General features: G+C 37.5%; 1 protein-coding gene across 3 annotated transcripts; it reads right to left on the bottom strand.

Moving 5' to 3' along the window:
- Window positions 1-21,405: 21,405 nt before the first annotated feature.
- On the bottom strand, window positions 21,406-64,202 carry AGTR1 (angiotensin II receptor type 1). Of its 3 annotated transcripts, XM_010980572.3 has the most exons (5): window positions 63,947-64,202; window positions 54,804-54,888; window positions 37,151-37,247; window positions 27,276-27,352; window positions 21,406-23,454 (listed from the first exon to the last, which is right to left on the bottom strand). In XM_010980572.3, exon 5 carries the CDS (start codon window positions 23,406-23,408, stop codon window positions 22,329-22,331), a length of 1,080 nt encoding a protein of 359 aa, XP_010978874.1. In that variant the 5' UTR covers window positions 23,409-23,454; window positions 27,276-27,352; window positions 37,151-37,247; window positions 54,804-54,888; window positions 63,947-64,202; the 3' UTR covers window positions 21,406-22,328. The 3 variants fall into 3 exon arrangements, with proteins under 3 accessions (XP_010978874.1, XP_010978873.1, XP_010978872.1); XM_010980571.3 differs by lacking the exon at window positions 27,276-27,352; XM_010980570.3 differs by lacking the exons at window positions 27,276-27,352; window positions 37,151-37,247.
- Window positions 64,203-72,089: the final 7,887 nt, after the last annotated feature.

The raw sequence follows: 72,089 nt of genomic DNA, 5'->3' as shown, positions 1-72,089 counted from the left end.
TGAACTTTAGTGTTGGAGCAATTTAAATTTATGAAGAATTTATCACTTTTTAAAAAATTTTATCTTACAATATAGGAGTTATTTATTTATTCGATAAGGAAAGACCTGTGCCCAGGAGCAATTCCCAGGAGAAAGTAATTTCAAAACCATGGTATTTCAGAAAGAGTTCCTACCTTCTAATCTGAAATTTGTGTGAAATAAAGAAAAATGGCCCTTTTAAGTGGAGACAGGAACACTTAGTAAGCAGTTTACTTTGTGCTACATACTACCTCATCTTTTCTAATATAAATTAACTGTTAACATTATTACATAAAATAACAAGTTATATACAAATGACATTTTCCATTTTTACCTTTGCTGCCAGCAAGCCACAAATGGAACTGATACCCAAGCACAATTATAATCTCCCTTTAGTTTTCCAAATGTAATGGTCATTCTCCTTCCTTTATATGGTTATTTATTTTTTATCTTGAGATGTTCCAGTGCATCTATATTTTTATTAAATGCTCCTTTAGATCCTTTTTTTGAGTAAGCAAACCTGAATAAATAAAATGAGAATTGGGATAGATGATCTTGAATGTACCTTTGGACCGGGAATATTTTATTACTTTATAGTGAGAGCATAAAAAGTTACTAGATATTCAAAACTCTCTCTTCTCATCTTTCAGGTTGAGGGTAACTTGCCCAGTTCCTTGTATCTTAATAAAAATACCCATCAAATTTGCCCTTTTGTGAGATAATTCCTCTTTGAGCTAGAGAATGCCTAATTTAAGGTTTTGGCTCTTCACAACCATTTCACGAACTCCCATGATCTGTGGGAGCATTTTTCTCTAAAGGAAAAATATAATAATTTATAACAAATAATACTAGATATAATTTGATTAAGGAAAAAAAACTTAGATGAGATCTTTGTTCCTTGGAATGTCTGTGTTCCATCTTGAAAAGATGTGCAAACTCCAGTTGTGAAATAAGATCTTGGGAAACAAATTCTTTTTGGGTAAAAGGAAGAAATTATAGAACAGTGGAGAGAACAATAGACTGAGGCTCAAGAGAATAGTGTGGGTTGTTTTTAAAGAGCATAGACTTTGAAGATAGAAAGACATGGCTCAAATCCTGAATTGCCAGTTCATTGGCGACCTAACTACCTGTGTATTCCATTACTGTTGACTCAGATTTTTATCTGTGAAAAGAAGGAAATGGTACTGTTGGGTTGTTCTGAGACATCAGGTATCTAGTTCAGTGCCTGGCACCTGATAGACTCCCTGTAAATAGTAGCTGCTTTTATCAGCATCAGAAAGCCCTGGTTTAAGTTCTGGTTTTCCTGTTGTGTGATCTTGGGCAAATGGTTTTGCTTCCCCGATCAAGTTTGTAATTCTTGGCCATACCTCCCTGAGAAGAATGTTGTGAGATGAATGCTGAGAATCATGGTGCTGTTGTGCACATCCATCTCGAGTAAGGTCAAGAGCACCAGAGGTAAAGCTTGGCTGTCTAGATTTTAATCTGAGCCCTGACACCAGCCATTTGACTTTGGACAAGCTGCGTTATTTCTTGGGTCTTAGTTTTCACATTTATGTTATGAGGATAACTGTAGAACCTACCCCATAGGGTTGTTGTAAGAGTTGTATAATTTAATGCATGAAAGTGGCTGGCACATTATACTTTTGGTATATATTAAGTATTAATGACACTTGAGTGACTTTCAGAGGAATTATTAATGCTGATATTGCAATGTATTACAAAGCAGTGTGGTATAAAAGAGCAAGCATGAGCTTCAGCCTTAAGACAGACTAAAGTTCAAATTTTTACTCTATTTCTCAGTCTTTTAGAGAGCCTGATAATGACAGTACTATTATTTACCTCTTATGGCAGTTGTGAGGGTTAAGTGACCTCTTGCCTTCTTATTACAGTGGCAAGAAACTCAGTAGAGGGTAATTCCATTTTCCTGATACTGGAAAAGTGCAATGGAGATAGTAACTCAGCTAGGAAATCATGATAGAAGCTGTTTGTAATCCATGATTCATCTTTAAGCTCTTCAAGACCACCCAGGTGTGGACATTTTATTCTTTTACTTTCTCAAGTTGAGGAACCAGGAAGATGCTTCCTTTTGACTTTCCGTTCTCTCTCTTTTGCTTGAAATGGACAGCTATCATCACTATTACTAACATTTACTAAGGGCTGACATCTACCAAGTACTTTGCCACATATTACTTCACTTTATCCTTCCAATAACCCTGAGGTTGAACAGTATCCCTATCCATAGATGATTAAACTAAGGCTCAGAGAGATGAAGTGACTTGCATTAAGATTACATGACTCCTGGGCAATTGAACAAAGGCTTAAATGGCCCAATTCACTCCACCTTAAAGTCTTCCCTGAGAACCAAATGTGAACCTTTCACTGTACCTCCTGGGGGCCTGTATCCATTTGTTGAACCTGCCAGGATAGAAAAATGGAACTCTTGGCATCCACTCTAGCTTGAAATAGGCAAACTTGCCCTCTAAACTTGGAATCTGAGTGGGGCAGGGCAAGCTGACTCCTTGTCAGGCAAGAGGGCTTTAGCTAAGACAGCAGGTTTGCAGAGGCAGACCTTTAATCTGGTGGCAAGTTTTTACCTTGACCCGCTTAAAAACTGTTTCCATGTGGTTTTGGAACAGACAGAACCAGTGGCAAAAGTGGTCTCCATAGGGGCTGCGTGTTTCAAGGTAACACGCAGATGAGATAGTAGTAGAGGATGTAAATTCCTGGTTTATGTAGGCAGATGCCTTGGGTTTCCCTCCAGGACAATTCTGTTAGGTTCTATCACAGTACACTTTTATACTATTTTCACATGCGAAGCCTACATTTTGTGCATGCGTATTGGGTAATTGGGTGTTTATCTGCTCAATTTGCATAACAAGCATACTGACATTTTTATGTGTAACAGACGTGACTGTTGTACTCTAGAAGACTGATACGATTTCAGAATATGGCTTTATGATAATACCACAAATGGTAAGCCCTTTTGGTTGTGTGCAGAGTTTTGCAAATACTCAATTAATGGCAAAAGAAAGAAATGTAACCTTCAGTGACTTATTATTGGTTGAGACATCTTCCACAGAAATATTACAGTAGAATAATTGGTGGTTCATTGTATGTTTTATGATCTCTAGGTTCTTGAATGCAGGTTTGTGATATTTTGTAATTGAAAGTTTGTATTTCTTAATTTTCCTCACCTCTTTCTCTTGTCCTCTCACCCACCTCCCCTCTGGCAACCACCTGTTTGTTTTCTGTATGGACTCTGTTTCTGTTTAGTTACGTTTGTTCATTTGTTTTGGTTTTTAGATTCCACATACAGGTGAAACCATTCAATATTTATCTTTCTCTGTCTGACTTATTTCACTTAGCATAATACCCTTTAGGTCCATCCGTGTTGTAGAAAATATCAAGATCAAGATTTCATTCTTTTTTTTTTAATCGGCTGAGTAATATTTCACTATGTATGTATATATTTACTCTGTCTTCTTTATCCACTATCAATTGATAGGCACTGAGGTTGCTTCCATGTCTTGGCTATTATAAATAATTTTGCAATGAACATAGGTCTGTATATATCTTTTCAAATCAGTATTTTTGTTTTCTTTGGATAAATACCAGGAGTGGAATTTCTGGATCACATGGTAATTCTATTCTTAATTTTAACAGAATCTCCATACTGTTGTTCATAGGGGGGCTGCACCAATTTACATTCCCACCACCAGTGCATGAGAATTCCCTTTTCTCCACCTCCTTGCCAACACTTGTTATTTATTGTCTTTTGATAATAGCCATTCCCACAGCTGTGAGATGATATTTTATTGTGGTTTTGATTTGCATTTCCCTGTTGATTAGTGATGTTGAGCATCTTTTCATGTGCCTGTTGGCCACCTGTATGTCTTATTTGGAAGAACGTCTACTCAGGTCCTATGCCATTTTTAATTAGTTTTTTTTTTTTTTGGATATGTGAGTTCTTTGTTTATTTTGGATATTAACCCCTTATCAGATGTGTATTTTCTAAATATCTTCTCTTCAGTAGGCAACCTTTTGGTTTTGTTTATTCTTTCCTTCATTGTGCAAAAGCTTTTTAGTTTGATGTAGTCCTATTGGTTTATTTTTGCTTTTGTTGCCCTTGCCTGAGGAGACAGATCCAAAAATATATTGCTAAGCTTGACATGAAAAAGCATACTGCCTGTGTTTTCTTCTAGGAGTTTTATGGTTTCAGGTCTTATATTTATGTCTTTAATTCATTTTGAGTTTATTTTTTGTATGTAGTGTGAGAAAGTAGTTTAGTTTGATTCTTCTGCCTGTAGCTGTCCAGGTTTCCTAACACCCTTCATTGAAGGCGCTCTTTTCCCCCCATTGTATATTCTGGCATCCTGTGTCGTGATTAGACATGTAAGTATGCCACATGTCTTGGAGTAGCTCAGGTATTCTGGAGCTGTGTTGGCCTGCTGGTAGGCAGAGCTGAGTCCCAGGCTTTCTGGCTTCAGGGCTCTGGAGGTCTTGGGGTTGGTATAAACCCACAAGTGGGCAGGGCCTGGACCCACTCTGGTGGTTGATACTGGGTTCCTGGACTAGTGCCAGCTCACTGGTGGCCACGTCCATGCCCCAGCACTAATAAGCTAAAGGGAGGATTCCAAAATTGTGCTCTCCAGCACCAGTGTTCTCTTTATAGTATGAGCTTTCCAAAATGCCTGCTGCTTGGGTCTGTGTCCCCATAGTGAGTCCTAGTTGCCTCCTGCCCTTCTGGGAGGCTCTCCAAGATCAGCAGGTGAGTCTGATCCAGGTTCCTTTCAACTTAACGCTTCTTCCCTGGGTCCTAGAGTTTGTGAGATTTCGTGTATGTCTTTTGAGAGTGGAGTCTCTATTTCCCACGGCCCTTTGGCTCTCCTGAAAGTAAGCCCCATGGGTTTCACAAAGCCAGACATTCTGGGGGCTCATCTCCCTGGTGCAGGGCCCCTGGACTGGGTAGCCTAATATGGGTGCTTGGACCCCTTGCTTCTTGGGAAATTCTCTACAATTGTAACTATTCTCCCATTTGTAGATTGCCTACCTGGCAGTATGAGTCTTAACCTTACCATGTCTCTGCCCCCTCTGCCCATCACATTGTTTCTTCATTATATCTTTAGTTGTAGAAGGTTTTTTTTCTGCCATTCTTCAGGTTGTTCTCATTGATAGTTGCTCTGTAATAATTGTGATTTTGATATGCCTGTGGGAGGAGGTGAACTTAGGTTCTTCCTACTCCATCATCTTGGCCATTCCCTCTGAATACCACACATTGAAACTTTCTATCAAGACTGCTTTAAAATCATTGTCAGATAATTCTAATACCTTTGTCATCTCAGTGTTGGCAACTATTGTGTTTTTTTTCATCCAGTTTCAAATTTTTTTTTGTTCTTTGTGTGATGAGTGATTTTTTATTGGAATCTAGACATTTTGCACTTTCGAGACCTTGGATCTTATTTAAGCTGTCTGTTTTATCTAGCTTTCTCTGATGCTACTGTGACAGGGGAAGGGATTGTGCTATGTCATTGCTACCAGATGGAGTTAGCCTCTTTTCATGCCATTCAGCCTCCTTTGATGCCTGAGTAGGGAGACACTGTCTTACTGCTAGGCAGAGGTGGGAGTTCTGGCGTAAGCCAGAACTGAGGCCACGGTGGGGGTGGCCTTGCTAGTGAGATTTCCTGACCTTCTACTAGGCCTCCTCGGATACTACTGCAGTGGGGAGGAAGAGGGGTGCTCCTTTCTGCTGCGAGGGGATAGAATTCCACTGGATGGAATTCAGTGGTCTTCAGTGACATCGTGGAAGAAGCTTTTTCCTGGCCAGTGGAGATGAAAGTCCCAGCTTACTACTTGACCTCTCTGAGTCCACCCTTGCAGGGGCATTGGGGCACCTCATTACAGCCTCATGAGGGTAGAAACCTAGGCTCCACACTTGGCCTTTGCTGGTGTGAGTAGGAGTGAGGCCACAATTTTTTTCTGCAGTATTTGTCTACAGTGAAGATGTTATTATGTAAAAGTATTCTGTCTTTTTAGGCTTCCCCTTTTCTGTCCTTTGGCTAGAGAGAGCAGGCTCTTTGGGGGGCTTATTTTTGTTGGTGACCATTGGTGTTTCTGCATTGTCATATTATTTAACTCCAAGTCTGGTATATATGAAGCAGAAAGAAAACCCAGGAGCTTACCATTGTGTCTGTTCTGGGGCCTTGAGGTCCCTAGCTAGTCTGCCATCTTCTTCCACCATTCAGAGTCTTTTTGTTTTTATTGTATATACAGTGTTTAGGGTTTTAGTTGTGCTTAGTGGAAGGAATAGGGGAAAGTACCTCTATTCTATCTTCCCAGAAGTGGAAATCCCCAGGGGCTATATTTTTATTATTCCTTTGGTACCTCTGACTGTTCAAAATGCATGTACAAAACACCAAGCACTTTTTAGGAAACAATATTTTTAGGAAATGGTATTTGATCTCTTGTTAGGGACTTAGGTGCATTCATCCATTTATTTGACAGATACTTTTCTAGGTGTGGAAGACACTATGAGCTTCCTAACTGGTCTCTCTTGTCCAGCTGTGCCTCCCCCCAACATTTGTTCTTCACATGGTAGCCAGAATGAGCCTTTATAAGAGTAAAGGAAATCACGAACTCTTCTCTCTAAAATGTTCCAGTGATTTCCTACCATAGTTTAGAATAAATCCTCAATGTTTCCTATGAATAATTCAAGTAAGGAAAAATTCCAGTGTGAGGAGCACTGGTGTTCTGGACCTAGCCCTGACTCTGCCACCACATAAGGCTGTGACTTTGAGAAACTATCTAATTTCTCTGAGTAGCTCTTCTCTGACTTAAAAATAAGTGAGTTTGGTGAGCATCCTAAACTTACCGCTATTTCTAGTATTCTGTGAAGAGACTTGAAAACTTATGTACTGTCTATGGGATTTTTCATATTTGTGTAAAAGTGTAAATTTTGTTTTTGAATGAATCCAGATAAGTGTAAATCTTGTCTCTGAATCGATTTCCTTAGCCTATCCAGGAGGTCAGTTTTATTTCTCGCAGACTGTTTATCTTGTTCATTACATTAACGAAGTTTTAACAATAACCTGTGTAATCATTGCAAGATCTGCATATCCTCCCCACTTTGCGTTTGCCTTTCCCTCTGCTTATAATGCTTTTCCCCCAGATATTACTGTGACTGACTTCTCATCACCTGGCTGACTTTGCTCAAGGTCACCATCACAATGAGGTCTTCTTTGATGCTACCCTATTTTCAACTGAATTCCTGCCCCCTTTCCTGAATCTGGCAATCACTATCCTTTTCCCTGCTTTGTTTTTCTCCTAAACACTTACCACTTTTACATTCTGTATTTTATTTTTTTTACTTATATTCTGTTTATTTTATATATCTATCCCATTCATTATAATCTTCCTCTTCTAGAATTTAATTTCTATGATTGTAGAGGTTATTTTTTTAAAAAATATTTAAGTTTTGTATATCCAACAATTTTAAGAGTGCCAAGTGCTCAAAAATGTTTGCTGAACGAATGTTAAATTCACTTCTAGTTGTGAATCTAATTTTACTTTGTCATTGACGGTAACAGAGAGGAATGGATCAAGTCCTTAGATCTTTCTTTTCATCAGCCTTCAGCTTCTTTTATGTCTAGAGTCACCCAGCACATTGAACTGGGCTCCTGAAGGTGCATTTCATTTAACCTCAGTAACAAATTAATTCAAGGAATCAGATTCCAGTAGCACTTGGAACACAGGAGAACAATATTTAGGCAAAATGCATAATATTATAACTGTCTACTGAACCTACCAAGATTTTATATGTTGGAATACGAGCTCATGCAAAATGAAAGTACTGATTCATGCAGCACACAGTATTGTTATCAAGACCAGCTCATTTATGTGGATATTGCAGCCCTAGACTACTTTGCTAAATGCTGATGCTGAGCCGTGGCTGGAGATGCGGGTGGGTGTGCAGTCTTTCTCAAAGTGTATTCCATACATGCATTTTTATGGATCCAAACACCTTCGCTGGTGTCCTGTCTGCTCATTTGCTCATTTCTCTCAGACATAAATTACTGATCTGTGAGCCAAGGATGGCTCAAAGGGACAGCTGGAACTATTATCTTCTTAATTTGCTTTGAAGAGAAATTAATCCTTATTGTTTATAATTATAAAATGCCGACTAGAAAGGAACATTTTGTTTTAAAAAATGAAGATATAAATATTCAGGTTTTCATCATGGCCACCAACTTTGAGTCTGGTGAACATCTAGCTTAAGGGTGTAAGAAAAAAGGCTGCTTTAAAAAATAAGTCTTAATTTATTTCATGCCGATCTTTCTGATGAGCTTAACATTCTTACTTAATAGGGCCTAGCCAAATCCTGGGTCTTACTGTGAGACATGTGTAGAAAAAATGAAGAACCTGAAACTTGAAGGCAAATCTCCAGTTGTTTTGGCGCCTGCGCCTTTGGCTTCCTTTCAGTTATTCTGGGTCTGTGTAGGTTTCTGCCGAGTTTTCTGTAACAAGTGGGGCCTGACATTTCCTTAGCTTATCCGCGAGGTCAGTTTTATTTCTTGCACAGATTGTTTATCTCATTCATTACATTAACAAACCATTGGGATGAGAAATAAAGTGGTCTGGACAGAGGCAACTTTCCCAATTCATGTTAGCACATGAGACAGAGTTGCAACATCATGACTCGTTGCTAAAAAACCCAAAAAGCAAAACAGGGGGGCTCCAAACCAACCAACCAACCAAGCAAACAGTTTAAAAAGTCCTCTCCTGTAGGTTTTGCAGCATCTCCAAGTTGTCTGAAGCTCTATGTCAGTCAGCACGATTTTGCTAATCATGCACTTCAGACAGTGAAGCTGTGGGTAGGATTTTCCTTCTTGTTCTTTCATTTTATGGAGAACCAGGGCCTGTAGAAAAAGCCATACATCATTTGAAAGAAGACAGATTGGAAATAGAAGCCATCACTTAAGCTCTGAAAAACATGAACTCCTGAGCCTGAATGGTGGCTTAAATATTAATTCCCTCTTAGATAACCTGACTTGATAAAGCTAGACGAGTGAAGATCTCATATACTTTATAGTGTGTTTATAATGTTACAGACCATTTCCATTACTTTCCTAAACATATTTTTCAAACTGGTTTCAAGTTGATCCAGCTGCCTGTAGTGGAGTACATCGAAAGCATAACTGACCTAAACATGACAGATAGTGTAGCAGCTGTTGTTGAAAAACTGACACTGTGTTGGAACTGCCTCAGCCGCGAAGCTGTGCTCTGCAGAAGCCACATGCTCTGAAATGTTTGTCTTTGTGATAAGCTTTTGAGTGTAGTTTCTCCTGACAGTAACACTGAGGTGTATCCTGCCATCTTCAGTTTTTGAATTATAAATCTTTCCGAGAAAGCAAAGTAAACCAAGAGATGTTACATACGTTTATCAATTCAGGTTCAACATTTTCTACATTGAGTTCACATATATTTTTGTTCTCTACACCAGGTATCACAACATGGACTGTATCGCCAACAGCCATTAACTACTTACGTTTGGGTTTATTTTATGATTTTGGCCTGATGAATATATTATTTCCACATAGATAGATAATATGGCGGCATATAATGTTAAGTGGGTCTTTGGGAAGAGAATTGAATTTATAAAAATAATCTAATCCATGTGGATATTTTCCAGCTCATCTTGGTGATCTTTTAATCCAAGATTTTCCTTAAATACTGTATTTGCAGTTTAAGCACTGCCACATGCTGCCATTGCCGTTACAAAGATACATTAGATTGATAGAATGATGCTGCATTCTTTATGACTGGAGAAAATAATGACTTCCTCTGTTCTCTCTAATCATGTTTTTACGGTTTGTTTTCCAAAATACTGCATACTTGACCTTAAAAGGGGAAAAAGACTGCACATTTCATTTAACGAGTAATAAAAAGTTGGGTTCTTATTTTGCATTTAAACCTATGGGGAATACATTTTACTATAAGATATTTTCATTATGATCCCCAGGTCTCAGACAGTTCTGGCTGACTCTGGCTGCTTGAGGACTGTACATTTCAATAATTGAAAATAGATGCAGTGGACTTTGACCTATTTTACTTTCTGTGTCTCCAAGTTGAAAACTACTTTTTAGTCTGCCATGAGAGTTTAGGAAGCCACTATTTCAAGTAAAAGGGAAAAAATAAAACAAAATTCATACTTCATTTTTCTCCCATTCTTTACTGTTACCTTTGAATGGTCCTACCATTACAAATCCTAGAATAAAGGGTGAAAATATCCCTGTCTTTTGCACCTTGTTTAGCAGGTAGAGCACGTCTAGTGCACTCCTCTAAGAGAAGTACATTATTTTAATGGTTTTTTTACTTTAAAGTTTAGTTTTAAGAAAGCTGGTTCTCTTCAGACCTTTAGATCTCTAACATCAGGCAATCTGTGTGTCCAACATCATTCATGTAAATGGGAAGAGCCCCAAACAGGTCATTAACAATTGTTGAAACTTTTTTAAACATAATAAAAAGCATAAGTACTCCATTCCTTTGGAAATCAAATAGATGAGACAAAAAATTAATTTGAAACTTTCCCTTTATTTGGTTCAGAACCCGAACTCCCCAATTTTGGCTACATTAGACTTTACTCCTAAATTATGAGGTTGAGGGATAGAATAAATTAAAAAAACCCACAAATTTTCAAAATTTTCCACCACTGGTCTATTTGGGCCAGAGATATGTAATAAAAGTGCATTATATTTGTGTAATGCAGTGTCTAAAGCACTTCAGGAATGCCCATTAACTTGATAAACTGTAGAATTTATATATGATTATGATAACCCATATAATTTAGAACTTTCCCTTAGTTATTGAAAATTATATATTATTCATCTTTAAGAAGTCTTTGGAAATTTCAAATAATATATTTTATGTATTTATTTATATATTATATATATTTTAGAAAACATATCAGGGAATCTCCATGCTGTATTTTATTCTGACTAGCAACAAATGAGTAGTAATTTGATAAATCTATTTGTTTTCTTCTTGGGTTGGTTGTAGAAAGATGCTCAGAGGTTTGATTACTCTCATTATGCTTCTCTTAGCTTCAGTAGAGTATTGAATCCATGTTCTGTTGCTTCTTTTCAGAATAAATTATTAGTTTTAATGAAACAAAATATTCATAATTCATCCAATTCATTTAATGATTATTCAAGAATTTGATTTTTCTGTTGCTTTCTAACACAGTGTAGAAGACATGTTTCACTTATCATTAAGATTGATTTGATGAATGTCAACTTATTTTCAAAATATCTAAGTGGATCAACCTTAAAATCTAATCAGAAATTAGTGACTAAATTGTCATTCAGTCTATACGTAATCCAGGCAATGTACTGCCACTTTTTAAGTAAGTTCTTCAGATTTGTTATTTTCAGTCTTCCACAGTTGACACTCATCATCACTGAAGCCTCACTCCATAAAGGAGGACAAACAACAAAACCTGTTTGGAGGTTTGTGTGTGTACTGGAGGGGCAGCAGTCGGGGGTGAGAAGAACTCTTGCTGAGTGTCCACTACGTGCCAAGATTGCTAAGTAATTACACAGGTCTGTTTTGTACCGTGAACGTGTATGTTTGGAAAGCATATCACACCTTGATTGTTGTAGCTTATGCCTAGTTTCTCAGCTCTGACTGCTGGTTTCCTTATTATTGCTTGTAGTAAAATGGGAGAGTGGAAGCCATGGGGACGTTCTTATGGATCAGTGGAAGGATTTAGTTATAGGATCTAGTAGATGTTAGGGATTTTAGAGCTCATATAATCCAATTCCCTAATTTTATGAAGGAGGAAACTGGGATTCAGAAAGATTAAGCAACTTTCTCAAGGTCCCACCCACAGTCACTAAGTGGGCTTATCATACTTCTGGGCCATTTTCATACATTCTAGGTGTTACGTCTGTGGTGTGTGGATGGACCTTCCTTCTTTGGATTAGCTGGATTCCCTTATTTTATTTTATTTTTAGACATCCGTCTTTGCTTTTGGTGCCATCTTGTCCCATTTCCTCTGCTGGCATCTGAATCTTAGCAAGTAACTTGCTGTAACTGTATTGAGATTGGGGATTCTGAGAAATCAAATCAGAAATGTGACATTATGAGACTCAAGTAATAGTAAATTAGGACTTATCAAAATGTATACCAGGAAGCTGAGCCACAAAATTGTTGGAAAAACTAAGCCTGAACATACATCCCTTCCTGTGCATTCTTTTGTGCCTGCCTGCTGCCTGTTAGGTTTTTATAAACATCTTTTATTCAAGCCAGAGTTAGAGGAATGAAAAGTTTAGGAAAGGATCAAAGCATTTATTCCTCAATTTCCTTGAGCTGTGGTACGAATCCCTTGACAATGGTGAATCTGTTCATAGAAACATGTGTCTTTCAGAGAAAAAGAAATCATCCAGTATCCAGTCAGTGAAACACTCATTCATTGTGTGTGTGTGTGTGTGTGTGTGTGTGTTTGTGTGTGAAGTTGTGATAAGTTATTATTTCCACAAATTTCTATACTTTCTTTGGACTGATGATGGAATATTACTCAACAAGCTACCTTGAATTCATTGTGAAAATAATTTCCCCTGGACAATTTAACAGCTATTTTGTAATTTTTACTTAATAACTATAAATATTGAAGATATCTTAAGATAGCTCCTTAAGATATTTGTTAGAATTAATGATAACAACCTTCCTGGCTTCTAACTTTCACCTTCATGAAGTTCTTCAATGATAGTCACAGGCATGTTTGTGCCATTATGGGGTTATGTGTTTCCACCTTTATATTATGTAAGAGGAGGGCTGCCCTCTAAAGTGTGTATTGGTATACATAAAGCTGGTTTTGGTTGACACAGGTTAATTAGAATTAGAAATTATTATGTAACTCTTCCATCCTTTACTGGGAGCTGGGGTTAAAATGCTAGTGCTGGCTAATTAATAGGCTCAATTCTGCCTTGTCAGTGAGGCTATTCAATAAAGGATTTGATGTTTTTTTTCCTGAAACAAACAAAAACAGCTTTGGAACTGTCAGAAAATAACAGCAGCTCTTGAAGGCTAATCATTACCAGCTTTTTTCATGTGGTTGTAATTGTTGCATGAATTCTGCTTCAATCAGGGAAAAATATGCTTAAGTGCCAGTAAAAGTTTTTATGCTGCTATGAAATTTTGCAATTTATGGCTTTGTACAGATCGGCCTGTGTTACTAGGCAACACCGTATGTGTTGTTCACTCAAATTATTCTTTAATCCTTGCATTGCTACAGACTCTAGCTAAAACAACCCCCAAATACTGTAATAAACTATTGTAACATAGGGTTAAATCTGATGACAAAAGTGAAATGGAAGTTGTGATGCTAAAAAAAAAAAAACTGGATGGAAAACAATAAGAATATTTAGATCTTCACTATATTCACCTCAGGAAAAAAAAGTAGTTCCAAATGGATTTAATGATCATGTAGTTCTCTGATTGGCCATTAAGCGGGCCAGGTTTTGGCACTTAAGCAATCATATTTGTGAAGCTGGTTTTAATTAAGAAGTACACTGCAGGATATTCAATGACCAGGGAAATGTGGTACTGCTGCTTTCTTGCTGTGCGTCCATATGCATTTGAGAGAATATAAAACCCTGAAAGAGATATAATGGTTTTCTCTCTCTATCTTTAAATAGACAGTCTGCCTAAGATTGTGCATTGCTGCGTAGACTGAGTCTTAGAATCTGCATGAAGTCTGAGCATTGTCATTTAACAGGCAAGAAATTGCAACTTGCTCCTCAAAGCAACACCAAATTAAATGGCAAGAACAGAGCCATAGACACTTCTGAGATGTCTGATGACTCAAAAGGATTATTAGAGAAACCCTAGAATCAGTGTGGGGGCAATCATAGTAACCTTGGTTTGGTTTGGAAGTGCTTTCTGGTTTGATGCTTTTAGTGTTTTAAGTTTTTGTTATTATTGCTCTCTAATTGCCTAAGCAATACTTCATAGTCACCATGTCAGAAGTAACATGGTTTTGAGTTTTGAGCAAAAACTCCCCAAACTTCAGTAAATATTTATTTATTTATTTATTTACTTACTTACTTACTTACTTATTTACTTATTTACTTATTTAAAGTAGAGGTACTGGAGCTTGAACCCAGGACCTCGTGCATGCTAAGCATGTGCTCCACCATGAGCTATACCTGCCCTTGCCCCAAATTTCATTTTAGTACAACTTTTACATGTATAGCAATTGCTTCCTGGGTGAGAGCATATGGCTTATATACTTAGGCAGTAGGAGATTTGATTTTGAACTCTGGCTGAACTCTGACCTTCTGTACTGGATCCTCACTTTAAAGTTTGAGAAGCACTGCTTTGGATCCTTCCTGCCTCAGGTCCTTTACTTTGCTGTTTCAGTATTTTAGGAGCTGGGAGTCATGATCCTAGGGGCATGTGAAAGCTGTCACTATGAAGAACTAACGAGGACAAACTGCCACTGAATTGGGTTTGGCTTATTAAAGCTGCTTCTGCATGGAACTAGATTTCTCTTCCCTAATTACCATTAAACCTACCTTCCCCTGTTCCCCTTTCTCAGACCCCAGGAGTGACTTGTTATTTCCTCTAATTGCCTTTTTCTATTATCAGAATTGACCTATGGTGTGATTTTAGGAGTCCTAGAAACATCTGCTCCAAAGTTCTCTCCCCTCTGTCTGATATTTAAGTGTTGGAATTCTACTTCTGAAGTTCCATTCCTTGTGAGGCATTGTCCTATGTTAAAGCAAATAGCAAAAAGCCTCTGGGAGAACTTGGGATTCTTTCTTACAGCCTTGGTTGTGTTGGAGTCTTTATGACAGTTTCTAGTTAGTTTTTAGTGAGAATTGTTCCATATGTAGATGTATTTTTGATGTGTTCCTGGAGAGAGATGAGTTCCACATCTTCCTACTGTGCCATCTTGTTCCATCTCTTCCATTACTACTTTCTGATTCATACTGGCTGTTGGAACTTTCATCCTGTCATGGTTATTCTCTCAGCCCATGGCTCAGTCACCTTGTTTTTAAAAAATGTTTCCTGTGTAACCATTCCTTTCTACCTGCTCTGCGTCCGGAAGCACTGTGAAGTGGTGAGCATGTTTTATCTGATCTGTTGCAACTCTCTTTTTAGCTCTCATTGTTTTGAATAGTATCCATTTTGAGGTGATTTTCAATGACGCTACACGAACTTTTCTTAGGACTCATGGCTGTTACCTTATCGCCTTTATTCTTCTGGTCTCTGGTCATGGTTGAGATAAATCACACTTTTGCTTTCATTATTCCAGGTATATTCTTCATCTAAATTTATTGTCACATCTGATCTGTATAACTTATAAGAAAATTTCTCAGAATGTAATATAGTTTCTCCACAATGTTTTCTCAAAAGAACATCATTCCATTAGGTTGTAAGAAGATAAAATTTGACATAAAAATTAATTTAGGAATTTCCTTCCTTTTCTAATTTAGTAAATACTGTCTAAATTCTTGGCTGCATAAGGACCAGAGCATTGAACTAATTACTGTGACATTTAGCAGTCATAGCCGGTTTATTTGCTAGACCCAATATAAACTCATCCAAAATCAAATTACAATGAATGTGAAATCCAGTGCTATGCTGTGTACGGTCAATTAGTACTTCCCATTAATGAGCCCAACTTTCAAGGACAACAACTATTGAAATTCTCACTTGAGATCGAAGAAGTATGAGTTTAACACAAAGCAAAATAATGCCCATGTTTATTTTGAAGTAGACATGGACAATATTTTGGAAGGTGTCTACATGATTCATATTTTGTGATGCTATTTTCTGGCAGGGGGCAACATAGTTTAGTAAATAAAAGCACAGAATCTGGAGTCAGAATGGCTGGGTTCAGATTTCAGCTCTAGCATTTGCCAGTCATGTTACCTTGGACCAGTTATACAAAATCTCCAAGCCTCTTTTTGTCCCATTGGATAATAATAGAACTGATAAGGCTGGTTGTTATGAGGATTACATAATATAATGAATATAACCAGAGAACTCTGACTGTCCTCTGATAAGAATTTAATAAGTGTCAGCTATGATGATTTTGCTGAAGATTGGGTTTTACTGGATAATTTTGATAAGAAACTCATCCTCAATTACCTTAAGAAAAAAGAGAAGCCTGGAAGGTACTGCTAGCTTCTGACATAGAAAGTCAGTGCTCAAATGATGTCATAGAGACTTGATTCCTCTCCAATTCTTGGTCCAGCCTTTCACAATTTTGGTCTCATGTGTTGGCTTTATTCTTTTGCTTCCTTTGAAAACTCCAGAAAATTCCTGCCTCTCCCTTTGGAGTGACCAAATGCTGCATCTGTTCTTCACATCTGCTTAACTTCTATGTAATGAGAAAGAACGAGCATTTTGTCTGGTGGCTCCTGGCAAAATAAGGAAATTCATCTTGATTGGGCCGCTTTAGGTTATGTGCCCATCCCATTGCAGTCAGAGAAATATATGGGCTGATTTACTTAGATCTCCTCACATTTCCCATTGGGTGTGTTGGCAATAGGGGTAGAGCCCCACCTAGACTCTGCACTAAATGTGAGGAGTGGGGACCAAAATGGAAATAGGGGGCTATTTCGAGAAGAAGGTGGAACAGATGGGGGACTCAAGGAACAACTATACAGTGATATCAGTGGAAAGATTTTTTTTTCTACTCTCCATTTGCTATGTGAATTAATGAAAATAGCAGTTGTTATTTGTAAGGGAATCAGATTATATGTTAGGGGATCCTTCTCTCTCTCTCTCTCTCTCTGTTGTTGCATGTTTCCAGTGATTAAAATTGAGGTGTATCTTTAGAGAAATGCCTGCCTACCCTCTGTCTAATCTACTTTTCTTTGTGTCTATTCAGTACTACTTAGAAACTTCTCTGTGACAGCAATGGCCAGGAGAATTCCACTGGTCAAAACAAATCCACTTCTGGGGTTCTTCCATCACACGGTGCTGGCTGATTCACAGCACTTTTGCTCAGGAGTCTGCATGTATGATACTCTCCTCTCTGTAGTGAAGTCTATGAGGGCTTTTCCCTGTTGGTTAACACCAGCCTGTTTTCTGTCTTCCATTTTGCAGAATTGAAGCTTATTTTCTGCAGATTACCAGTTAGCAACTTTGTGTGCCAATATGGCATAGTGGAATTTCATCAGGCTTGGAAAGGAGTTCTGTGAGATATATCCCTGCTCACTGGGACGTTCAGCCAGGATTCTTATTTCTCATCTTGTTCAGTTTTTCAAAATAAGCTTTGTAAGACATGGAAAGAATCAAGAAATGGGCCCAGGGGCATATTTGGCTTATCATCATTTTGATATTTAAAGCAAAGTAATCATAATAGAAAACTGGCTTTTAATAGTTTCAAAATGAACATCATTTATTCATCAAATTTACATCTCTTGAGCACATAGATAAATATTTTCCTATCATGCTGCTTGAAGGGCAAACCTCAGGGTATTTAAACTTTTAGAGGGTTATTACAGAAAGCTTCTTTGTATATGAGTGATTTGGAATTAAATATTCATATAGCTAAATTCTTTCATTCTAAGTTATTGTCTTTTGGAAAAAAGATGATACTCTAATTCTGTCTCTTTCTGATTATAAAGATTCATTTGTTTGGACCTCAGTTACCTCATTTCTCAAGTAAGATTGGTGGACTTGTTGAACGAAGGCCTTTTCTGTTGGGTTTGGGCAGGGTAGGATGAAGTAATTGCAGGCTCTATGAGATCTGGAGAACACCAGGCCTTGGGTAGAAGGGGAGGGTCCAGGCAGATGTAGGTCATATATTTGAGTTCTCAGGGGGTTTGGGGTGCTCATTTCCTCTCTCCTTATATTATGCTTCAGAGTGTTTTACCAGTATGCCGCCTCAGGAGGCGACCTCAGTTTATAATAATTTACAATGGTAGGTACTGTAGTATCCTTTGTCCCATCTAAATAGAGGTCCCTCTGTATCAGTACACCTCTTCCCCTCTAACACACATACACTACTGGATGTCCTGGTCCTCAACCTTTCATAAGGAGACTTGTGAAAGGAGGACAGTCCACATGATCCCTTATTAAAATAGAGATCAAGGTATTTGTGGACCTTGACTGCTACTCTTCCTGCTAGATGGTCAATTCTTGATGTGGTGGCTGCTATAGAAAGGCAATTCGTATTGGTCAAGCAGGAAGGAACACATGCAGATCTCAGCTACAGGTCATTATAGTCTGTCCCCTGATTAAGAAATGGATGCTGGTTCTGAGTATAAGGTGGACAGGGATATAGCTGGGCATCAGACACTGAGAGAATCAAGGACTCAGGTATCTCCAGGACTTTCTTGTCTTTTCTGTTAACTGCACTCTCAGTGCAGACCAGATTTCTCCAGAGTGGAGACATGGCTGTTAATAGATCCCCAGCATATATCTCACAACTTCTCTCCCAGCAACTTCCAGCACTGGGGATGGGACAGCTCTTCATCAGTATCTGTTTGAAAAATCCTTAGGAAAAAAGCTGTGACTGGTTCACTTCAAGCCTGAATGGATTAATTGAATGGCTCCTTCTGGGGTGGTCCTGTTCTTGGATGAGTTGGGAAATTCTCATGATAAGGGAGAAGGGACACTGTGCAGATAGGTCCACAAGTGTCCACTATACAAATACATCAGACAGGTGTCATATTTTAACTGATTCAATCAGATTTTTAAATTTGGAAAATGACTCTCTGAGCATCAGCTCCAGTATTCTGCCTTTTCAATTTCCTTATTCTGTTTATATTTATTCTTTGGTCTCATCAAAACCTCCAGTATGGATGGCTCTTCAGAGGACTTTTTCTTTCCCAAAATGCAGCCTGAAATATATAAAAATCATACTGTTGAGTTTTGCCCCATACCACCGTCTACTGTTTATAACTAGCTTCCCTCCCTGATATTTAAGTTCCTTCTTCCTCTAGTTGGTCTTGGTCCAGTGGATCCGATATGGCCTTGGGGCCCTAAGCCTCTGCATGCAGCTCTCCAGGAGGGTTTCACACTGACCTTTGAGGCAGGGCATGGCTGCCTCCAGGCCTCAGCCACTCCTTATTCTTTCCTGTATCTCATCTACTCCTGAGTTACTTTCTTCGCAGCTCTCAGGGAAACCACCCTTCATACCGGTATTCAAAATTCCACTCCACACCTTTCCTTCACTCACTTCACTTCATTTTTGTGACCTGTCTGGATCTATTTTCTCTTCTTTGGTCCCCCAGGTTGGCACATATTGTTGGAAGAAAATTGGCCCAGTATACAGAGTTATGAAAATGAAAATCTGTGGCATCAAACCTTTGCGAGCCTTTCCATGGATTGGCAATCAAGCTACTTCTTACCTGACTCTCTTTAATACTCCCCACAGCAGCTGTTTGAGACATTTACTGTGCATTTTAAGCTAACTGTTACATAGCTGTAGTCCTCCAGCACAGAATAGTTAAAAATACAAAATTTTTAGAATTCATGAATTAATGAATTATTGACTGAAAAGGTGACTTTCATGGGGGAAACAAGAATTGGAATGTAAATCAGAATATATATACATACATACAGCCTTTGAGTTCTGTTAGACACCTAAAACCTCATGGTAAATATTCCTTTCTGCATAAATTTAAAAAATATTCCAAAAAATAAAGAATCCACCTAACATCTAACTATGTTCATGAAGGCTAAATAATGGCATACCATCCTAACATTTGGTAAGTAGTCTCAACTTCAATATTAAGTTGGCCTCACTGAAAAAGCAAGATTAATCATTAACTTATTAATATCTTATTTCACAAGTGTGATGGGGAAAAATCACAGTATAATTTAATGAAATTAAAATGAAAACAAGCCTTGAAACTTGTTATTCACATCAGTTAATAAATACACAAGATAGTGGGTATCTAATTATCTCCTGGAAATCTTATCAACTGTAACTTATCAAATATTTTGCTGAGTTTGGAGTACGTGTAATCTCTTGGCTTAAGATGACTATGGAATAAAAAATAAACTGTTATACACTTGCCTCGGAGGGATTTCTAATAGGGTGAGTTTACACTATAACTTGAGATGATCTAGAACTTATTTTTTTAGAAGTTATTCTCTGTGAAAATAGTAAAGGATCTTTGGAGATAGTGGCTGGCATTCTATCAGTGAAGTTAAAAACATAATAAAAGGCAAATGAGGCATATGTGACCACATCTATTCACAAAATAACTCTCCTTGGGAATGTTAACGTCACAGGCTGCTTTGTGGAGATTCTGCCCAGCCCACCAAGGCCTATCTGAACGTACCCCTCCCTCCCCACGCCTCCCATCAGCTCTTCATGCATCACCCCAAGCCTTGGCCACTGTTTATTGATTCAGATGAGTGCTTCCACCTGCTCTGTGTGGACTCCAAAGCAGCAAAAGCCTCTAGCATGAGGCAGCTGTCAAGGGGAGCAGAAACACTGCAGTTCTTTCCTCAGTGCAGTTGCATCCCTGCTCTTGCATGTGGCACCTGGATCCTTACAGTAAAATTTCCTTCTCTGCTTAAATCTAGTAAATATTCCATGCTGCTGAGGCTGTGGTGAGATATGGTCATACATAGTTGGTAGTATGGTAAATTGTAAGTTTTCTGGAGAGTATTTGGCAATAAGTGTTAAGAATATTAAAAATGTTCATATCTGTATACTCAGTTGTACCATTGGGGAGTGTATCCTGAGGGGATTTATCAGATTCATGTACTTGAATGTTCATGCACAGTACAGTACAATTTATGATGCTTAAAAAATCAGAAAAAAAGCTAAATATTCCAATCTGGATACTAGCTAAGTGTATCATGATGTGTCTGTATTTTGCAATGTTATGCAATTATTAAAATGTTTTAGAAAAACATTTAATGGTGTTGCAAACTACTATGCTATGATGTTAAGTGAAAAATTTGTATACAAAGTACTATACACATTATGACTCCAATATCATGATTTATACATGTAAGTGTGTATAATGAATAAAAGAAAAGTGGAAGAAAATGCACCCAAATGTTAAAAATGCTGGTTTTTGAGCAGGAGAACTAAATAAGCCTCTAAAAAATGCTTCCCTATATATTCCATATTTCCTACAATGATCATATATGCCATTAGAAAAATCCTATTATTAAAAATTTTGTGTAAAATAATGTATTATTTTAATGTTATAAGGAATGAAATTTTTCTTTGTTGCATGAAAAACTTTGGAAAATTCAAAATGATGTATTTATTCCATGTTGTGCGGTGGAACAAAATGTGTTCCTTATGTTTTCAATGGCAGGATATAAAACCTATAACCAACAGTATTAAGCTATCATTTGTATCAAAATTTAAATGGAAATATGTTTATATTTGTTCACAGTTGTTTTAAAGATAAATCAGCATCTATTTAAGTAATGAAGCTAAAATGCATTATAATAACGTTATTTTAATGTGAATGTAACTTTGCCAGATTTCAATAAAGTAACAGTTTAGAGATGTACATATACATTTACATATATAGGTAGAATATGTACTTTTTAAAACAATAAGACATACTTTATGATATATAATCTTTTTACCACAAAATATATATACTTCTCAGATACAAAATAAAACTAATATGACTAGGAAGACACTACTACCTGGGACCAGATTAACACCTTCACAAGTATTTTAATTTTTATACGTGACTTCAGTAATGTCATTAAACAAATAGGTCATTTAGCTGGCATGTTTTGGCAGTGTGAATCTAGAAGACACTGGTTGAATTTCACAGAAGTTTCTGAAACCTGACAACTACTGCTTAGCAAGTCTTTGCACAAAATGTGCAGTAGCAGGTACAGGTGGCTCACAGTTGCTAATAGCAAAATAGGCAGAAAAGCTTTACTGCCCTTTGGAAGGTGGGCAGAGCGATCTTGAGCTCCGATCTCCTGTTGCTCCTCTCAAGGTTTAACATATTCTAAGTACCTTTATATGGAAATCAAGAATAACAGAACAAGAGCAGACTGAGGGGGATGGCATTTCTACTAGGAAAATTTTCCAAATCAACACATTTATTCAGTTTCTGACATCGTTCTTTGAGCAAACATCCTCTATCTAATGCAAAATGGGGCTTTGCTTTGTTTAGTTGCAAAGGGAAAGAAAAGCTTTTGTTCAGAGCTTTAGAAAAGTCAGTTCAGTCCACACAATCCATTTTCTTCTTAAATTCTGGAAAGTAGCCCATGTTTTGGTACTGAAATGTTGTAGAGGAATGTTTCTCTTTCTCCTTCTTTCACAAGATGACTTCACAGACAGGTTTCGGGGTGGATCATTCAACCTCAATGCACGGGGCAGGCTTCTTGGTGGATGAGCTTCCGTTTTCTGAGGGGCGGTAGGAAAGCGTGCTCATCTTTGTTGACAGGCTTGAGTGGGATTTGGCCTTTGGCGGAATGTATTTGAGAAGCTGGAGAAAATATTTCTTAAATTTTTTCCCCAGAAAGCCATAAAAGAGAGGATTCAGGCAATTGTTAAAATAAGCTAAGCAAATAGTGATGGGCATGGCGGTGTCGACAACATCTGCGATTTTGCAGTCTTGTATGACGCCCAGCTGAATCAGCACATCCAGAAAAGTGAATATTTGGTGGGGAACCCAGGAAAAGAAAAAGAACAGCACAATTGCCATAATTATCTTGAAAATATCATCATTTCTTGGTTTGTTCTTCTGAACTTCATAAGCCTTCTTTAGGGTCTTCCAAATAAGAGTATAACTTGTAAGGATGATCAGAAAAGGAAACAAGAAACCCAGTATATTCTTGGTTAGGCCCAGCCCTACAGGGAGGGTTGAATTTTGGGATTCATAATGGAAAGCACAAACTGTGATATTGGTATTCTCGATGAAAAATACATTTCGGTGGATTATGGTTGGCAAACTGGCCAAGCCAGCCAGCAGCCAAATAATGATACAAGTGACTTTGGCCACAAGCATCGTGCGCCGAAGGCGGGACTTCATTGGGTGAACAATCGCCAGGTAGCGATCAATGCTTAGACATGTGAGTAGAAACACACTGGCATACAGGTTGAAACTGACACTGGCTGAAGCTATCTTACACAGGTAATTGCCAAAGGGCCAGCGGTATTCCATAGCAGTGTAGACAGCCCATAGTGGCAAAGTCAGTAGAAAGCATAAGTCAGCCAGTGCTAAATTCAAAAGAAAAACACTGGCCACAGTCTTCAGTTTCATGTAAAAGTAAATGACAATCACCACCAAGCTGTTTCCAAATATTCCCACCACAAAGATAATACTGTATAAAGTAGGAATCATGATAAATATGTAATTGTGCCTTCCAGCTTTGGGACAGTCATCTTGGATTCTTTTAATACCATCTTCAGTGGAAGAGTTGAGGATCATTTTGATCTCCTGGGTTAATTAGTTTCAGTCACTTTGCCAAATGCACCTAAAGAAAATAAAAATGAAAAGACAAAAAAAAATATTAAATTCCAGATGTAAACAAATGGTTTCGTTTCTCAATCATAATACAGTAACTCAACTTTAGTCTTAGGAAAAAAAATTAGACCACATTTTCTGGAGAAAAACTGAACTGGTAAAATCTAAGATTGCACATTTAAATTAAGTTTTGGAACATATTGCTTTTCTAAGAAGTGATAAATATCCTGCAGACAAATAGAAGTGGGGTCCTTTGTGAATAAACTTATCTAGGTCCTTTGCATTTTTTCTAGAAGTAAAGTCTAACTTCCAAATTGATTAAAAAACATAATCTAAATCTTAGAGAATACCACTGAATTAAATTAGTTGTTCAGAAAGACTTGAGTTTTTCCTGAGATAAGCAAGGCTAATTAGTCTTTCATCTCAGAAGAGAGACATATCCATATCTTATCCTTTAAGCCACTTCTTTTATCTCACAGTCTTGGGTATAAAAATTATTAGCATCCTCCCTTAAGTGATTTGAATAGCTGCCTCTAGGTTACTGAGGAATTGGTCATTGTGGGAATTGATTTAAGAGGGAATAATAGGGTGGGCTCAAGACTTTGGGGAACAGCACTCTCTACATGGTTTTCCAGGTCACTACTGGCAGTCACCACTTATTCTTTAAGTTCCAACTCAGTCTAGCAAAAAGGCCAGAATCTCCTAACTTCTGTGCATACAAACCATTTCTGGAGTTAACTCTGAGATTGACCGTTTGTCTAACAAGGATGTCAAGTGAATGGATTAGGCCAGGATTATCAATAAAACATGTATTTTGGGGGACTCAAGACAGCAGCAGTTCTTTAGGATTTTAGGAACAATCAGATGCTCAGGAATGAGCTCTGACTTCTGCAAATATTTGCTCCAATATTTTACATAATCAGCAATCAAGCTATTCATTTATGTGATTTAGAAAGCCACATATTCTTCCCTAGACAGGAGTCCATCAGAAAATCCTTGGGAGGGAGGCTGAAGATGCTGTGAGGGTAACATGGCAGGACGTGGCACAGACTTGCTCTGAGGTGACGGCCAGCACTGGGTCTAGGCGAGGTCGGCTATGAAGAGTAGTGATGCTGGGTAAAGATCCTATTGCTCCGCCAGGAGCAGGTCCCTAGATGAGCAAGGTTGTGCATCCCCCTTTTAGCAAAGTGTCCTGGGCAAGAAGAAGAACAGGAATAGAACTACTAGTCTGCCCAGGATAGCTGTGCTTGGCACCCGGAAGAGCTGGATGAACATGTGTGCCTAAGACAGTGTCCATCTTCGTGCAAAGTGGTGCTAGGAAAGGGAAGAGATGTAAGTAGCCAGGTTTTAAGAGACAACACTGGGAAAAAGGGGTTCATATGTGGCCTCTTTGCCTCTCGGAAGGAGGCAGTTATTCTCCCTACCCAAGTTTTTGGCTCTATGTCCTCATTATCTTCTCCTTTTGTACTCTGAACTATATAATTGAAACCCCTTTCTTCCCTTTTCTTTCATGGGAGCATTAGCATCCACAAACAGGCAAACGTCACATCCTCTGTGGAGCCTTCCTGACTTGTCTGTTCCATTTTCTGAGCTGCCTTGGCACTCTGGGTGTAGGTTTTGACCTATATATTATAATGGTCTGTTGACATATCTGTCTTTTCCACTTGTGTGACAGCTGCTTGAGGTAAGGCCTGTTTCAAGTCATCTTGTTTACTAGTGTAGGCCCTGGCACATTCCAGGAGGCAGATGATAAATGTCTGATGAATAAGAGAGTGAGTGGACAAATGAATGAGTGAACAGTATACAACAAAGCTATAAGCAGAGTATTGAGATTACTTTCTAGGGGCAAATGAAATCAAATTACATTCTGCTCCCTTAAGAATCTGACAGAAAACAATGTCAACCTGGGCCCAACCTTGGGTAATTAGCCAGAACCCAAACCCAAACCCACCCCCAACCAAACCAACCTGACCAGAAAACCCTTGGCACTTCTAGAAATCTGTAGTTGACCAAACAGAAGATGGAAAGAAGGAATAATTTAACAGAAACTAGGGCTAGACTCTCAGGGAGGTTTGACCTATTTCTTTCTCACCCAGAAGGATTTCTCTACACTTTCCTGATTTTTCAGTTTTTTTTTTAATCATAGTTACTGAAATTATGCCAACTTAGGGGTATAAATTCATTTAGGTAAACAAATATTCTCTATTAAAAACAAAATGCTTCATAAAAAGTTTATGGGCTAGCAGGCATTTACAACTTAGTGTGGATTACTTTACTTATTTGCTCTCCTTCTAACATTTAGTTGAAATAAGTTGGATTTTGCCTAGGAAAAAATTGGAAATGTCAAGGGTAAAGAATCTCAAAGATTAAAAGTGGCCTGGGTTGAACTCCGTAACTGAAAACTAGAGCAGAGTTGAACATTTGCGGCAGCTTAGGCACAAGGCGCTAAAAGTGAGGAAGGAATAAACTGGATGCATTAGGATCCCTTGGGTGCCTTGAGCTTGGATGGCCGAGAGCAGGCAGGAAATTCTCCTCTCTTTCCTCTTTCCTCTCTTGACCTTACTTTGAGGGCACACAACTCACAGTGGTTTCATTAATTTTGTGTCTAGAGGGAATAAAATTTTATTGACGAGGCTGGAAGTGTGACCGGCATTTATAAAAGAATTTCTGTGGAAAATTTACATTTGAAAGGACCAATTTGTAAACATAGTTTTGGACTCTGATTCCTTCACATTCCAAGGTCAGCCTCGTTTTGTTTCCATTGATTCATAATGACTAATATTTAATACGTAAGAGGTTGCTCTGGACAGCTAGAGGAACAGCTCTGGAACTCTGAGTGAAGCATCTATTATTTTAACAAATATATTACTTGAGAAACTCTGGGCATAGCATTGAATATACTAATTGGAAGAAAATTTTTCATAAATGTCTGTATAAGTAATGACCAAGACTTCCTACCTAGCAAGGAGAGAGGGGAGAGGAATTTTAGGTGATGAAAATAGAGGAGCAAGCACAAGGAAGCAGAGATGCAAACAGTGCATTCAGCAGGCAGTCATCCATTCATCCCATATTCACTAAACACCTACTGTATGTTGGGGTCTTCAGTGCAAGTGAGCCATTTGAGTCTTGCTAGGGGAACAGAAGCCCTGAAGACAGAATTGTCTCCAGCGTGGTGAATACCATATCATACCATACCATACCAGAGGCATATAGAATGTTCTGGATTTATCACTGACCCAGCTTGGTGGGGGGATGTCCAGGAGTGATCAGGGATGTTTCCTAGACATGGTACTTGGACTGTAGAGGATGTATGGGAAACAGAGTGGTTAAAACTTCCAGGCAACCATTTAGCCAGCTAAGGTGGAGTAGATAGTGTCATCACTTGAACCTTCCTCTTCTTCTAGGTGCCTGCAGCTTCATCTATGGGCAACTGCTCTTGTAAATTTATAGACAGTGCACAACCTTCTGGGCAGGGGTGTGGGGTCTGAATGTGTGCTAGATGGGAGAGTGACACAGGCAGTACTGGCCTGCACTGTTGCCACTCATAGGCTTTCTTAGGGAAACTTGGTTCTTGAGAAGAGAGAAAATGGAACTCTTTATGATTGGCATCACCTTAGATTGATGATAAAGAAGTGGGAAAGAGTAGGCTGCTTTTCTCTTTGAAGCTTGAAAGGCTGCTATTTTGGTGAGGAGCTTAAAGAGAGAGATGTGATCTACTAGGACACCAAAACTGTGAGTCCCGGGATGCAGCTGCTTTTCGTTTATCCTGCTGCTTCTCCCAGTAGGGTTATAGGCAGGTAGGATATGGATTAAAAACACAGGAGGACCCACCTCTCTCTATTTCTGGGTCTCGCCATCGCTTTTACTCAGGCTCTGTGGTTTACGTGAATTCCACAACACCATTTCCTCTTGGGAGAAAAAAGATGGAATTTGGAGTCAAAGTGCTTCTAATGGAATCTTCCTTTGCCACTTACAAATCTGTGTGGCTCTAGATAATTCACCCCCTTTCTCTGAACATAAGCCTCAGTTTCCCCATCTGTAAGAAGTGGGAGCAATGATTCTTATTGCACTTAATTGTTGTGGGAATTAAATGAGATAACTGGAAAGCACTGGGCCTATCTTTCAAATAGCAAGTGTTTAATAAATGTGTTTTATTTGAATCTTTACTATAATTTTTTGAATGTTAGGCAAGTGCTGATTTGGCCATGGGTGAAAAAAGCATGAGAGATTAAAAAAAAAGTTTATCATTGGTAAGCGCTTTCTCTTGCCATTAAAAGGCTAAAAATACCAAGCTGTTGTTCTTTCAAAGTATGAGTAAAAAATAATCTTAAGCAGCTGAATAAATTTGCCGTGAGTCAGGTGGGAACTTTCAGTCTGCTACAAACACAAGGTTGGCTTATGGTGGCCACACCACATTTATCTACTGCTTGTTTTAGTAGGAGTTACTTTGCATTCCTTGACAGCGCCCCTGGTTCTTAAAAACAAACCTAAGAAAGAAGATTTTCCTTCCTTCCTTCCTTCCTTCCTTCCTTCCTTCCTTTCTCTCTCTTTCTTTCTCTCTTTCTTTCTCTCTTTCTCTCTCTTCTTTCTCTTTCTCCCTTTCTTTCTCTCTTTCTCTCTTTCTTTCTTTCTTTCTTTCTTTCTTTCTTTCTTTCTTTCTCTTTCTTTCCCTTTCTTTCTTTCTTTTTCTCTTTCTTTCTTTCCCTTTCTTTCTTTCTTTCTCTTTCTTTCTTTCTTTCCTTCTTTCTTTCTTTCCTTCTTTCTTTCTTTCTTTCTTTCTTTCTTTCTTTCTTTCTTTCTCTCTTTCTCTCTTTCTTTCTTTCTTTCTTTCTTTCTTTCTTTCTTTCTTTCTTTCTTTCTTTCTCTTTCTTTCCCTTTCTTTCTTTCTTTTTCTCTTTCTTTCTTTCCCTTTCTTTCTTTCTTTCTCTTTCTTTCTTTCTTTCCTTCTTTCTTTCTTTCCTTCTTTCTTTCTTTCTTTCTTTCTTTCTTTCTTTCTTTCTTTCTTTCTTTCTTTCTTCCTTTCTTTCTTCCTTTCTTTCTTTCTTTCTCTCTCTCTCTCTCTCTCTCTCTCTCTCTCTCTCTTTCTCTCTCTCTTTCTCTTTTCTCTCTTTCTTTCTCTTTCCTAAGAATATTTCCCCAAGACTTTTGATTAGAATATTAATACCTTCTTAAGCTTTTAGGCAAGCCAAAACCAATCTAATTAAATTGTTCATTACAAACTCCTTTTTTTAATGAGTTTACAATCTAAAGAAAAAAAGTACCCCATAGCTTCCTATGATAATAGAGAACTAAAAGACCAAGTAATTATATTTTAGGATAATCTATCAAGGTATCTTTCTTAAATATCAGAAAGAGTAGGCGAGTGTTTGTAAGTTACTTGCTTGTAGTGCTGGACAGCTCAATGAACTGTCCTGTTCAGAAGTCTTTCTCTTTATTGCTCCTATCTTATAATTTAGACGTTAGAATGCAATTGTTTATGCCCAGTAATGAATGAGGCATTCTACAGGGAGCAACTCAGTATCCATTTGTGAATTCATTGACTCATAGAGGTTGGCACTAAAAGTTTTAGGGTTTCTACTTGTTTCTTTTTCAGATCCACTTGCTCTTGTTCCTTAACCTTCTGTTCTTATTTTATGGGTTCTATTTCTACCCTTATCTCCTTAAACGTTTTGAACATCTGTATGTTAAGAGCCCCTATCCAGTTGCTCTACTATTTGTAGTTCTTCAGGTATAAATTCTGTTTGTTTCATCTGTAGACACTCTTTCTTGGCATTTGTCTTCGTTGTAGGTTTTGTAATCTTTAGCTGTGAGTTCATCTCTAGTGAGAATTAACTTCTTTGGGAGGCCTGAGCATCTGGATGGTGGTGGCCGGTGAAATTTCTGCTTGGGGATACAACACTCACTTGATTGGGAAAAGTTTTATAATGCCAGTTCTCAGCCTAGTTTCCAACCCCATACGTTGCAGATACTGTAGAATAGGCCCTCTACCCATTGTCACATTTTTCTGGTCTACAGAAATTAGCTTAATCTTTGGTCACAATGGGCAATAATTTTCTAGTTCCTGGTTTTAGCCAGCAAACCCAGTTTCAATTGCCTTCAGTACATGAGTCTTATGGTCTTGACTTCCATCCTAATAAAGTCATTAGAACTTTATCTCAGTTGGTGTTGGTTTTTCTCTGGCCCATGTAGTCTCAATTCTTCTTCAGAACTGTAATGTGATGTTTTATGTATTTAGAGAAAAAGGGTAATGTCCATGATTTCTTAGTCCATTGTCTTTCTCTTGACTGGAAGTTGCCCTACACATTATTTGGTGATAGTAGTTAAGTTGCTTGGATCCAGTAAACTTTGGACTATAGTCTTGTCCCTCTTCTTGCCCCCACTTTCCTTCATCATGCCCTATGATGAAGCATCCAGGCCTTTGTGGGCCGCAGTCTCCTCCCTGCTGGTACCCCTGGCAGCCATGAAGAAGGGAGCATGGCAGAGAGCATCATAAGGCAAGTAACCAGAATTACACTCAAGTCAGATGCAGAGGACAAATGCCATGCTCTTGGTTGGCAATCCCAGCCTAACCTCCCTATGTTAACTTTCCTTGGAAATGATTTTGTTTGCCTCTGCAATTCCTAGGTGAATCTTTCTTTTAATACAAAAAATATTTTATTAAAATTATTAATGCCATACTAATTAAGTTCTTAAGATTCGATCTCCTCAAACTTAATGAGGAGCATGAGATGTCTAAGTGGTAAGTAGTGGTTTCTTGTCCTCTTCTCAAGTCAGTACCATCCACCATGGCCTGCCCTTGCAAGAAATGAAAACAGTGCAAGCTGCTTTCTTATTTCTACTCATATCAAGTGTAACCAGCTGTGGTGATGGTGGTTAAATGTTCTGTCATCCTCAACCAGTCCTCCTATTTACTTTATCCAGAATAGCCCAAGCATATAAAGAACTCAACTTTATGAAAGGAAATTCAGAAGTTCCTTCCAAGTTAGAGTATACATTTCAAGAAAAATAAAATGTTAATCCTAAGTATTTGCTTCTTAGAAGTTATTCAGTACTTTAATATCTAATAATGCAACACTAAACTGTAATTAAATTTCTCTTCCCTCAAGAAGCTCCTATTTATCATAAATTATAGTTTAAGTGATGGATATCCCTGTCTCCCCAGACAACTCTCATTCCTGTCATGCTTCCTCCAACTCTTGTCTGTCCTAAACTCTTGGCTGTTTCTGTTGTGTGATTTTTTTTTTTTTAATTTCAAAAAGAAAAAATAGGGATGAAAGATATGTGATTAAATCTAATTAGGTGCTTAATAATTTTTCTTTGACATACCAATGTTAGAAAATATGCTTCTTATGTTAAATATAGAAGGCCATGGAAGGTTTTCTAGTGAGCCTAGAAAGAGGAGTGCTCTAGAGACTAGAAGAAAAGGGCAGTAACATCTAACCTGGAGGAAAGCTTGTACGTAAGTGAGCCCCTGTCCTTTAATTCTCCCAGTTTCCTCACATGTATGTATGGGCTTGTAGAATTTCCCCACAGAAATCATAACCACAATTCAGAAGATCAGTATCTCAGCCATCAAGGAGGTGACACATCATTTTTAATATTATGGCTTTTGGAGACTGTTTACAAGCTTTTCTTTTTCATCAGATGAAGAAGAGCACCTCAGTCAACAAAAGCTGCTTTATTCAACTTGTGAGCAGAACCCCAGACTTCACATGTGAAGCCATTCCACACTTGCTTGAGACTTTAAATCAGCAGTTGAAACTGCTTATCTCATTTCAAATTCCTGAGGAATATGAGGAAAGTTATTAGAAAGGAAAGGAAGCATTAATTAATTCATTACTAACCATTCATTAATTCATTAAGTCACTCTTAAGAAGTTGTAATATAATTTGTATGTGCTCGTTTCAGCTTAAAACTAGAAAGATTAAATATTCAGTATATTGTATATGTTTCCCCAAACTGCCCAATGCCCTGATTGTAGTAGGAATATTCTTTGAATTATAGTTTACAGGTTGGTCCCCCACAATGTGGAAGGAGACTTGGGTTCTAATTTTGGTTTTTCCACTGCCTTGCTAGGTGATCTTGAACCAATCACTTAGCTTCTCTAGAACTCTCTACCCTCAGGGAAATGGTACATGTTTAAAGAAATCTCCTGAAACACTGAAATTTCATAATCTTCCTTCTGAATCATCGCTTGAAGAAGACAAAGGCAATAATGGCTTGACAAGTAGAAATTACCTGATAAATCATTAAATCAGCCAATTATCTATCTATTGATACAGATATTATGAGTGTCACAATGATTTAATAATATTCTATAACTAAATACAAGGATATTTTTTGTTAAAAATGGAAAAAATTTTACCTTTTTCTAAAGATGAATAAAGAAATTCTATTTATTATTATGTTATAGTAACAGTGGGGTCCCCCCCCCATTTTTCAGATTAACTATTTACCCCAAAGAACTATTTCCCTGGCAGAACATTTGGATAGCTGGTTGTGACTCTGGGTTGATGAGGTCAAGGTTATAGATTTGGACCCTATTTAGACTAGCTGTATTCACTCCATTTATGGTCAAAGACTGTGAGCCTCTCAGACACCACCTGTCTTATTCATTGGCAGTCCAGGTGAAAGGGTAAAGACAGATTGGTTCATGGCTGCAAATCAAAATTACAAGCGTGCCCTGTGGCTTAGGGAGCCATAGATTATGTCATCCTATGAGAAAGGTGGCACAATATGTTATTGTTAAAATAACTTACTCAAAACAAACCTATCTCAGATCCTTTGGAGGGAAAATACAACTTTTTAAAGTTTAGCAAAAACTTAACATGGTTCAGTTCCCCAGATAAAAACATAGAGGTGAGGGCAGAGTATTATAAAGGAACCTCACAGTAATATACTATTTAGTATAACACTTCAAAATATTATATTGTTCAGTGGTTTGAAGAGTGAAATGGACTTTGTGTTAAGAAAATGTTTCTGTAAGGGTAATGTTCATTTGATTTTATCACAGAGTTAACTTTTTTTTTGAATACAATTTTGTATGCTACTTTTAATTTTTTACATTCAAATGCTGTAAAAATGGAGAGACAGCAGAAGGATTTGGCTGAGAAAGCGCTGGACATGAGCCCCGCCCAAGGGCTTGTTTTACAACTAAAATCGTACGTAGATAATTTAATGTTTTACTTTGTTATCCCTTAAATATTACAAAATATTTAGAATGGGAGTACCAACATCTGTTTTCACCTCTGTTTCACAGATTGTTAAAAGTTAAAAAGTAAGGTCTTTGAAAGATATGAAAGCACTTTGAAAATATAACCTTTCTTTAATGTAAGGATAGGTGAAACAAATTTAATGAAAGAAAGCTCAGAACTTCACAGATTAATGGACTTTTTTTCATTCAGAAATTCAGCAGAAATATTTTTCATTATTATAACCCAATGCTTTTATTTCAAGAAGTATAAAAAGTTACTTGATTAATGCTGAAAGAACGGTAAAATGATAGATATTGCATAGCTTCTACAATTATATTGTAGCAGTGTTGTAGCAACAATATTTGGGTATGAAGTGGGGCCCTCAGGCTAAATCTGACTGAAAGATATATTTTCTTTGGTCCCCAAAGTGTTTCTAGCTTTTGGGATTTGAATCCTCTGTGGTTCACTAATCCCCACCATTCTCTACTTTCTGATTCTTTAGGTCAGTGTTGTTCAACAGAAATATAACATGAGCCACATATGTAATTTAAAAATTTTCTAGTAGCCATACTAAAAAATAAAAAGGAACATGTAAAATTAATTTTGGTAATATATTTAACCCAGTGTATCCAAAATACTGTCACTTCAACCTGTAATCAGTATAAAAATTATTGAGGTATTTTACATTTTTTTGCACTGTCTTCTAAATCCAGAGTTTAGTTAATGTTTCCAGCATATCTTAGTTGAAACTAGCCACGCTTCAAGTGCTCAGTCAACAGAGGCTGGCCACCGTGCTGGACAGTGCAGTGTCCCCCACTTAAGTTACCCACCTGGCCCTTCTGGCAGTGGTTCTGAAAATGTGGTCTCTGGAATAGCAGCATTACCATCACCTGGGAATTCCTCTGGACTGCAAATGTTAGGCTCTACACAGACGTACAAAATCAGAAACTCTGGGAGTGGGGTCCAACAAGCTATAGTTTAATGAGCCTCGAGGTGATTCTGATGCACCCTAATGTTTAAAAACCCTCTGCCCTATTGGCATCTTAACTTGCAACTCTAGCTTTTGCACTCTGTGCTTATCATGATTCATAGGCAAAACCAAATCCAGCACATAGCAGAAGTGCCATCAGCTAAAATGTTTTCATTTGGCCCTTCTGAGGCATTAAAACCTGAAGAAAGTAGGACAAATACTAAATGCAGCTTGAGAATTACTCATTACACTGTTTATTCCTTTTAAACTTCCAGGACTGGCATAGTTAAGGGGAGCCTGACAGGATGTCATCTAGTCAAATACCCCTTTCACCTACTCATAGATGTCTGAAATGTCTTTAACTGGGGTGGGGTGGATGATACCCACTTCTGTATCCCCACTTGAACCAAGATCTACCTGGGGGTGGAGATACACTGACTCAGGTGAGAGCCAGAGTTAAGGTAGTGGAAGAGCATGGTGCTGGGAACTGAAAGATCTAAATCAAATATACTGTTTACCTCTTATGCACAATGGGGTTAACTTTTACTTAACCTGTGATGACTCATTTTATTTATTCCTCTGGTAAATAATGACAGTGAAATTCATGGTAATGATGAAGTTAAAAAATCTGTGCAGTCTGACTCACAATATTGTTGCAAACATCAAATGAGATCATGTACGTGGAGATGCTATGAGATGCTGCAACTTTGAGATTTTTGTTAGTGTTATTAAATCACACTATGGTGTAAATGACTAATTTTCCCTTGGGAAGTTGTATGTGATGCTGGAAGTAGAAGAAGCTAAAGTACCGGAAAAAGGTGGAAAGGCTCAGAGAGGGAGGCTGAAAGCACTGCTGATAAACTACTTGACCAGACAGTTTTGCCAGCTCTGATCATTCTCTTGAATACCTACATAATTTTAAAACATAAATTACAATGATATTATACTATCTATTATAATACAAAGTTTAGACCATTCTATCTACCATTATTTATTTACCCCTCCATTCTGCCTCTCCATTCATTTTCTCTGTGGGGCTATTTGTGTTTTCTAATTAATCAGCCTGTGATATAACAGGCACCGATGCTGAGCCAATAAAAAGTAAACAACACTTTGCCAACTGAAAAATACGATGAGATACCGGTGACTGCAGCTTCCTGTGAAAACTTCATTAGCAATAAATGAGTTACCAGATGTCACACATCAGATTTGAAATTAAAATATATTCCCAGTATTTGTGTGCGGTCTGAGCAGGAGGGAAAAATGAACTCTTTCCAAGAGAGCTGCATAAGGTCATGTACCACTTTGTCTTGGACTGTTTGTTTCTCTTCTAAAGTAAAATAAACGCATCCCTTGGTTTGTCAAGTGGAAATACGGCATTTCTGCATACGAGAGCTATGTTGTGAAGTGGCACATTACTCATACAGCAGCAACTCTTTAAGGACAAGGTGAAAATTTTCAAACATTCTGTGTCCCACCAAGACCACCGTCTCCTGTTGTTTTTAACCTCACCGTAGCAGTTTCTGTCTTTTCTCACCTTCACTTTCAAAGCGATTTCTGCTTTTATTACCAACAATAAAACTGTTAAGCCAGCAACTGTCAGCGTTGACTCCACTCTTCCCGAACTTGCTGAAACAACAACCCTTTTAGTGCTTCCCCTTTCCTCATGAGATATGAAAACTCCCCTCTTGTTCTTCCAGCTAGCTAAGCTGACTCTGTCCTGGTCATCAAAGTTACAAGCCTCCAATCGGAAAGCAATTGTGGTGAGGGAGGAAACCCCACAGCTGGAAATAGGACAGCACAGTTTCACTTGAGCCAGCAGAAATTTCAAATGATAAGCCAGTATGGTAGAAATATCTAATACTCTTTAGTTTTCATAAACAAGCTTTTTGGCAGAAGAAGACCCGCGTTCCTTTGCAATTTCAAAATCTCTAGTTACTTGGTTCTAGCTAAAGACCATGACTGTTTGAAACTGTTTATTTTTTTTCCTTCCTAATTTATTTTTGTTCTTATCTCCTGTAAGATAGGTGAAGTTTATAAATCAAATTAAGAGGGTGAAAGGGAATTATCACTCTCAAGCCTCCTCTCAGAAAAATATTTACCTAGAATTTCTTTACACACAGAAATCCCCCGAGGCACTTAAAAGTTTATTTCTGGATCATTAAATACTCATCAGATGCTGGGGATGCAGAAGCTACTGGCCTTTGACCTTCATATAAAGGAAGACAGAACATCTTTGAAATAATTAGCTATGTCAATGGGGAAAATGTCAATTTGAATTTTTCAGTTGCATAACTTTAGCACAAAGTGACACACAAGTATTCAAGTGAACTTATTTAATGTATAATTGTTTTATACTATTCTCTGTTTCTGATGGTATCTGATTCACATGGATGACTTATAGTGGCTTAATATTAACAATAACAACATTTATAGTTTATGGTTAATTGAATGCTTACTATATCCCAAGTTTTGTGCTAATGGCTTTCATCTCTGTAAGAGAGCCCTGATATGAACTGAATTGTGTCACTCCCACCCCCCGCCCCCAAATTCATAGGTTGAAGCCTTAATCCCCAGTTTGACTATATTTGGAGATAGGGCCTTTAAAGAAGTAATTGTGGTTAAATGAGGTCATAAGTTTGGGGCTTTAATCCAATATGATTGGTGTCCTCTTAAGAGGAAGACACACCAGGAATGTGCTTGCACAGAGCAAAAGCCATGTGAAGACAGTGAGAAGATGGCTGTCTGTCTTCAAGTGAGGAAGAAAGGTCTCACCAGAAACCAACCCTGCTGCCACCTTAATCTTGAACTTCTAGCCTCCAGTGAGAAAAGAAATTTCTGTTGTTACTTAGTTATGGCAGTCCTAGCAAACTAATACAGGGCCTATGAGGGCAGGCACCATTATTCCCACTCTTCAGATGAGGAAACTGAGGCCTAGAGAGCAGGTCCTTACATTTTTGACATTCTGAAGTCTCAAGGCTCAGGTTTTTTTTTTCCCGTTTGGTAAAGTCATGGCTTCATACTCTGATTCAGCGCTTCTCAATCAGGGGTAATTTTGCCCTTCAGGGACATCTGGCAATGTTTGGAGACATTTTTTGGTTCCCATAACAGGGGGAGAGGGAAAAGAGGGTGTTACTAGCGTTGAGTGGGTAGGGGCCAAAGATACTGCTGATCATATTGCAAGGCACAGGACAGGGACCCCAAACAACAAAGAATTATCTCGCCTAAGATGTGAGTAGTGCTGCTATTGAGAAACCTTTCTAGTCCAGAGTTTTTTTTTCTTCCCTTTCAATTCTTGATAATCTAGTTCTTATCTTTCATGGAATAAGTTAACTGTACATTATGTTTTATTTGTGGCCTTTGTTTCATTGAGAACATCAGAGCTTTCAAAAGGTGTAGGCAGCCTTTCCTGGATAATTGCAGTAAAACTGAAATAAAGAAAAAGATTACATTCATATCTTCCCAGGAAAACTATAGATCCCTCAAAAGAAAACATTCTGTCAGATAGCCTTCAATTGTCCAAGGTCACGCTGAATACTTACCTAGTAGGAGCTCTAAAATTGTGAGTTGACTAAACAGCTGTTGTGTCAGATCATTCTAAAATGATACTCTCTAAGCATTTTCCAGAACTGTAGGATTCTGTACAAGAACAATGGAAGAGAGAATTTGAGCTTAGTTTCATTATAAACTCTTGAAGGGATCTGATGGCTCTTATAGTAGGAGGGAGGCAGCCACCAGGTGCAGAAGTCAAACCCTGCCCTCTGGTGGCATCACGCCATAGACAACTGCTGTGTCAATCTGAGTCATTGGTGTCTGAACTGATTTTTACAGTATTTGACTGTAAATTCAACTTTGCATTCACCTTAATTTAAGCTTTTTTTTTTCTCTGTGGATCAACACATTAAATATCATCAAGGCTCTCATGAGAATTAAACCAAGTAGAGAAAAGTGAGAAGAGATAAATATACCTAGTTACAAGTGATAATCTCTCCATGTTTGGCAACCAAAGAGTTTTAATGACTTAGTTTGAGTCTCTGTTACTTGCCTCCTCTACCCAGCTGCTTTTCTAATCCATAAGGGCAATGAGTAGTTGTTTTTGTACCTGAAGAAAAACATTTCTGGAAAAAAAGGGCTTCTAAAGGACCAATATTAATAGAATTCTGTGACCAAAATTTTAATTATTTATTGGTTCCTGTGGTATTTTCCTTAAACATTTCTTACAGACTAGTTCTAGAAGAAAAGCAGCATTGTGTTTGAAAAGCAGCAAAATCTGAGGAAATTATACTTCCCCTTTTTCCCATTAAGAACTCTACTCTCTCACTAGGAAAACACCACTGTACTTCTTATCACAGAATGCAGCCTTTTCTGTATACTGATGCCAAATGGGTAATATTTTAGTGGGGCATTTGAAGTTGCGATATGCAACTCCATGGGAGACAAACAAGGCCATTCAGAAGGTCTTTTCATTGAGAACATCAGAGCTTTCAAAAGACGCAGGCAGCCTTTCCTGGATAATTGGGGTAAAACTGAAATAAAGAAAAAGCCCATAAAGTACAAAAATCAGCAATCAGATGGAAACACTCAGAATTAGGAGTGAAAAGATATGGTGAATACTGACGCCGAATCTCAATATGTAAAACCAATAGGAGTGAGTAAGAAAGCAACATAATTTCAGAAGTTGAAGAGTAGAAATCAGTTGATTGCAGGATTTAGCAGGGGAAAAAAAAGAACAAACACTAGTCTGGAACTAGGGTGTGGAGGACTTAGTGGCTTTTTCCTTGCCTCTCTTGAAACTGAGATCTTAGGCAAATCATTAAACCTCCTCTGGACTTCGATCTGACAAATGGGAATGAGATTATAAAGCCTCTACCTAGCCCTTGTAAGAATTTGTAAGATTTGATGTTTAAAATAATTTCCTCAAAGATAGAATATTATACTCATTCAGTATGAATAGACTATATACCATAAAAACAAGTTTAATGTATGGCTGAAGTGAAAAGCTAATCTATGTATCAAGAGATACATATTCAGCACTTAGAATCTTAAAAGGGAACATTAATTAATGTTAGTGGAGTCTGGTGGCTGGCAGGCATCATGGGAAACAAACCAGAAGCTTTGCAGCCACAAAGGTCAGTTAAGATCCTGGGTCCACCTCTGACTAATCTTGTACCTGGCTAATTTACTCATCCTCTTTGAGCCTTAGTCTCCTTGTCTTTTAAAACAGGAAAAAAACTTACTGTTCATGTGAGGGTTAAATAAAACATCGAGGAAGAAAGATTGCTACATATTAAACACTCAATAAATGTTATCTATTATTACTATCATTTTATATATTCTCAATATATATTCATATATCCCCACCAAATACTAAGTAAATTATCCCTTAAAATTATACCTTGTTTATACGTATAACTTGTCACATTATTACACATGGCCAAGAAACAGACTGGAATGACGTTAGAGCTCTGTCAGTATAATGCAGTATCGTGATACAACTCGTTATTAATACCATAAAGCAATGTAAAGTATCCAGGAAGTATTCATTTTTTTAAGAGAAGTGGAAAGTATGAACATCTAAAGTGCAGACGATTTTAAGATTAAGCTGGAGGGGGAAAATATCACACTATAGACCTTTGGTTGGTGAATCATACCTAAACTAATTAAATGGCAAAATTTTCCTTCAAAATGCAGGGTTCAGAGAAAAAAACTCTTTGCCAGCAGCTCCCCTAGTATTCATATAAGTCTCTTCCTTGAATTATCTGACTTAACATGTGGTAATTGTTGTTCTTTAATATGATTTCATGAGATTCACTTTCTAATAATTATATAACACTGTGTTGTTTCTGGTAATAATGTTTTTGGTATTACTTTATTACTATATAAAACAATGGAAAAACAAATTAGGCTAAATATTTTTGTACTCAGAGCAGGCAGATTTGTGAAGTTCATTAGAATTTTGTGAGAATAACATAATATGCTAATAATTTTGGATATCTTGAAATGAGGAGGTTCTAATCCAGAGAAAATATGTTTAGAAATCAGTTTGTTTCAGTAGGCATAGTTACATACCTGTCAATGATCAGCTTAAAGCCATTCTCTAGATAAGTTACATGCCTGTTATACCAACAAATTAAGATGTTCTTTTATATAAAAAGTCATTCTGCAACTATGGACTTTCGATTTAGATTTGGAGAGTAGCTTTATCTCAATGTGGATCAGGAAGTCACAGAAATTTCTGCTATAGAAGGAAATTTATGGGTCATATTTATTGCTTTTCTTCTTGAGAGAAATACAGGAGTATATATATGCATGCCCTTTGTCCCTATAAACATACACAATTACTATATTCTAAATGGGGTCTTGGTTGTCAGCTTACCCAAAAGCAAAGTCTATTTTAACTTACATGTAGTTGAACTATTATTCTCTATAGTCTTTCGCTTTTATTGAAACAACTTGAGTCAGAGATTCTTAACATTTTATTGCTGGAATGGTCCTTAGAAATTACACGCTGCAGGGTTCACATATTTAAATACTATACAGGGGCTGAGAGTAACAGAGGCGGGTGAAGCAGGCATGCTGGTGAATGGAGGACCCTTTCCCTTTCTCAGAGGAGGCAGGGATGGGAACCTTAATTGTGTCAACTGTGATGAGGGAGATACAGGCTGATTTTTAAAGATAAGTTGGAAATTTCAAATTTTATGTGAAATATCTTATTTTGAAATGTTTTCAACTAATGCAAGTAAAAAAAAAAAAAAGCAACATTGTGTGGAAATAAACAGAACCCTTCTTCAGACCAAATGTGCTCTAAGGGCTGCTAATTTACAACTTAGGATCCAGGCTAACCACCTAATTTTACAATTAAGAAAACAGACTTCAAGCCCCAGCAAGATGCCACAGACCCCCACTCCAGTGTGTTTATACTGCACTAAATATTTGAAGTGTACCTCTGTTAGACATTCCCAGATTAAATTCCACATTCAACAGTAATCCATGACTGAGGAGTTGCAGGTAGTGGGAAAACAAAGAGAAGTGATGGGATGAAGTTATTATCCACCTCTGCTCTCGTAGAGTCGGGCTGCGCCGTCTGGGTGTGCACTGCCCTGGCCTGGCGTAGAGTCTGAGACCCAGCTCAGGACGGCAGCCGGGACTGCACCTCCCTGCTTCACTGATCTTGCCAGCCACTTGGCTTTCCTTTTTCTGTTCTGTTTCAGATACTGTTAGGTCGTTTAGAGCTGTTGCTGCACTTCACTAAAGTGATGCCTCCATGTGGGTGAATACAACACACCACATGTGATATTTGGGTCTTCTTGCATATTATTTTAACATTTATTCAAAAAAAATCACCTAGTGCCCAAAAGATGATCAGTAGTGAAAGGGCCTGATGCTACTTCATAGAGCTACAATGACCCAGTGGCCCTGGTTATATAACTGGTATTAAGGTTAAACTTTAAAATATCTTTACTAACTAGTGCTGAAAAATATTTTTGAAAGCTTCATTGTCAAGTAAAGTTTTTTAAAAATGAGCTATGATGCTCCAAGCATGAAATTATCTACACATTTGTGTTGCAAGGTTACATTTGTGTTTTTGGTACTAATATATTTTCTAAATTAACTTACTGCAGGTTTAGGAACACATGCACAAAAAAAGTCCATAAAGGGAATATGTCTGCTATTGGTTAGGTGGATACATTGACTGACAGAGTTACACCGGATTAATACTGGATGAATATGGAGCGTTTCTGATGAACAGTAACACTTGGCTCGCATATACATTTCTTGGGATTCTAGCCCTAATAAAACTTCCCAGACAAGTAAGGTGATTTTTTTTAGCTTGGGTGGAAAAATAGTTTAATTCTCATGAGCATATTTTGAATTCCATAAAAGGACAACATTTACATTTTGTTTAAGTGCTGGAGGAATACAGTTCATGATTTCATATGTAGTGCCTTGGCTGGGAAGTGTGGGGAACTATACAAGTATGAACTTCTATTTTGATTTTATTTTGGGCGAAGAAAACAAATTTCATGCTTCTTCAAACGATAGAGTTTTCAAGGTGAGATAGAAAATTGAGATGGAAAATGATGGTCTGATAATGTAAACTTTCTTATAACTCAGAAGGACTGCTAGCAGCTACTTGACTGAGAAGCCTTTATGCTAGAGTGGAGTGTCAGTCCCTGGAAGATGGTGCCGTCTCCTCCATGAGCCAGAGACAGGCCAGGGGGCAGTCAAAGTGAGATGGGAAGGGGCCCACGTGGAGGCCTTCAGGAACTCTGTTGTCTTTAGCTGCTAAACCCCTCAAAGGAATTATTCACCTGGGAGTTTCAGTATTAAGGAAGTACTAAGGATTTGGCTACTGGGATCAAACTCGGGATCCAAGGAAGAATATTGTGGGGGCAGTGGAAGAAATATGGTCATAGTGTCTGAGGTCTTGGTTTGAGTTCTCAGCTCTAGAAATTTAATTTCAGTCATTTTTGTATGGTCTATGTCTCTAGTTAATATGTTCAAACTTTCTTCTAGCTTCCTGAGCATATGGAATACAGTTATTATCATCCAGTGTCCTTATAAACTGATTCTGTTATCTGTGTCATTACTACGTCTATTTCCATTAACTGATTTTTTTTTCTTTATATGGATTTTATTTTCCTGCTTCTTTGCGTGCCAGGTACTTTTTGAATGGAAACTAAACACTGTGAATTTTTTGTTGTTGGATGCTGGATATTTTTGTATTCTGATATAAATTCTCCAGCTTTGTTCTGGGAAGCAGTTAAATTACTTGCGAACAGTTTGATTCCTTCAGATCTGGCTTATAAGCTTTGTTAGGTGGGACCAGAGCAGTATTTAGCCTAGGGCTTTTTCCTATTCTTGAGGCAAAACCTTTCTGAGTATGCTACCTGATGCCCCAAGAATTACGAGTTCTGCCTCTCTGGCTAGTGGGAACAACAGCTGTTTTCTGGCTCTCGGTGATCTCTGGGGATTCTTCCATCTCATCCTTTTGGGTGATCACTCACATACACTGAAACACAGGGGGGACCCTTTACAGGGCTCCATGCTCTTTCTTTGCAAAGCAAAGAAGCATGCATACACTGAGAACAGGCTTAAAGCACAGGCCTGCATGGGGTGAACCTCTCTCCCCCTTGTAGGAATCACCTGAGCTCTCTTCTCTTGCACAAACAGGGATACTTGCCTTATTTGTTACCCTTATGCCAACTAATGGCCCTGCCCTTTACCTTGTGGACCCACTGGTGAAGAGTCTATAGGCCAAAAGGCAACTTGTCTCCTCTCAGAACCCATGTGGCAAAATTCAGTTTATCTGAAACATTTTCGCCAAAGCTACACCACCACATGACTGTGGTTCTTCAACAGAGTCTATGTGATTTGTAGTTTAAAAAATTGATTTTTTTCTTATTTACACCTTAATTTAAAATAGGTAATCATTTTTGCCAAACTGCTGTGAAGCAGAATGCATACTGTTATTAATTGAGAATATCTGCCCACAATTATAAATATATAGAACTCACTCAGCTTATAGTTAGTCCATTAACATTGGAAAAGAAAGTGCTTTTTTTTTTAAGGGAAAGATATCTTTTTTCTGACATCTTAAAATTCCAACTTACTAAAGTAGTAACGTGAGTGAAAAAATAATAAAATTGTATGGCTTTTTTATTGCATGTTTATTTAGGCCAAACCAGTATGAGGCAGCTAGATTAATTACTTTTATACTGTTAAGTACTGTACATAGTTAATTATTTCATCTAAGTCGTGTCTGAGCCAAACCTGTGAATTACTGTTCATGCAGGGCAATGATGATAATTTATGTACTCCCTCCATGCTACAGCCTGTTAGTATATTATTTTTGATTTGAAACTAGATGTTAGAAGTTTGCAAGAGGCTTTTAAAGACTACCCCATGACATAAGTTCTAAAATTATGGATTTCAAAATTAAGGTTGACAACATGCTATGATATGAACTTATTTAGATGATGGATTTTGTTAGAAAAATATTTTTCCCCATGTTTTCCCCATGAAACTCTCACAGTTTCAGCTTGTGCTTTTTTATTCTGCCTGATTTTATGATGTGGATGTTACTTTGAGCCCTTAGCAGTTTTTCAGCATGCACCATGCCCGAGATCCGATCTCACCTACTCTCCCAGTGTGGCTAATCAGATATTAAATTGTGGCTACAAATGCCTAATGACTTCAGGTGCTAGAGAGGTGCTCACAATCATCATGAACTAACCAAACTAAACAGATGACACTGAATCCATTCTTAAAATGTAAGACCAACTTTACAAAACTTGAATCAACAGCTTCTCAGAGATAGTTGTACAGTCAAGTGAAAGAGAGTAAAAGTTTTATAAATTCAAAAATTAAATTTTGAGATGCCATTAAAGTAAAAAAGAAGAAGCAAGATGAAGAACTCAGTAAAACACAAAGTATAATAAAAAATAAGATGTTATAGCACCTCCTTGCTTCCCCAAGTGTGGTCCTGGATACCAGTGTTAGCATCACTTGGGAGCTTTCTAGTAAAACAGTCTCAGGCCCCACTCCACATCTGCTGAGTCAGAATCTGAATTTGAACAAAATTCTCCAGGTATATTTGTGTGTCCATTCATATTTGAGAAGCTCTAGGGAGACATTTATTAATCACTTAAGCTTGTGCATGGATCCAGTAGTTTGCTCCTCACATAGATGGAGAACCACCCCAGTCACTGAGCCCCAGTCCAGTGGAGTGTGGCTGTCGCATGGAGAGACCCTGGGAAAGGGCAGGCAAGCAGTGGCTGTGTGAGGGTCTCCTGCATTTCTACAGGGACCCCTTGGAGTTTAGAGGAAGAAGAGTCCCACTGAGGGAAAACTGTGGGCCAGGGAAAATAAAAATCTATTTCACGTAACACACATATGCCAGCTCCAATCATGTAACAAGTGAATTGGTTGTTAATCTTTCAGAGGAAAAACAATACAAATCCAGACTTCTTGCTGGGACTCTGATGGGAGGGTCCTTGCTTGTTTTGGAAGAACTGAGAGCATCTGAAAGGATGGGAAATGCTCCATCTTCTCTTGCTGCTCATTATTATCTCTGTTTTGTTTGTATGAAATATGTGAATTTTACATTGTGAATAACTTTTCCTCCTTAAAATGCAAGCACTTGATGCACAATTTCCTTTCCTTGCAGAGGCTTTCAAACTGTTCAACCACTAGAGGTCTGTATTACCTATTTTTAAAAATCACACCCAACTGGCTGAGACTTTCAGTTCTCAGTTTCAATGCCTATTTTGATGTTTTAAAATTTAAAATCTTTTAAAAACATAATACCAAGGAATAAACATCACAACGCTCTAGGAAATGGAGGAGAAAAGCTAATAGGAACCCTTCCATTCAGAAGGATACCAAGTGTCCCCTGCTCTTTCTAGGAGACAGCTGAGGATACCTTCACACTCAGTGACAAATCCAGGGAACAAATTTATTTTCTGTAAAATAGTTTTTCCCCAATACATTTTAAGACCTTTCTGTTTTAACTTTTAAAACAAATGCTTTGTTGTTTCCTGCAACAAAAGAAAAAGTTAAAGCAAGTTAAGTCTTCTGTTTAGTTCATTTAAAACATTAGTTTTACCATTTTTATGAGGGTTTTTAAATAAGAATTTCTTTTTTTGGTCATCCAAGATTAAACTAAAAATTAATGTTCTTTCAGGCTTAATTTATAAGGCTTTGCTGCAATTTTAGAAACAAATGCATGAGCCTGGGCTTACCTGGTTAAAGGTCTAATAGAGGTGACTGCCAGTGGTACCTACCACAAGTTGAGTCCCCCAGGTTTTCACTGGGTTCCATGTTTGCTGGGGATTTTCACTGGCCTAGCCCATTTGAGTCGACCTTCTCCTAGCAGCAGCACAGGCTCTGAGCCTTCCAGAAATTAAAAAAAACGAGGTGTCCTATTTCCAGGACACCTGATTAATAGTGATGAAACCTTTCCATAGCATTATAGAGCAGGCCCCCTAAAACACCACACACTCATATATTGATGTACGTAAATGGAATGGTTGAAAATTTACAGAGGTAAAAAGCTGTAATTTATTGAGTACATATTGCTTCAGGGGTTTGGGATTTTGATGCTGGATTTTCATAGATTCTAATTACCCCTGCATTTAGAGTAAGTGGGTCCATTCGTTGCCAGGCAAGGTGTAACGCTAAGAGGCTCCCTTCTTTTAAAAGGCATTAATGCATAATCTTCCTGGCCCGTACCAGAAGCATAAGCAGTTCTGGTGTGGCTTCTCTCTCAGTCTGTCACTTTATTAAAACACAACAATTTGCAAGTGTTATTTAGCAGATAAGCTGGGTTCATTTCAAAGGCTATTATTTAACAGAGGGGAAAATAGCCTATCCCAATCCTTTTAAAAAGTGTTTTCTATGTATTCACAGGCATATTGCCTAGTGTTTTATATAGATCTCAAAGCTAGGATTCAAGGATAATTTCAGTAATGTCTTACACTGCTTGTCTACATAATCCAAATGATCAATTCTACAGCAGAAGGAAACTAATTCACAGCACAATAATTTGTACTACAGACCACATTATTTAAAGTAAAGTTTTTCATTTCCTGTTGCATTTCTGCGTATGGCTGGTAGCATATGAATAAACAATTTTCTCACTGAAATGTGGCAGAAAATATGTTTTACCCAATCCTGAACATTACCTTCAGAGCTCCTGACTCTTTCACTATTTTTCAAAATGATGCTAGCTTATACTTGCACCCAATATCAGTATAAACCTATAATTGAATATGAGCACAGCGTTCACTTACACATGTATATGTAAAAAATGCTGATAGTGTAGCAGTTAATTAAAAACAGGGGAAGGAAGATTTGGAGAATTTGATAGGTTACGTCTGGGAGAGAAATGGTCAGAACTAGGGCATTGGAGTCAGTCCCAAATTCCAGTTCTCATCCTGGTATTGGTTAGCAGTATGGGCCCTGTCGACTCAGTGTCTGTGAAAGAATGAAGCCAATAAGAGAATCTAGCCTGTAATGTTTTTTGGTGGATTAAGTAAAAAAATGCAGATGAAATGACTGACCCAGTGCCTGTCCAATTAATAGGCATTAACTATTATTTTCTCTGATCCTTTGTGTCTACATTCATAAAATAGTAATACAATACAATGGCAATGCTCATAGTCACCTTTAAGTATTGCTGGGAGAAGTGGGTAAGATCAAGTGTATGAAATAGTACCTGGCACTGGCTGCTTCCCAAACTGGTCTCCCAAGGTTTTCACCCTTACAATTGGACTGCAAGTTGGGAGAGTTTCAAGGATGTTTCATTATTGGATTTGAGATTGTTTGTTGGTTTATTTATATATTTATTTTTGAGTGAGACAATTACACCATTTCAATTACTTTATAAGTCTCACTTATTTTTTTCTGATCAGGATGATGACTTAAACTTGTGACTCTACCAGATTAAGAAGATATAATATTACACTGAAATAAGAGTCAGCTAGAAACAAACTCTTTTCAGGGCAGTTAAAAAAACCTGAAGTTAAAAAATCTGTTCAATCCCAGGGAATTGAGAGAAAAAAATGTGATTGTGCTATTTTCAGCCCTTTCATTACTTTACCCCTAGCAATTGAGAAAAGTTTGTTTTCCCTAAAATGCTGTATAGTGTCTCCTTTCAGGGGAAAACAATCTGTGGGAGAGAGATTTGAAGGAAGCTGTGACTAACTAGCTTTTTATTAGGGACAGAATACTGATTAAATTACAAGCATTATTTTAACTCAACTTGTCTTCCCAATACTACTGGGGTTTAGAATGAAAATTGCTGTATTTTGCAACAAGCACTGAAGAGAACAAAGACTAGCTACTGACATACAACTATAAGGTTTTACTCGGAGGAGAAGGACCTGACTTTGGCAGTTTGGCCTTTATGCAGGAATTGCCAAGGACACACTGGAGTTACAAAAGAGAAACATGCTTCCTGAAATCACTCGCACTTGTCTGGACAGATGTCCATGTCAGTTCACACCAACTTTCATGTTGTGTGTGAGAAAATGAAAACCTCTCATTGAAAGTTGTGTATTGTATATTCTCAAAATGTTCTAGTTCTTTGCAGGGCCGATTTTATGAGATGTCAACGATATAAGGGGTCCTGGGAAATAAATTCCAGTACAGTTGTAAATAAATAACTATTGGTACCAATAACTGGCCCTGGGACCTGAAATTGTACTAGCAGTTCTTCTCGGGTTACACTTCAGTTCAGAGAGCCAGTCACACGTGAACAGTTAAGGACTGAACCCCTGTCAACTTTCTGTCAACTCAGCACGACTTCCAGAGGCCTCTTTCTATCATCACCACTTCGGAAATCAAGTCAGCATTTCCGCTTCTAAGCATACACCCTCTAACTCTCCACACATGCAGGGGAAATGTGTGAAAATGTTTACTGCAGCATTGTTAACCGGCCACGGAATGCTGTTTTTCTAGAATAAAGGAAATGGCATTTTCCCCCTCATTCTGTTCGTGACCACTTCTCACTCTTGGCGAGGTCTCTGATGGAGGCCTGTAAGGCAGCTGGCCCATCTAGGGGACACATGACATCACAGATACTTGTCTTTTCCTTGGCCCCATCTGCTGGAAATAGTAACTAAGTCCTTTGCCTAAGCTGGTAGGAGAGGAGCTGTAGAAAATCAGATTAGCAGGAGAGAAACGATTAGTCTTTATTTTCTTGTTTCCAGCCTGCAAATACAGATTGTTAAATATGCCTGTTCCCTAATCCTCATTAGGAAATTTTGAAGAATAGCAGGACAGGAAAAAAACCATGGGAATTATGAGAGAACACCACCACTAAAATAATACAAAGTCAGAATCGTTTCTTCTAATTCGGACTATCTTACATGGTTAGAGGTGGTTGAATTAGAAATTTTCCATTAAATAATTTTATTCCTAGTTTTATGTGGATGGATGCCACATATACAACCCCAAATATATCTTTTTATTTGGCATTTTCTTTTTGTTGGATTTGCAGATAAAATAATTTAAATGGAATAACCAGAACATGAAATCATTTTGCATTCAGTGGTGTCCCTAGGAATGGTTAAGTTCATTGGTATATTTATGTAAGGCAAAGCTTTCACTAAAAAATAATCTAATGGCAATGTCATGCACCACTAACTCTCCACCACAAGGAGTTTTATTTTCAGGTCCAGAGACATGGGATTACAGGTCAGTGATAGGCAAAGTGTTTTTGAAGTGTACCAAAGACACGAAAGAAATCCGTTGGGTGTCCAGGAGGAACTGATATCAAATGCAGGTTTTTAATGATTAGAGTTCTAGTCATAGCCGCCAACTACGATGGCTACCAGACCAACCACTGGGGATTGAATCATGGACCTAACTTCTTTAAAAATCTCTCTTGTGAAAACATTTCACTACATTTCAAAGCATTTTAAGTCTTTAAACCATCTAAGTTAAAAAAAGTTCCATTTATTTTCCTCTTCTAGCATCCATTCTAAATACATCTCTAGTCTGCCTGTCAGTTTATACTCTTCAAAACTTGCTTTCTGGATCCTGGCCTGTTTGCTGTGTCTTGAATATGCCAGCATAGTACTGCCCCAGGGCCTTTGCATTTGCTCTGCCCTCTCCACAGAGCAATCCTCCAGATGTCCACATAGTTCCTTTCTTCTTACTGCGAAGGCTTTCCCTAAGCACCCTTTAAAAACTGCACCCTTCTCCCTCACTGCTTCCACACTCTTATTTCCATTCTTCATGTCATCCAACATACTATATACTTTACTTGTTTTTCTGACTACATGCACTAGGATATAAGTCCTATGAGGGCAGAGATTTTTGTCTGCTTTGCTCCCACTTTGTCCTTAATGCTGAGAATAGTGAGTGGCATGTAGGTGTCCAACACAGATACTTATTGAATGAATAACAGCAGAATCTGTTGCACACTGCAGCCCTAAATAGGAATACTTGTGTTCAATGTAATTTTCATTCAGAAGAATTTTTACTGTCATGACATTTCTTTGATATTCCTATTTTACAGTCAGAGAAAGAAACTTTAGGGTTACCTCACACTCATTCAGTAATAAACTTCTAGGTCACAACAGCTGCAAAATGAAATGCCATCAGGGTTTAGGCAGTTAAATAAATGTGTGAAATACCTGTTATAAGGCATTAAGGAATAGAGGGGTCTGTGACAAATAGTTGAGTTCATATACTATTACTTAAAGGCATTCAGACTTGAAAAAGAAATTTAAACATAGCCCTATCTGAAAAAAAAAAAAAATCTGTTTACCTGTGGTTTCAAAGGCCCACTTTGTCTGTCAGTTTGTGTCCAATAGGACCATGAAGAAATTTTCTAAATCACATTGTTTTTTCTACCTCTTTCCAACTATATACTCAGGCTTGGGTATGTGCCTAACGCCACATAAGGACAGGAATACTCAACTGATCAAATCTAATTACATTTGCTTCCCAGCTAAATTGTATACCACCTTCCCCTCTTGTGAGGGAAATTGCCCCTCTTGGGTCCTCAGCATCTGATTATTGCAAACCTAATTGATTTGCGACATTTCATTAATAAAGTTAACTAAAACTAATTATGCATATTGAATAAAAGTTTCCTGTGAAATGAATTATTCTATTTAGCTTAAGGGTTTTTAATTGTTAGAATGAATTGCTGAGGAGGATTGCAGCATTACTTTCTCTTGGGATCTTTGTGTGTGTGTGTGTGTGTGTATGTGTGTGTGTATATATTTCAACCAATATGGGTTGATGGATGGTGACACCATAGAAACTGAAAAAAGAAAAAAAAAGATTAAATATGTAAAAACACCCTCCTGAGAAGATAAAAATCACAAAATAGGTTACACATAGATCTCTTCATTTTAAGATGTCAAATTAGGTCTGTTACATTTGTCATATAAAGGAAGCTAAAATCAATTTTTAAATTTATTGACATTTATTACTTTATTCATAATGTAAATTTTCCTTCACTTAATTCGTACATGTTGTATTTCTCACCCTTTAATTCAGAGGCTGTGTGTCTAATGCATCCATCTAATTAAACCTAAATTCTAGCAGAAATCCAGGGGGAGCCTCTGCTACTTCAGCTGCCCCAGACCTAGAAGATGCACTGTGGGCCAGCACTTCTTACAGGGCCATTTCCATCATCCTCTGTTTGTTTAGTTGGGTATAGATGAATATGTTCTATGTAAAACAAAGATGAGCATTCATTAAAAGTTCAGAGTTGGGTTAAATATGGCTGGGCCATTAGATTATAGAATAATCTTATGTATCACACAAGAAGCTTCTGTCATCAGTGACTTGAATTTGCATTGCTTTCACACTGCCAAAGCAGGTTGGATTTTCTGCTTTGTATTGTTAAGGGAGACAGTTGTTTTATCCTCTTGATCTGTACACTGACTTCACTGGACAGACCAAAAGGCAGCAAAATACCCATCTTGTTCTTCCTCTTTGGCCTGGAGCATCACCGAGAAGCCGAGGGTCAGACTCTAGGCCAAAAGACAGCCTTTACCCACTGCCTTGGCTTTATCTACAGTAGCTTTGTTTACTTTTTTATGGTGGCCTCTGATGTGTGCGGAAATATTTTGGTTTTGCCTGGATAAGATTTTGCTCTTGACTGGATTTTGGACTTGCAGTATGAGCTTGTTCCTGTTGTCCCAGGGACACCCTAGCGAGACCAGTATTTTGTTTAAATTCTGGAAAGGTGCCAAAGACCTAGTTCCAGATAACGGGTTACCTTCTGTCAGGTCTGCACTGTACTGTTACATTCCTGAGATATCCTAGATCTTTCTTGAATTTAAAAAAATCACTCCTATATATCTAACTCTTCTTAAGAACCTTAAAAGGAATGACTAGCTAGTTGAAGGGAGAGGATAACAGCACTTTTGGTACTAGTGAAAAGTTCTTCCTGTGAGCAGTACCGAACTGCTAAATTTAGAGACTAATTCTCTGACTCTTTTCATTTTTGAAAATATTAATAGTAATCCAGTTTAAATTAGAATCTCTTATATGGTTGTAAGCTAAACATATCTAGCTATATTATTTAAACATAGGAACAATGTTACTGTAGATAAACTGTATGAATAACAGGTTATTTGGAATAGATTCTTTATTCTATAAAGAAAGCTATTTTTTTCCACAAATGGCTAACCTTTACTTTGCCTTTTTTCCATTGGTAAGACTCTGAGATTCATATTTAACAATTCTAAACTGGGCCCAAACTTCTATTATTTATGCTTTCACTGAAAAATGATACTATTAAATGTATGAAGGGAATATTGGCTGGATATTTATATGTCTTTTTCACAGCTATTTATATAGCTGTTTCCAAACCTTGATGCTTCAGTGACTCAAAGACAAAATTAAAAAAAAAATTTTTGGCTTGTGTAACATACAGCCATTAGTCCAGGAATCAAATTTAATTGAACTACTAAGTATAAGTGACTGGAAAGTAATTGAGACTGATGTTAAAGAGTAGGATCATGTTAGGAGGAAAATGGTGACCAACAAGTTTAAGAATACACTATAAAAAGGGTGATTATATTAATTAAAAATTATAAACAAACTATTGTTATCTGATATATATATATATAATTTTGAAATCAAAATGGAGACTATTAATATATTACTTATTTCCATAAAAAAGAAAAAAGAAATAAATGGTCCAATATATATTTTGCTTGGCTTTCTAACTGCTTAAAAAATGTAAGTCAGCTTTAGTTAAATATACAACTGAGACATACCTATCATTGTAGGAAAAATAAAATCTCACAGAATATAAAGGATAAAGAAAAAATATTGGACTTTAGAAATTATCTGACATCTTTTCTTGTTTTGCTTACTTAGACATGTCAGTGATTTAGGTAAAAAAGCCAACAGCCACATATTAGCTCAACATAGCTGTGTACCACTTTTCACAATTTTTAAGAAAATAAAAATCTCTGACTTTAGAAGAGTACATAAAATATTTAAATAAATATTTAAAATAGTTAATTCCACACATTTTGCTATGCAAATAAATAGGAAAAAGAAAAAGGGACCTGTGAGAACTGTATACCAGATAACCTCCAATGGAGAAAATTAGAGTTTAAAATTTCCAAATAAGTGTAAAAGAGCACAAAACTTTCTTACCAAGTAGCAATGAAGTCCACTGCATTATTAATAATTTGTGTATAATAGTACTGTCTAATAGAACTTTCTGTAATGATAGAAATGTTCTATATCTGTGCTATTCAATACAGTAGCCACTGACTACATGTGCCTATTGAGAACTTGAAATATGGTTAGTACACCTGAAGAACTGAATTTTTAATTTCATTTATTATAATTAATTTAAATAGCCACATGGGGCAAATGGCTACCATATTGAACAGTGCAGGGTCTGTAGATTTTAAGCCACTGAATATGGTTTTATTCTTTTACGTGTCCTAACCAGGTTTTTCCAATTTTCATAAGTAGATTTCAATCTAAATATTTTTGGTTCTATAAAACACGCTCTGAAATGCTGTTTACATGTTACTGGTTTCAATCAATAAGAGATCAAAGTTCTGTAGCTGTAAGTTGGTGGAAGTTTCAAAGTGACAATACAAAGTTCAGAAGGACCTTCCGAAAACACTTTCTATATTTCAGTACAGTGACCATGGACTGGGATGGGGCCTCAGAGATGCTTCCACAGGAAATCAAGGGCAGTGTTGCTAGTTAGTGGCAGAATTGGCATGGAATCAGTTCTTTAACAAAAGCTGACTTCTTAGAATTAAGCATGTTTTGCTTATTTGTCTGAAACCTAAAGGTTTGAAAAAGTTTAAAAGTTTACAGAATTTTTTTCAGTATTTTCTTATTTGTAAGCAAAATGTCATCATTGTCTGGGAAGTTTTGCTACAAATGTGTGATGTTATCAGAAACCAAGGGGCTTCCAAAATACAGGGGAGGAGAGGCTGGTCGAAGAATTATTCCCGGCAGGAGCCCCCATCTCCCCCAACATTACTGTCCCGGTTCTTCTGCTCTGAGGCTGATGGGGTATTACAGACAAAGAGCTCCTTCTGTTCAGCACTCTTAGGATGTAAAATAAAGCTTCCAGTCTTAGTGTCTTCCTAACTAGGACATATTTTTAATGTACTTTTTCCAGAGCTGGATTTTTTCTGAAAACACGCGCAGCCCAGCTTCCTAAGTTTAACTATACCTCACGAAAAAAACCCCTAAGGATTTCCAGTGGCACAGCTCTGTAGAATGTTACTATTTCTGTCTCCAAGATTAAAGCAGTCCTAAATAGTTTCCTAATACCACTGTGGAGTGCCTTCCAGCAACTGTTTCTTACCTGCCAATCAAAAAGACCAGTCACCTCTAACATATGTCTGCCCACCACCACTGATCTTATCTACCTCAGCATATTCAGAAGGGGACAAGCTACTCTTCATTCTCCTTGGAGGAACTAGGGAGTGTCTCCCCTGTTAATCTGGGAAGCTGAGGGCTTGTTCTTTGAGCCGAGTTTACTTCAGGAGAAAAAAATCCTGCTAGCCGAGTCTCTTTATGAAAGCTATCCTACGGGCCCATGTGGCAGGAGCTGGACTGACAGAGCATCCCCGGCTGCTCTCTCAGGTTTTGAGTGAAGTGCCCTGCTGTGTGACTCCATGGAACTCATGCCTACCAGTGGGCTAAGCTGCATGGGAATGAAAGGGTGCCTCTGCATCCAACTCCAGAGCCCCTTCCCCTATATCTTATTGGAGTAAGGGAGACGTTTGTAGGTTCATAGTCTTTAGACCTGTGCATCTAGAACTGAGTGCTGGGGCATCGCAGAACTCAAGTCCCCCATTTGGTGGCTGGGGAGAGAGCACGGTCATCTCCCTCCTGACCCTCCTAAAGCCCTACATAGTATGGAAAGTGCTGCTCAGAGATATCACCTCTAACCACAAGGAGATCCTTGCCAAGGGGTTGCAGATCTCTCACATGGTTTATCATCACTACATGAATATCTTTGTAATTCTGACACTTTACATTTAAATTCATAGAAATATATATGTTTTTAAGCTGCATATTAGAAGGGATGAGTTAAGATTGGAATTTCATTCTTTTCTGCTGCTTCTGTTTGTCATGTAACAAAGGCCTGTGTGGCTTCTTGTGCCATCTTCACTGTTGACATGTTAGAGAAAATTGCGGACAGATACGATGTTACAGGTGTAGAACATTTACCTGGATGCAGACCTTCTGGGATGGAGTCAATGACTTATTCAGATAAAAACTCAGCCATTTTAGACCAATTTATCATGTATCAAATCTGGAAAGAAAAAAAAAGATTAAAATGATTCACTGAATATGGTCAGACTTTTATTTTCTAATTTACAGAATAAGCATTAACACTACATCTTAAGAATGTTTTTAAAGGGAATGAAGCCATCTGGGCCACATCAAGAACATATTTTTCCTTATATAGAGTTAGGCTCTACTAAGTGGCTGTCTGTCATGGGATCTCGTCCTCCTCCTGATTATAGTCAACATTGTCCCTCGACCCTTGTAGATGAACACCAGAGAAGGAGAAAAAAGGATCTTTTGGGGTAAAAAATAGCATAATCCTCTAAGGCATTTCTGTAGAGATAACTACTAAATATAGGAAATATTAGATTTTTACTTGTGAATCTACAGTAAAACTTTGATACGTGATTCTTTTTAATGTAAAATTTATGTAAGTATTGTTGTATCACAATTTAAAACAAATCTTAAAAAATATTTTTTATGTTTTAATTTTTCATAGAAGTAATACATGCATGTGGTATAAATGTCATTAAAGAAAAGTATAAAATAAAAGTACCTCCTGAAAAAAAATAAAAATAAAAGACCCAGGAAAAAAATAGTACACATCTTTTAACCCTCACTAATTGCCTCTCCTGATCCACTTCTCAGAGATACTTATTACTAATAGTTTGCTATGTACCTTTCTAGGACTTTAAAAAATGTATACACATGCATATAAAGGTGTATATCCATGTTTTAAAATTTTGTACACCATATAGTCTGTGTGTTTTTTAACTTGATAATATGGCTAGCAGAACTTTCTGCGTCACAATACATAAACCTATCTCTTTCGTTTTGATAGCTATTTGGTAGCCCATTCATTGCACTAAAATATGATATTTAACCAGCCCCAGGGCTTTTTTTTTTTTTTTCAGTTTCCCATTTTGGATGCTTAAAAAAAGCCTCAATGATCATATTTTGTACTTACATGATTATATCAGTAGAAAAAGTTCCAAACATAATTGTTGATGCAAATTGTTTATACATTCTAAGTTTTTGAAAGATATGTACAAACTGTCCTCTATAAAGGTTACATGAATTTATAATACCAAAAATCTGGCTTGTAGCAAACCTTAAATTTTTCCTAAGTCTGATAAGTGAAAAGTACATTTTTGTTTTGATTTGCATTTCTTTAGTTATGAATGATGTTGAGCTTCTTTTTGTTTTCTCATTTTTTGTAGTTATTTTTCTATTAGTTTGCCCAGTCATGACCTTTGCTCAATTTTCCATTGGGTTGTTCACTGTTTCTCATTTTAAAGAGCTTGTATTATATTAAAGAAATTGGCATTTTACATGTGATGTGTGGCAAATAGCTTTCCCAAGTTCCTGTTTATCTTTTGACTTTATGGTGCTTTTTACAATACAGCCATTTAAATTTTTTTATGTAGCCAAATTCATCAATATTTTTCATTATGGATTTGGAGATTTTTTTAAGTAAGAATTTTTTTTTTTTTTAAGTTAAAGACTTACTCAAGAAGACTGCGTATAGGTTACTTTTTTTTTTTTTTTAACAACAGTGTATACCAACTTCACTATCACATAGTGATATGGGAGAATTTTGACATTAGAAGGACCTATTTTTATCCCTATTTCTTGTTTTTTTTTTTTTTTTTTGTTATAGCAAAAAAATTCCCATTAGATGATTTTTTCCTATAAAATACCACTATGGTGTAAAATCTGTGGACTCTACTATACATTGGGGAAAAAAATAGAGACAGGGTCAGATTTACCAATATCATTCTCTAGAGGGTTAATAGTGGTTTTCTAAGATCTGAAATCTAGAGTGAGTTAGAAGGAAAGTAAAATAAATTCCAAGACAAACAAAGTATGAAATACAGTAGAGGTTCATTATAGGAAAATTTGAAAGCACATGCAAAAGAAAAAATGATGGGGGTAAGGAAAAAGTCACCTTTGATCTTAACCTTGATCTTAATAATCCTCAAAAGCTTTTAAGATTTGTTACATATTTTTCCTAGTGTTCCTTATTTGTTCCACAAATATACAGGCATTTAAAAAAATATCAGTGATTTTACTCACAAATCAGTGCTAATACAACTTTTTTTGTTAGAATATCAATGACCCAAGTAAGACCTTAATGGAACCTTGACAAGAATCTGCCACACACACACACACACACACACACACACACACACACACACACAGATGCACACACGCACGCACACACGCACACACAGGCTCACACCTGATTTATGTTTTATACATCTTTATATTTACTTATGATTACCTTTCCTTGTCATTAAATATTTTAAAATCTACATATAAATATATGATGACCATATAATATTCTCTCATACTGCTTAACCTAGTGGGAATTTAAAAGAATAGATTTGTATTTCTCTCAGAAATCCATTCTATCAAATGCTAGAATACATTCAGGAAATCATTACGTAGGAATCACATCAGATTCTTTTCCATTCCTGATAAAGTGGCAGCAATTAACTGTGTGAAGGTCAAGTGCTGGAAGACATCATGATACAGTGTGTTTTATGTGAAGTGACATCATTTGAATGGAAAGAGAATTAGATTATTAAAGCTGGGTCAGTGGAACATTCCTGTTCTAGGGACACACCATGTAGATTTAGAAGCATGTAAGATGCATTTGAATTGTATAGCAAGAAAAGTTTGGATCAAAAAGTGAAGAAAAGAATACGTAAGATAAAATTGTAAATGTATGAAGTTTACTAGAAGAAATGCTGTGAGATTTTTTTAAAATTTATTTAGGAAAAAACCTGATACAGATTAAATTCAGCCACAGTCACAAATATTTAGGTTTAGTAAGACCATCAGGACTGTAAAGAATCCTAAGAGGATCATCGGTACTTTATCATTTATTAGCACTGGGATATTCTGTCTGCTATATGCAGGATGTCTCCTGGGCACGAATTTCCCTCTAAGCTCTCACTACTTGGCTTTATGGCATCTCTGGGTTGATTTTTGCCCTAAGCCATGACTTACAAGTTAGACAGTGTACTATTAGTGCTGCCGAAAGTTCTAGATCTAAGCAGTTGGTGAATTTCTGTCTCCCAAGGATGTCCTTTTATCATGGAAAAAATCGTGGCTGCTCAGTACCGTTGACACACCTCTCCTCTCAAACATGATCAGAAGGAACCTAGACTCACCTCAGTCTTTTGACCAACATCAGTGAACCCCTGTCAAAACAACAGACATTTGACCAGATCCTCCTGACAGCTCTCAGAGAATCTGTATACACTGGGAGAAATCTTTCAGAGACTGAATCATTTGGGGAGTCACTGGCTTAAAATAAATCACCCTTGCTTGCAGACTGACTGGTTAGTAACCCTATTCAACTAAAGTTTTGTAAACCATGCTTATAGATAAAAAGTGTTTATATCAAAAGCGGAAACAGTGATACGTAATTTGAGTTGGAATGCAGAACAGTTTATGTATGTAGGAAATGGCTTGTTCAATTCAAGACAGAAGTTTTTTAAAAAAAAAAAGTTCATCAGAACACTAAAAGGTTAAAAAAAATAAATTTCAAATAATGATGGGAAAAACAGAGATATCAAATCTTAAGGTTTAAATCATGGGCTTTCTTAGTTCCTGTATTTATTTCCCAGTTAAAGAAGGAATTTCTAGAGTTCTTCATTATTGCAGTTAAAGGTAAGATGACAGGCAAACATCATAACCAAAATGGAATAGATCTTGTTTTTTCTATGAGGGAAGTAGAACTTGATTTCCAATTGTAACTTTAAATAAATTCTCAAATAATTGGCCTTCAAAAGCAGGCAGCCTGGTGTGGAACAGACAGTGTGGGTGGCAGCTCAGAGCACAGGAATCAGAAATTTGTGTTTAAATCTTGATTCTACCAGTTACCACATTTTGATAAGCTACTTATCTTGTTATTACTCAGTATCCTGGTCTATAACATGGGGGTAAAGCAGTGGCCATTACATAGAGATGTTGTGAGGATTAAATAAAACACAGTATTTAAAGGCTGAACATTGTTTGGCATATTGTATGTGCTCAATAAATGTTAGCTTTATTAAAAATGTTAGTTTATTAAAAAGCCAAGAAAATAACCTCTAGGGAATCATTCTGAACAAGACAGAGGTACTGTTCACTCATGCGTCTCTAGCTTTAGTGTGCATTTGAGTCACATGGGGATCTGGTTAAAATGCAGATTCTAATTCAATGGCTTGGGTAGGGTCAAAGGTTCTGTGATTCTGATAAGCTCCCAGGTGATGCCCATGATGCTGGTCTGTGGGCCTTGACACCCGAAGTAATTGTGGATGGTTGTTTCTAATTTGTAATAGATATGGACATTCTCAATAGGCGGAAAGGGGGAAAGGAGGGAAAAGGAAGATGCCGACAATATGTACAGATTTAAAACTGCTCCCCAGGTGATTGTCATACGCTTGCCTTACCTGCTTCCTAAAGCCTGAAGAACCACTGATTTGGTATTTCAACCTTTTATTCTTTTTCATTTCTCTTTTTCTTACCTTCCCCTTGCCATTACAGCTTTAGACTAAAAAATGGTATTAATACTTAGTTCCCCATTAAGTAAGACTAAAGTATCGATTTTAAGTCATTTTATTGTGTGTAATAGGAAATGGTTTCGCTCTAACATTTCTCTTGTACAATATAAGCATCTGAAAATGTATTTAATATTTTCCATAGCTTTAACCAAAAACAAACAGGCAAAAAGGGACTTGTAGAGCATTTAGTAATAGAATACAAGGATGGAATTGGATGTAGTGCATACTATCAAAGGAGTTACAACGCCATGGGGAGGGGAAGATTGTGGTGGTTATTATGGAAGTGGCCAGAATCAGTGTAACCCCATTCAACATTTCCCCTTGGTCTGAAAGGTAGGAGGGTTGTTTTTAAATGGCTGCGCAGCCCAGTGGCATTGAGATGATTAAAGAGACCCGTGTCTAAATATGTACTTAGCTTGACCAACACCTCTCTAGGGCAAAGACCATTTTTATACTTTGGTATGTCCTCAGGGCCTGATATCACTCCGATCCATTATATTTTCTCTGTAAATATCTTCTGCTATTGTTGATGTATTTCATAGATATAACCCTTCATTTTCCAAGGTAGATAAGAGGAGCTTTGATTAATATAAAATGGAAAATAGCTAAAGAAAACTTAGAGAGCAAATTAGCAATCATAAACTCTCTTTAAAAGTACACAACTGAATGAGTATTTTCCAGTATTCTTACTGTGAAGTTAACTAGTCAATGTACTTTAATTCACTTATCTAAATAAGATTTTAACATTATTTGATGAAGAACAAAGCAGCTTATATGTGTATAAAATGAATAAGAAATCACACAAAAGCTGACCCAATGAATGATTATTAATTCTGTGATTTAAAATTTTAAGGACGTCTAGAATTGGGACTTGGAATATGAAGGCACAATGGGATTCTGAAAAAAATGAAGCATATCAATTTCTTACTCATTTTCCATTTTTTGTGTTGGAAAAGTAATTGAATGTGAGATCAGCCAGACAATTTAAAATATTCCTAGTTATAGGAAGGAAAATCAAACAGTAACTGGCAGAGTCTAGACATTTATTTTTACTTAAGACATTTAGATGATACATCTGTTTAGGAGCCAAATAAATAAAAACAAACTCTTCTAAACTAAGCTATAAAAATAACGTAATATAAAGCAGCCATACAGCATTTACAATATATAGTGAATTCTTTATTAGTAAAACAGTTTGAAGAACTTTTGGTTTTCATATTAAAGGGAAGTTTTTCCCCTGTGATCATCTGCTATGAAGAGAAAGAATCAAAATTAGAAAAACTTTTAATGTTAATACAACCACAGCTAATAGCAGGATTCACTTGTCATTTTTATGATTGTTCTAAGTATACACTTTTTTCTAATTGTCAAATTTGTCATTAAAGTAACCATCAACTAACATAGCATTTGGCAAATTTATAGCTCTTTATTTTATTTTATTTTTTTGCTGTGATTTGTTTTAGGTGTATTTTAGAGCTTTAATAGGATAATGGTAGTCATTTGCCAAATCAGTTGAATCTTACCTTAAATCCCCATAGATACTCCCTGATTTAAGATGGCTTTATATAATAAGCCATTGAAAAGTTGATTTTTAGTAAATAAAATCTCTGTTATGTGAATGAAACAGAAAATGTAAAGTGATAGCTAAATTTAGGCTGGAAATGGAACAGAATTTACTTTTGCTTATGGGAGCTTTAATATACTGTTTTAATAAGCACCTATGTGAAAAGAAACACAAACCATGTAATCCAATGATTTAGGCAATTTTGAAAGAGAAATTTTATAACCATTTTGAAGAAAAATAATAGTACTTTCCAATGGTGATAGGTTAAAAGCTGATTTTTCCAATTTGCTAGGTAACATGGGAGAAGTGTTTATAACCCAGACTTGTCTGTTTTGTCATATTTTGTTGCTCTGGCTGTATATTTGTTTATTGCTACAGTGTGTCTTCAAGACAGCTTTTTAATTTTCACAACACTTGGATTTACTTCAAACTTCTAAATAAAATTCTTATTTGGGAGGCTCTCTGGCTTTGCCCATTCATGACTGAGCAGGAAAAGGACTAGGGAAACTAGCGAGCTTGGAGCTAAAGACCAGGTGCCTGCGTCTGGCAGCCAAAATCTCTAAATGTGATGGGACTTGATCTTGGTCCCTGTAACAAATTTGAAAGCAAAACACAGCAACTGTCATCTGCTTGTAAAGGACTGTGTGACAGCACAGATAAAACTACAGGAGACACGCATCATGCATCTTAACTCCTTCTCACCGAAGTATTTCACCTGGGCTTTAGATAAGCAACAGATTGAATTTTCTTTCATTGTTTTCTAGTGTAGGGCAAACAACTAGTCATAGTAACAACAAAAACAGTAATAAGCAGCAGCAGCAGCAGCAGCAGCAGCAGCAGCAGCAGCAAAAACCCCCAAATTATGTACACTCATACACACACAACTCTGACCCAAACTGGGAAAAGGAAAAGACAAAAAAAGTAAGAAACATGAACAATCCACAAAATCACAGTTTGAACACTGGAGCAGAGTAAGAGAGAGAGAGGGGAAAGATTTAAGCTCGGAGCTCTTGGGATGCAGAGCATTGCTGAAGCAACAGTGGCTGAAGGACCCTTTATAAATCTCAAGGAAGATAAACTTTCCCTTCCTTTGGCATCCTTGGAAGAAAACCAGTTTTCTTCTGAGCTGATTCAGTTTAAGGTTGAAGAAGAACTGAGCTAGAAATAAAGGCCTCATGATGGGCACAAAGAACAACAAAGTCAGGAAATAAAAAGGAGGAAACAGAGTAGATAACAGACTTGACACTAAAAATCATGAAACTTCAGCAAATGGTGAGACCTTGCAACTGGGGCCACTCCCTGAGCCTTAAACCAGGTTGTAGGAAGAGCCAGTTGTGATTTGCGGAGGGACACTTGGACCTAATGATTTTCCAGGGCAGAAAATTTACCGGGAGAGCTATTTAGACAGTTTTGAGGGCCACAGACATGGGCTAACAGGGTAGTTATTTTAAACTTTTATTTTTTAAGCAATAACTAGGCAACAAAAGGAATCAAGGAATTCTGTCATTGGAGGGAAACTTACAGGCAGGGACTTGAGGTTCAGAGTTGTGAAATAACTCTAACAGCACATGGCCAGATAAGTAAGAGTCTCCATTCCCAGTGCCCTGTGCTTCCCTGCCCCTGCACTATCTTCCAGAAGGGTTGTGGAATCCACCACAGCCTGAGGAGAGATTATCCACATGGGGCCTTTAGAGCTAGGGAAACACTGCAGGGTACAAGGAAAACCGGCAGTTTCTGTTTTAGAGAAGACTTATAAAGGCATTATAGCTTATGCTAAAGGGAATACATCTGAGGACCCAGGATCCTTCGGTGGCAGCTACCAAGAGAATCACGTTGGGGATGAGGCACCTTTAGGAGATGTAAATTGCTAAAAAAAAGTTATAGAACAGAGCAGCAGGGTGCCAGATTTCCTGCCTCCCTCACTGTTACATTCTCTTCTTGGAATGACACTAGAAGTAAATGTAGCCAAGTTCCAAATGTGATCCCAGGGGAAAGTGAGCACCCAAACTTTGACCAGGAAGAGAGGGCTCCAGAGGGCCACTCCTGAGTGTTTGATTCTTAATGAGGCCATCAGCAAAGATTAGGTAAAGAGGCCCTAGGTGGCTTCATTAGCCAAGTCTCTGAAGGCTGCCCGAAGACAGGGCAGGAGATGCTTTGGGAAAGACTTGCTGAGGCCTTCTGGAGACGTAGCATCTGGCACTGTGGAGATACTTGGCCGGACTTTAAGAGACTTGGAGAATGGGGTGCTAGGTAGAGGAGTGGATGAAGGGAAGGGGCCAGCAACAGGCTCTGTTGGAAGCAAAAGAGCTCCTAAAATCTCTCATTTACAAAAGTGCGCTGGACAGGGTTGTGGGGATTGGGGTGTGGAGAAGCCCAGGTTTTTCCCTTCCCCATTTAGATGAGTCAAAGAGCACTTTACCTAGTTGGAGACTTTGCCCTACGTGGGGGCGGCGTCGGAGAACCCACAGATATGGTTTGCAGGGAGGGGTGTGGGGGAGGTGAGCCGTGCTGGTGCATGGCCAGGGAAACAGTGTGGGGACACTCTTAACTTCACTTTAGAAGTTGCACAGCTTTTAAATGGACGCCCTGCGGAGTCGTACACTCAGGTTACGGTTAAAAGACAAGAGTTAACTAGAAGCCTCGGGAAGAAAGTTTACTTGGTTGCATACCATTTCTACAGATTTCTTGCTTGAGCTCGATAGAATTTGGTTAAATCGGAATGAAATTTCGGGAGCAGGCAGCAAACAAACTCAAATCGTTTCTTCCCAACACAGATGCCCTTCATCAGATTTGGGTAAGGGCGGTCAGCTTCGGGTCGGGGTGGGCGCCGACTGGAAATAACTCTCTCGCGCCTTCGTTCCCGGGATCCTCCCGGCACAGCACCCCCAGTTGACACTTTGGCCTGAAAGTGACCACCCCTGTCCCCAAACCCCGAGCCTGACGGCCAGTCCGCGCCAACTCACCCGCACCCAGGATGCTGCGCCCACGGCGGACAGAGCTGGCGGCGCTGGTTCGGGGCGTGGGCGCGCCGCCTCCGCGTTCCGGCTGTGCGCCCTCACTCCCGGGGTCCGCTCGGGCTCCTCCCCATGGATCGCCGCCTCCCGGCCGCGGAACTGCTAGTCGAGCGTCCGCCCAGACGCTCTGTCGCCCACTGCCTGGGGCGCTTGGCTGACAGGCGCAGGAATCATCCTCTATGAGGCAGCTTCAAATTTATAGTGAGGGGCGTTGCTGCTTCATGGGTTCCAGGGGCGAGGCTGTTTAGCACTCCCTCCTCCTCTGCCCCGCCCGGGAGACCCTCTTGGCCCAACCCCCTTTCCTCTCCAGATGCTGGCGGAAGTGGGATGATGCCACTGTCATCCCAGTGTCATTTATTAGATCTACACGCACCTGGCCCCTGAACCCGGCATCAAGGGAGGGAGTGGAGAAACGGAGCAGGGCTGGGGATGCAGGAGCAGCCATTCACACCTAGACAGATTTTCTCTCTCTTTTTTTTTTTTTTGTCCAACTTGGAAAACTTTTAAGGACGAATTAGGGAACTTTTCTTCCCTGGGAGTAACTCAAACTGAAAATACCGTTGTGGATCACAGCTCCATCCCATAGATTAATTTCAGGGTTGTTACAGAGTGAAAGGGTGGACATTGATTTCCTCCTGTTGGACATGCTACTGGAGTTGCGTTTTTAAAAATACGAAAATAGATAAAGTTAAAAAGCAAAATGTGACCAAATGTTTAAGGAAGAATTAGTGTAAGTTCTTTATAAACTCATCAAAAAACAACAACAACAATAACAACAACAACAACAACAACAAAACCCCAAAAAACAAAAACCAAACCAAAAGAGGAAGTATCACTTCCCAACTCATGCTCTGAGGCCAGTATTACCCTGATACCAAAACCAGTTGAGACATCAGGAGAAAGGAAAACTGCAAATCTCCCTTATGAATGTAGATAAAAATCCTCAATAAAATGTTAGTGAATCGAATCCAGTAAGGTACTAAAAGGATTAAACACCATGACCAAGTGAGATTTATCCCAGGAATGCAAGATTAGTTTACTGAAACATCAGTTAATGGAATATACCGCATCAACAGACTGAAGGACAAAAATCACAGGATCATCTTAATAAATCAGAAGAACATTTGACAAAGTGAAAAACAACTTTTCATGATAAAAATCACTCAATAAACCAGGAATGGAAAGAAACTTCTTCAAACTGTGAAGTCTATGAAAAACTCATGTCATAACTTACTGTTGAAAGACAGTATTTTTGCATCTAAGGATCAGGAAGCAGACAAAGTTGTTGGCTTTCCGCACATCTATCGAACATTGTACTAGAAGTTCTAGCTAGGGCAATGGAACGAGAAAAAGAAATGAAAGGCGTCCAGATTAGAAAGGAAGTGAAACTATTTGTATGTGCAGATGACATGATCTTGGATTTAGGAAATCCTAAGGAATCAATTAAAAAGCTACTAGAGCTAATAAACAAGATCAGAAAGATTTCAGGATACAAGATCAGGATTCAAAATCAGCTGTATTTCTACACACCAGCGGTGAGAAATCCAAAAATGAAATTAAGAAAAAACTGCATTTATCATAGATCAAAGAAATTGAAATAATTAGGAATAAATTTAACAAAAAGATGCAAAGCTTGTACCCTGAAAACAGAAAACATTGTTGAAAGAAATTTAATTAGACCTAAGTAATAGAATGACATTCCATGTTCATGGAAGACAATATTGTTAAAATAACAATAATCTCCAAATAATATACAGAGTAAACACAATCCATAACAAAATCCCAACAAGCTATCTTTGAAGAAATTAAGAAGGTGATCCTAAAATTCATAGGGAAGTGCAAGGGACCCAGAATAGCCAAAACAATCCTGAGAAAGAACAAATGTTGGAGGACTCTAACTTGCCTCCTCGTATCACAGGTATTTGGAATCATTTATCACAGGACCTCTTGTAGAAAAGCAAAAAGTAGGGAAAAACAAAATTCTGGAGATCGTGAGTGATATTAGGAAATGCTCCTGTGATTATCGTTTAAGAATCAGAAGAGTTTTATATTTTTAAACCTATTTAGTGCTTTAAATCATCAGCCGTAGTCAATGTAGCCGTACTACATTTCAACTTGGTTTTAGAAATGATCATAGTTTTGAGGACTGGATGTTTCTTAGAGAGTCAGCTGTTTTGGGTGAAACTTCTCAAAAGGGTGGAGTTTACTCCTAGGGATGTTATGTCATCAGACACAAGCAGATGAGAAGGACAAGTTTCCAAGAAACTGAAGGCATCATCATTATTATTGGGCTGAATCAACTGATTAATATATAGTTTAAACACCCAACACCTAAGCTGAAGCCCAGCTTTGCTGCTTGTTAGCCTGATACACTTATACAAGTTTACCCTCTGATATGGGTTTTTTTTTAAATATATGGAGTACTAATATTCCCTAAGCTTTTGTCAAGATTAAGGGAAAGAGTATATATAAAAGCTTCAGATACTGTGCCTGGTACATAGCAAAGTGTTTAATAATTGGCAGTCATTTTTAGTGGGTAACTGGCAGTTTTCTATACTGGTCAAGGGCATAGTGGCTTTTTGATGCTTTAAAAAGAGATAAACTTCTTGATATCTTTCACCCCATTTATAAAGATTTAGAATAAATATTTACAAGGTTCTGTAACTCACCAGAGAATAAAGATATCCAATAAGCTGGTGAATGTGATAAAACTTATGGAGGCTTGGAAGACTCTCAGGGAGTAAAATATATTATTCAAGTTATATTTTAACTATGAGTTAAATATTTAAAAATTATTTAAATACTTAAGAGGAAAGAGGAGAAAAGTAATAGAAATAAAGCCATTCTTAACTTTAGAGATGAAGTCAGATATAAATGAAGATGGATCAATTTAATTCTATAGAATTAATTTCACTTTCTAAAAAAGGAAACGTCACTATATTCATCAGTAAAAATGTTGATAGATAATAAGAAAGAATGAAACATTTTATTTATTACGCAAATATAATTCCCAACTAGAAAGTTGTGATATGTGAGTGGTTTAACTCTGTGAACATCATTGTTAATAAACATTCAAAAAATAGATCATGCTCTGTACAGAGGAACTGACATACATAAGAAATGCATCAATTTCCTAAACATTTAACTTTAAGAGAAGGAGATTTTATATAATGAATGCTGAAAAATGAAGGTACTGAGAAATGAAATATCTGAGAAGAACAAGGTAGATATTTAGAATGCAGAGAGGATATATTTTGACTGATGTAAAGAACTCAACAGATTTTCATATTAAAAATTCTAGAAAAATGGGTGGTATTTGTAAAATTGTGTTTAAATTTAACTGGCTGAGGAAAGATAAGGAGATTAGGCTGTCCCAATTTTATTTAAATTTCCATTGTCTTCAGAATACAACCCAAATATTTTCCACCATATTTCTTATTTTGGTTCAATTTTGGTAAGTGGTCCCTTCTTTACTATCAAATAGTTTATTCATACAATCATGCTGGCAGTCCTTTACTAACTACAGAGGTCATGATAACAGGCTGTCCACTTTGCCTGATGCCTGTCTGGCATCCTGCCACTTTGTGAACACCCCTACTGGCTCAGGGCACACTCCCGCCCTGCTCACTGAGCTGCATGATTCCTGGTCCAAGCAGAAGGCTCCTCCCTAATCGGTGAAAGGCGTGTCTATGACAGAGGGGAGATGTTTATAGCTGATCTGAGCTGCCTTGGTTAGAGACAACTCCTAATCAATGAAGCTGCTTCTAGCCCATTTCGAATCTTCAACTTGACCCTGCAGTCCAAATAATTCCTTACACATAAGCAAATTATACCTAAAAAAGTAAAACTTGATGCACTCACCTGCAGCCCCTGGATTGCTAACAGCTGTCTTCTTGTCAGGATTTCATCTACACTAGTTTTCGTGCTGGAAGAGGCATTCACTGAGTAGTCCAGATTTGGCTGGCTTGAAAGCCACTTATTAGCAAGACTTGAGCAATTTTTTTGGCAAGGGGAGATGAAGTATGAATATTGAAGCAAAGCCATCGGCACTCATCTGTACCACTTGGAGTTCAGTGGTGGAGGCATGACTGGGTTGAAGATATCCTCTGAAATAGCAGATTTTTTTCCCCTTGAATTAAGTGCCGTCTTTTCCAGTACAAAAGTCCAATGTTAATCTTATACTTATCCTTATAGGATTGTTTTAATTTAAAGCGCTTTTTCACATGGCTATTGGTATAAAAAAATAACAATGACAAATTCAGGTTTCTTTGGCTGACTCTGCCTGTACTCACACTTTCTGTTTGGTTTGTAATCCATGGTCTTTCTACATGAACTCATGCTGCTAGTTGCTCATTAAATTGTTCTTGCCTAAGTACTTCCTGATCAATTCTATTATTATTTGTTCTTTTCTTTCCTAGTATTGATGTTAACTGCTTGGTAATTTCCTGGATCTCCCCTTTGGCACATCTTAAAAGATTAGAATAGTTATTATTATAATTTTTTTCTTGAATCTTTCTGCAGCCAGTCCACCATTCTCTGTTTTCTGCATTTTTATGACTTACCCATCTACAAGATGTAAATCTAGTATTGATATAAGACAAATATCTTATTGTGAGGATAATATTCTCAACTATTTCTTAGCAAAGAGATTTCTATTTCACTAAAATATACTTTGAAAATACTAAGTAAGAAACAAAATTAGAGGGTAACATAAGCACTGACAGCTAAATATAGCTTTACAAGCAACTTATTTGGCTTTTCCTGAATTAAAAAAATTTAAAAGTCAAATTTTAAAAATTAGTTACTTAAATATGCAAATAAAATACTATTTTATTCATATTATTTAACCACGAGCAACGTATGTTGTCGCTTTAAATATTCCTTTACTATTTGACTTTTTCAACTATTGCTTATTAATATAGTGTAGATATAAGCCAGTTTTTGGCCTTTAGTCACTGAAGAGACACAACTAATTAATCAAAGCACTGACAATGACTACTACCTGCATTAGGCATGGGGACGTATAAGACACAGCCCCAGAACATGAGATGTTCACAATCGAGTGAGGTAAGAGTAGTAGGAATGCATAATACTGTGTTTAAATAGTACAGATATGCTCAGAGAATACAAAAAAGGCAATAATTAAATCAGATAGCTGCAAATTGGAGAAAGTTCCCATACCAGAGGTATTTGAGCCATGCCTTGAAAGTTAGGGTATTCTAAATGAAGGTCACTACATGTGCAGATGGCACTATGACAGTGTGCCTTTTCCAATACAGGTAGAAGGGAAATTTGATGGTTCTTTGTTTAACCTTGATCTCTTCTGCTGGACTGGACTCCCTCAGCAAGCAGAGACCCTGTTGCTTTTATTCACTGCTGTGTCCATAGTCTGGCATAACACGTGGTACACAGTATATGTTCAATAAATATTTGTTGAAGGAACGAATGGAGGTAAGGACAAGATTGTGAAAAGCTAGGTTCAAGTGTTTGGATTTATCCTATGGTTAATGAGAGTTACAGGGGTCCTTGAGCAAGGAGTCCTATGACCCTGTTTATTGTGGAAGAAGATGAAAAGTAATTCTGTAGAAGTATAGAGGATAAATCCAAATGGGACCAGACTGCAGGCTCATTGAGTGAGAAATTCCAGACAAGACACGAAGAGGCCTTATCAGAGAAGAAGGAGCTTTTCCAGGAAAGGCATCCTGAAACCTTGACTGGAGGGAGTTTAAGTAGGCATATGCAGACTTTTTCTGTAAAGGACCAGACAGTAAATATTTCAGGCTTTTTGGGCTCTACTGTCTTTGTGGTAACTACTTAGCTCTGCCTCTGAGGCACAAAGGTAGCTACAGACAAGTAAATGTGGCTATGTTCTAATGACATTTTTGTTTATGGACACTGACGTTCTAATTTCATATAATTTTTGTATGTCAAAAAATCCTTTCTTTTGATTTTTTAAATTATTGAAAAATGTGAAAACTAATCTAAACTCATGGGCTATATTGAAAATGGGGAGCAGGCTGTGGTTTGCCATCCTTGGTTTAGAGAAAAGTAGGGTGTTAAGTGTCAGATGAAGACATATGAGCCTAAAAGTATCACTGAATCTTGCAAATAGGAGGTAGTTAATGATCCGGCAGAAGTGGTTTCAGTAGGGTGGAGGGGCAAAAACCCTATTGTGATAGGTTGGGGGATAATTAGGACATCAGTAGAGTAAATTTAGAGGCTTTATTAGCAAGGTTGGCAAGGAAGAAAGACAGAATTAAGGTGATACTTTAAGGGAAAGACAATGTCTAGAGAGGTTTTTTGTTTTGTTTCTTCATTTTGGGGTTTAGGCAATTTGATCATTTTTTGGAGGTAAAGGAGCTATATAAAAAAAGAAGAGAGATTATCAATTTAGGAGAGAAGAGATCATTGGCAGAACAACATCCCTTGGAAGACAGGAGGATGTAGGGTTCCGTGCACACATACCTTTGGTTGAAGTTGGACTACCCCACCCTATCCTGTTCTGTGATCCCTATTTGGAATGGTGCTTTTGAAATAGCTTCTAAGATGAATAACAGGAATTCTAATTGATCCTTAAAATAATCTTGTCTGACAGATAAGTCTGGTGTTATACTCTACATTTTACAGATGAAGAACCCAAGGGTCAAGAGTTAAATGTATCCAAAGACTTCTAGCTAACAGATAGCAGCTTAGAATGTAGACATGCTAATTCTTGCTCCAGTTCTCTTCCATTCCATTGTATTCTGCTTCCTTTCCTACTTCTAAGGGAATTTACAACATACAAGAGAATTTAGTGGTGATATTTTACATAAGCTTTGAACGAAACATTCATTTATTGACTAGTATTTAGAGATCTTTTGATTTAAGGGCTTATGTTAACATGGGGCTATATCCCTGGTAGTTTTCCATTCTGGAAGCCTAAAGTAAATGTATATTGATTTCTTTTATAATTAGAGTTTTGTTTCAGATTCTAATTGTTAAGATCCTTCAGGAAACTTGAATTACAACTCATAGATACGTAACTGTATTTAGGTAATTCAGATATATATGCATAGGACCTGCTCTGCTGACATCATTTGTAGGACAGTTGACATGGCATGGCTATCTCTCAGTCTTAGAAAGCCACTAGACAGATAGCAGGCAAATGGATAATTCCTGAGGGTGAGAAAAATTTGCCAAAAACTTAGGGATGTTTGTAAATAATTGAAAAATTATGGAGACTGTTTAACCTATGCTGAAATAATTTTAATATTAACCACATCAAAAGTTCCATCTTTTTTCCCACTACTTTCAAAATAATTGAGGAGTATTGTGGAGATATAATCTAAGAATAGTGAGGGAGCACAAGCAGTGATGTTTAAAGACTAAATTCTACCTGCAGTTTGAATTTTTCTAGGGCTTCCGTAGATCCATAGCGGTTTAGAGACAATGCTACGTCATCTGACAAAGAAGTAGCTGTTTCCTTTGGCTAGTCCCCCCAGTCCCTCCTGGCCAGTGTAACAGTTCCTCCCATGATTGCATCAATTCCTAAACCCTTCAACTCTGTGAGTCCTTAATGTGTGCTAAGCAGGAGGGGCAAGGAGGCTCTGGGGAAAGTCATTTAAAAGGAAAAATGAACAAGCATAAAAACAGTTAATGCATGTGGAAATATTTTAGGTCACGAGAAAAATATGTTGGGAAAAAGAGTTTGCCAGAGGAAGGAAGTCTTCATACAGCTTCAGAACACATTTCATTTAAAAACAGAGAAAAAATTAAAGAAAATTGACAGAAAAGGATAATATTCAAATTCACTAAATTATTATTTAAATATTTCTCATTACTTATTATAAGTGACATCTCCAACATGCTTGTATGTGACAGAAAAATAATGCCAAGATGTAACGGAACTTTTCTAAATTTCAAGGAATAGGAATCAAATATGTTGTATTAAGACTGGATTATTCTTAGAAATAATTCTAAATTATTTCTCAGCTTTAATTAGGATACTATTTTAAGTTACGTTGAATTTCATTAGGGCTTTTCCCTCCTGCTCCAGGCCATATCCCTGAGGACATCACTATCTCATTACTAACCTTGACCCTTACCCTGATAA

This window comes from Camelus dromedarius, chromosome 2, assembly GCF_036321535.1.
Source record: "Camelus dromedarius isolate mCamDro1 chromosome 2, mCamDro1.pat, whole genome shotgun sequence".
NCBI lineage: Eukaryota > Metazoa > Chordata > Mammalia > Artiodactyla > Camelidae > Camelus > Camelus dromedarius.
Note: the sequence above shows the minus strand (reverse complement) of the source record. Positions and strands in the feature narration are given on the sequence as shown.

Coding starts and splice junctions, on each gene's coding strand:
- AGTR1 (XM_010980572.3), bottom strand. CDS start 23,408: ATGATCCTCAACTCTTCCACTGAAGATGGTATTAAAAGAATCCAAGAT.